General features: G+C 37.7%; 6 protein-coding genes across 10 annotated transcripts; 3 read left to right on the forward strand and 3 right to left on the reverse strand.

The window, feature by feature from the left end:
* Positions 1-9360: 9360 nt before the first annotated feature.
* Positions 9361-13127, reverse strand: LOC18991741 (protein DETOXIFICATION 21). The gene is made up of 8 exons (XM_006415062.1): positions 12849-13127; positions 11323-11864; positions 10964-11053; positions 10816-10872; positions 10447-10685; positions 9814-9932; positions 9556-9642; positions 9361-9441 (listed from the first exon to the last, which is right to left on the reverse strand). Exons 1-8 carry the CDS (start codon positions 13125-13127, stop codon positions 9361-9363), a joined length of 1494 nt encoding a protein of 497 aa, XP_006415125.1.
* A 1962-nt stretch (positions 13128-15089) lies between these two features.
* Positions 15090-19517, reverse strand: LOC18991742 (protein DETOXIFICATION 23). Of its 2 annotated transcripts, none has more exons than XM_024153260.1 (8): positions 19194-19517; positions 17846-18383; positions 17455-17541; positions 17188-17244; positions 16562-16800; positions 15831-15949; positions 15379-15465; positions 15090-15281 (listed from the first exon to the last, which is right to left on the reverse strand). In XM_024153260.1, the coding sequence occupies exons 2-8, from the start codon at positions 18379-18381 to the stop codon at positions 15201-15203; spliced, it is 1206 nt and encodes a 401-aa protein (XP_024009028.1). In that variant the 5' UTR covers positions 18382-18383; positions 19194-19517; the 3' UTR covers positions 15090-15200. The 2 variants fall into 2 exon arrangements, with proteins under 2 accessions (XP_024009028.1, XP_006415126.1); XM_006415063.2 differs by having other exon boundaries at positions 17846-18387; positions 19194-19511.
* Positions 19518-20857: 1340 nt separating this feature from the next.
* On the forward strand, positions 20858-22294 carry LOC112083911 (protein FAR1-RELATED SEQUENCE 3-like). The gene has a single exon (XM_024152132.1). The coding sequence runs from the start codon at positions 20858-20860 to the stop codon at positions 22292-22294; it is 1437 nt and encodes a 478-aa protein (XP_024007900.1).
* A 1532-nt stretch (positions 22295-23826) lies between these two features.
* LOC112083912 (uncharacterized protein At3g43530-like) lies at positions 23827-26483 on the reverse strand. Its single transcript, XM_024152134.1, has 8 exons — positions 26376-26483; positions 25851-26133; positions 25424-25767; positions 25071-25232; positions 24519-24990; positions 24132-24442; positions 23921-23929; positions 23827-23868 (listed from the first exon to the last, which is right to left on the reverse strand). Exons 1-8 carry the CDS (start codon positions 26481-26483, stop codon positions 23827-23829), a joined length of 1731 nt encoding a protein of 576 aa, XP_024007902.1.
* Positions 26484-27664: 1181 nt separating this feature from the next.
* LOC18991743 (NAC domain-containing protein 14) lies at positions 27665-30605 on the forward strand. Of its 2 annotated transcripts, none has more exons than XM_006415064.2 (7): positions 27665-27918; positions 28073-28350; positions 28620-28937; positions 29069-29446; positions 29530-29931; positions 30007-30207; positions 30290-30605. In XM_006415064.2, the coding sequence occupies exons 1-7, from the start codon at positions 27735-27737 to the stop codon at positions 30491-30493; spliced, it is 1965 nt and encodes a 654-aa protein (XP_006415127.1). In that variant the 5' UTR covers positions 27665-27734; the 3' UTR covers positions 30494-30605. The 2 variants fall into 2 exon arrangements, with proteins under 2 accessions (XP_006415127.1, XP_024008494.1); XM_024152726.1 differs by having other exon boundaries at positions 30302-30605.
* Positions 30606-34031: 3426 nt separating this feature from the next.
* Positions 34032-36476, forward strand: LOC18991744. 3 transcript variants are annotated; one of them, XR_002898031.1, is made up of 2 exons: positions 34032-34400; positions 35956-36476. XR_002898031.1 is itself a non-coding variant. In XM_024152727.1 (1 exon), the coding sequence occupies exon 1, from the start codon at positions 34117-34119 to the stop codon at positions 34315-34317; it is 201 nt and encodes a 66-aa protein (XP_024008495.1). In that variant the 5' UTR covers positions 34032-34116; the 3' UTR covers positions 34318-34433. The 3 variants fall into 3 exon arrangements, 1 of the variants encoding a protein (XP_024008495.1); XR_002898032.1 differs by having other exon boundaries at positions 35967-36476; XM_024152727.1 differs by lacking the exon at positions 35956-36476 and having other exon boundaries at positions 34032-34433.
* Positions 36477-71468: the final 34992 nt, after the last annotated feature.

The raw sequence follows: 71468 nt of genomic DNA on the forward strand, positions 1-71468 counted from the left end.
ACTACAAATTTTCTGTTTAATTTACAAAATAAAAAGCAAACTAATAAGTATAAATCTAACTCTCTTAATTTTGCCTGGTGACATATATTAAACGCACTCACGATCTTATATAACTTCACTTAAGTAATTTCAATTTTTTATATAACTTTCAAGTCTGTATGTGGTAGAAATCAAAGCTGAAGATCGTGCACGAGCTCCTTTGCGGTAAATGGTTGCGGTCTCTGCTCCTTGTTTTGAGGCTTACCGAATGTATTAAATTTCTTGGTCAGCTAATTATTACCTTTGAGGTTCATGTTGGGTTGTTAAACCCCCGTCAGATGCCATGTTATTCCAAAGATGTTCTTCGGATATTTCGGTCTTCTTTGCCTTAATGACGGAACCTCTTTCTCTATTCTCAGCGCTTCATTTATAAAAAGTGTCGGGTATCAATCACTTGACATGTTTCTCAGATTGCTTAAAATTTATCATTCTTTTCAAATGCAGTGGCCAAGTTTTGGAGATTTACGATCTTCTTTTTGACATTAAAGCGGCTTGTAGTGGCTTTGTCTATATCTTCTTTCATCATATTCTTTGTTAAGATAATAGTTATACAGATAGTTTAGCCAAGTTGGTTCTTTTACGTTGTAATGACTCATTTAGTGAAAGCTAATTCTATTATTTTGTTTTTTTTTTAATTAAAATGGTTGCGCACACACATAAAAAATAACTCAAAATTTATTATAGTTTTGTGATAAAAATTTGAATGCTAATATCGTAGTCTCTAAATATGTGTGCATACATATGTAAATAAATTTTACTATTTTATGGTTCTTAGTTATTTATATAATTAAAATATCTAATTTAAATTTAAAATTTTCGTACTTCAATATTATTTATTTTAGTTTTTATGATTAACATAAATTTTATACATAATTTCCTTTTCTTTAATATTTTTTTAATAATAATAGAATTTGGAAAAATTTAAATTTTTAATGTCAAGATGGGCTAGTAAAAATTTTATACAGAATTTCCTTATTCAGCAATAATATTGAATTTGTAAACCTTCTTAAATCCCATATGGATACCATGAAAATCATTTAGCTTCATTTTTTAGTAATAGACTAGGTTTTGCATCCATGCTATGCGTGAGTATTTTGTTGATAAAAATTATGTGCAATCAATTTTATTTATTAAGATATAAATTTTATATATTAGTGTTTTAGTAAAATATCAAAAATATTGTGGTGTTAATCAAATAATTTTTATTTAAATTTTGGAGTTTTAACGGGGTTTTTTTTATACTTTATATACAGTATGTTATTTTTCAAAAACGTATTATTTGATCAAACACTTATAAGTTAATATTTCTAAACCAACTTAAAAATTTAAAAATTAATCAAATGCTACTTTTTAAACATAGTATTGACAGATGAGAAAATATTATACATTCACTTCTTTAAATCAAGAAGATAATTTTTTTTCAACATTTTCACTTTTATTCTCATTATATATGTATTGTTTTAAAACAAAAAAACAAAACAAAAATTAATCTTTTTTCTTCTCTTGATTAACCAATAAATTTTTTTTAATTTGATATATTAATTTAAAAAACAAACTAATAAATAAAATGTTTGCTTTGAGATTAATAAAAACGTTAAATTTGAAATCAAAACAATAGTTAAATATAAAATGAATAAATTCACACAAAAATTTTAAATTAAATATATTATTGTATTGGTTGTGTAAAATTTTAAATAATTTTTAAATGATTATACGTTATCTCTTCTAAGAAGAATAATTTTTTTTGTCATGTTCATTTTTATTCTTGTTATATTTTTTCTATGAATATATTATATTTATTTATTTTAAAGATTTGGGTATGATTATATTCACTATTATCTTATCCTTTTCACTTATTCTAATTATAATTTAAGTAGGAAAATCGGTACAATTTAATACATAAAAATTTAGAAAAATAAAATAAAAAATTAAACAACTCAAAACTAAGAACATCTACATTAATCTATTGCAATTCTGAGTTGAATGTACAAAATGTAAAATTTTCGATCATTTTTGCATAATATATTACATGAGGTTATGTGGAAATTTGTTTTGCGTATGTGAAAAAAATTTAGATGAATATAAATCATAATTATTAGTTATTTAAAATTTTACGTGAAAAGCTTTAAATTCAAGTAACTTAAAATTGTATAAATAGCATATATTTTTTATAGATAATAAATTAAATTTATAACTTAAACAGTGATAATGGAGATTTTAATATCATGTTGGTTTTTTTTGTTGTTGTTAATTGATATATCTTTATTTTTAATTTATTTTCTTAACCATAATATTAGAATTTACAAGTTTGATACATATGAATAAAATTGAATTTTTAAATGCTGATGTGGATGCCTAGAAAAGAATATAGCTTTAACTGTTAATTTTTTTTTTGACTACTAGGAGATTATGGGTCGAAGCTCGTAATCTCCCCAAGCCTGAAACCACAACATGTAATATTAGTTTCATCCCAAAAGTCACTCGAACCAGCGACCTCTAGGTTTTGCTGAGATCTTTACCAATTGAGTTATTGGCTCTTGGTAGCTTTAACTGTTATTAATAATAGAATAATTTTAATTAATAATTTTTCCTATATTGTTTTGTATTAACAATGTAATTTTATGATGTATAAATTTTTTAAATTTTATTTATGGACTAATAAAATTGATCTTTTAATTTTTATGTGGATGTCCTTAGAGCCACATAGCTTCAATTTTTATTTTTATATAAATAATTTTTTTTGTTAACAATATAATTTTAAATTTGGAAAATTTATTAATTTTAAATATTGATGTAGACCAATAGAATTGAAATTTTAAATCATATGTGGACATTCTTAGAGGCATATAGCTTTAACTTTTATTAGTAATAGATTTAGAAATCAAAGCTGGAAGATCCCACACGAGACCCATTGCGGCAAGTGATTTTGGTCTCTCTTCCTTGTTTTGAAGCTTACCGAATATATTTGGATGGTGCTTGGTCAGCTAATTGTTACTTTTGTGGTTCAGATTGGATTGTTTAAACCTCATCAAATGCCATGTTATTTGAAGAATCTTTTTTGGATACCTCAGTTTCCTTCGTCTTAATGACGGAACCTCTTTCTCTGTTTTCAATGCTTCGTTTTTCAAAAATGTCGAGTTTCAATCACTTGACGTATTTCTCGGATTGTTTGGAATTTATCATTCTTCTCAAATTCGGTGGCCAAGCTTTGGAGATTTTATGGTCTCTTTTTCAATATTAAAGTGGCTTGTAATGGCTTTGTTTATATCTTCTTTCATTATATTCTTTGTAAGTTACCTAATAGTTAAACATATAGTTTAGTCAAGTTGGTTCTTTTACGTTGTAATGATTCATTCTTTAGTGAAATTTAACTCTATTTTTTTGTTATTTTTTATTTGAAATGGTTGCACTCATAGAGGAAAAATACTTTAAATTTATAATAGTTATGTGATAAAAATTTGGATGTCAATGTAAGTGTCTCTAAATATGTGTATATACATCTAATTTAAATTTAAAATTTCCTATTTTAATATTATATATTTTAGTTTTTTTATTATTACTATAAATTTTATATATAGTTTTTTATTTTTAGTAATTTTTAAAAACAATAATAGAATTTGGAAACTTTTTAATTTTCAATGTTGAGGTGAATCAATAAAAATTATACATATTTTTTTATTCAGTAATAATATTAGAATTTGTAAACTTTCTTAATTTTCTTATTCAGCAATAATATTAGAACTTTTAAACTTTCTTGATTTTGAATGTTGAGATGAACCAATAAAATTGTATTTTTAAAATCCTATGTGGACAACCTGAGAAGTATTTAGCTTCAACTTTTATTAATAGAAGATTAATAACAGTATCACAAATTTACGGTATTCTAATTTGTGCTAATTTATGATAACTTGTTCTATTAACAACAGTTCATAGAATCACATTTTTTAAAATTGCTTTTTTATATTCTATGTGGACACTCTAAAAATTATTTAATTTTAACTTTTTTTAGTAATAAATTAATAACATTATTCTATCTTGGCACAAATTTACGGCATTCTAATTTGTGCTAATTTATGAGAACTTGTTCTATTAACACCAGTCCTTAAAATCACATTTTAAAATATTTTTTGTTAGTTTATAGTATATGTTAAAAAATGGTGGAATTCAGGCTTTATATCAATCTGCATCCTTGACATCTCTAATGTATCAAAAGCACAAAACCAAAGTTTGAATAAAAATCCTTCTTTATTAATGTTTAGAAAATCTTCTCAAAACTAAACACAAGCTTTCTCTTTGCTCTTATGATCATACATCCTTCTTATAATCTCTATTTATATAGTTATGTATTTCCTATTTTAATTTCCTTTATAGATTAGGATTACAACTTTTCCTTTTCCTTATTAGATTCCTATTTCCTTTAAGGATATCTTCTAGAATCCTCTTGAAGCTTACCCAACATTCACCCTCTTAGGCTTCAAGTTGATCTTCATGAGGTCTTGAACTCTGATCATGTCTCTCATCCTTTAAAACTTGATTCTTGCCAAGGCTTTGGTAAGAATATCTGCACGCTGTTCTTCTCCAGGTACATGTTCCACTTCGATCAAACCATTCTCTACACATTCACGAATGAAATAAAAACATTTGTGAATGTGTTTACTTTTTTTGTGAAAAACCGGGTTCTTGGTGAGTTCGATAGCTGATTTGTTGTCAATGCAGATCATCGTCTTCTCATACTTCTTCCCTGTGATTTCACTTAGTAAGTCTTGTATCCATATAGCTTGTTTAGCTGCTTCCGGAGCCGCCATGAACTCTGCTTCACATGAGGACAAAGCTACTGTTTCTTGTTTTTGCGAGCACCAAGTTATGGGGGCTTCTCCGAGATAAAACACATGTCTCGTGGTGCTTCTCCCGTCGTCAGGATCCATGTTGTGGTTGCTATCACTATAGCCTACAATGACTGGTGCTCCTTTCTTGTATGTGATTTCATAGCCTACCGTTCCTTGTAGGTATCTTAGAATCTGTTTCAAGGCATTCCCATGCGATTCTCTTGGATCATGCATGTACTTACTCAGAATCCCTACTGAGAAAGCAAGGTCAGGTCGTGAATGTAAGAGATATCTCAAACATCCAATCCTTCTTCGATACATGGTCGCTTCGATCTCTGGTTCATCCAATCCTTTTGACAATTGTAAACCGAACTCCATTGGTATGTGTGTCGGGTTACAAGCATCTAAACCAGCTTCCTTAAGAATTCGACGAGCATAGGCTTCTTGCTTGATTTCAATTCCATTGATTCCTTGACTTACTTCAATACCGAGATAATAAGTAAGTTTCCCAAGGTCGGTCATCTCGAACTTTGAAGACATTCCAGCTTTAAACTCATTGATGAGCTTCAATGTACTTCCTGTAACATAAAGATCATCGACGTATACGGCCACAATCAAAATTTTAACTCCTTCCTTGCGGTATACAGAACTTTCCTTTCGACACTTCTTAAACTTCAACGTCTTTAGAATTTGGTCATGTTTTGTATTCCAGGCGCGAGGAGCTTGACGTAGACCATAAAGAGCCTTCTTGAGTTTGAAAACCTTATGTTCTTCTCCCTTCTTTTCAAATCCATCAGGTTGTGAAACGTAAACGTCCTCTGTTAGTTCACCATGTAGAAAAGCGGTTTTTACGTCGAGATAATGAATTTCCCATCCGTGTGAAGCTGCTAAACCAATCAACAGTATGATTGATTCTAACCTTGCAACAGGTGCGGAAACCTCGTCAAAATCAATCCCTTCTCTTTGTGCATATCTTTTTGCAACAAGTCTAGCCTTGAATTTGTTAATTGTTCCATCAGCAATCCTTTTGATCTTAAAAACCCACTTAACACCAATTACTTTTACACCATGTGGTTTCTCACTTAGATCCCACGTTTTGTTTTTGTTAATCGAGTCGATCTCTTCTTGACATGCCTTTGTCCATTCGACTGATTCTTTTGCTTCTTGGAAATTTTGTGGTTCATCGTTGAGTGACAAGATAAGCAATTCACATTCTAGATCAGCAAGAAGTACATAGGCGACAAGATAACCAGGAGGATTGCGTGATCGTGTCGATCTTCTCGGTAAAGCTATCTCTGTTTCATCGTTGTCGAGATTCTGCACTTCTTCTACCTCTGTTTCTTCTTGATCATCTACTGGCTGAGAACTATTATCCGTGTATGGTCCTTGTCCATTATCTATAACTTATCCCCATGTCATTCGAAACATTCCTGGTTGACCTTCTTCTTTGTCTACTCCCTTCCAATTCCAAGATTCCTTTTCATTGAAAACCACATCGCGACTTACAACTACTCTTCTCGTTGTTGGGTTGTAAAGTCGATATGCCTTGGTTCCTGGTTCTATTCCGAGGTGGACAAGCGTTTGTGATCGATCATCAAGCTCCTTCAGGTGCTCTGCTTCTACCTTTGCATGAGCAATGCATCCAAAAATCCTAAGATGTTCGATACTTGGTTTTCTTTCTCTTAGACATTCATACGGTGTTTGATTCTTTAGAGCACGAGTGGGAACTCTGTTGATCAAATATGTTGAATGTCTTACAGCTTCCCCCCATAAGTAATTCGGAACATTCATTGCCTTAAGAATGCTTTGCGTCATCTCAATTAATGTATGATTTCTTCTCTCAACTACTCCGTTTTGTTGAGGAGAATAGGGTGCTGTGAGATGTCTTCTGATTCCGTTTGTGTTACAGAATTCTTGAAAATCACTTGATGTAAACTCTCCACCTCTGTCTGTGCGTAAAGTTACAATTTTCTTGTCACACTCCTTCTCGACAAGGGCTTTAAACGCTTGAAACTTCTCAAAGGCTTGACTCTTCTCCTTGAGCAAAATTGTCCACATATATCTAGTGTAATCATCCACTATTACAAAGATATATTGGTTTCTAGCAAGTGTGGCTGGTGATATAGGTCCACAAAGATCTGCATGTAACAACTCTAATGCTCGTTTAGACCTATATTGTGTCGAATTTGGAAACACATGTCTCGTCTGCTTTCCTACCAAACATGATTCACACAACACTTTCTTACACAAGATTTTAGGCATCCCTCGTACCATATCCTGTGTCACCATTGAATTCAACGTTTTGAAACTGATATGACCGATCTCGCATGCCATCTCCATGGTTCTTCTTCTATTCTTGTGTGTAAACATGTTGGTTTGCCAATTTTTAGACCGATCTTGTACAGTCTATTTGGAGAGCGAGTTACTTTGACCAACAAACATCCATTGGGATCGCGCAAAGTGAGGTAATCATCCTTCATTCTCACATCACAGCCGTATTCTGTAGCTTGACCTAAACTTAGAATATTGCTCTTCAACATTGGAATATAGTAGATATCTGTTAGTAGTCTCTGTTCTCCGTTTCTTCCTTCGAAAAGAATAGATCCTTTTCCACCAATACTGACACAAGATCCGTCACCAAACTTCACCATTCCTTTGATGCTTTCGTTTAACTCAGAAAAATACCCTTTTTTCCTGTCATATGATTGCTAGCACCATTATCCAAATACCAGATTCCATCTTCTCTTTTGTTTGACTCGTACTTCTCTGGAATCACCTTCTCCTCATTTAAGTATACGATTTCGTGCATATACAAGGCTGTATCTGCTTCTTCTGTCTCGTTTTTGTTGAGTTCTTGATCTTTTGCGATCTTCACCGGACAATCTGATGCAAAGTGACCAGGTTTTTTGCATCGGAAGCAAACAATGTGAGATCTGTCCTTTGGTTCTTTGTCTTGAGTGTTCCCTCTTCCACGTCCTCTGCCTCTGTTCCCTCTTCCACGTCCTCTGCCTCTACCACGTCCTCTTCCTTTACCACTGTCTCCTTCCGTTTTTGAGAACAGGAGGTTTTGTTGAGTTTCTTGTGCAGCAGTTTCTCCGTTTATACGAGATTCAAAAGCTTTAAATCTCCCAACAATGTCCTCGAAACTAGTTTTATTTAGGTCCAAGACTTGTTCAAGAGAAGCAATGAGATGTATAAACTTATTGGAGGGTAGACTGTTTAGAAACTTCTTCACCAATTTTGGTGCATCAAGAGTTTGACCAAGAGAAGCTGCAGTCGATGCTATCTCTGATAACTTTCCTGAGTAACTATCGATAGTGTCCGAATCTTTCATCTTCAAACGCTCAAATTCAGACATTAGGGTTTGGAGGCGAGCTTCCTTGACACGTTCTACACCTTGATTCAGTGATTTTATTGCTTCTCAGATGTCTTTTGGTGAATCTTGTTCGCCGATTTGCAGAGTAAGGTTCTCCGGTATGGACTGGTACAGCAAAGCAGTTGCAATATCATTCTTCTCTTCATCATCCGTTCCTGGATCAATTGCGACCCAGGTTTTGTAAACTTTCAATGTCGCCTTCATCCTCAACGTCCAGACTGTGTAATTTGTTGTGTTTAACATCGGACATTGAACGGCGGATGTTGACGCCATCTTCTTGACCTCCGGTTTTGCATCTGCCATGATTCGTAAGAGTTCATTTTCTCTTCAGGATTTCGCTCGGATACCAAATAATGAATCAAAAACACAAAACCAAAATTTGAATAAAAATCCTTCATTATTAATGTTTAGAAAATCTTCTCAAAACTAAACACAAGTATTCTCTTTGCTCTTATGATCATACATCCTTCTTATGATCTCTATTTATATAGTTATGTATTTCCTATTCTAATTTCCTTTATAAATTAGGATTACAACTTTTCCTTTTCCTTATTAGATTCCTATTTCTTTTAAGGATATCTTCTAGAATTCTCTTGAACCTTACCAACAATCTCAACTCCTTTGTCAAGTCGATCGCCAAACCAACACAAAAATTTGGAAATTTCTATAGGATTTAATAAATCTTGTAAAATTTACTAGTTTAAAGAATCTAACATTTGAATTTTAAACTAGTATTTAAAAAACGTTTGAAAATAATAAGATTTATCCTCAGGTTTAAGGCTTGTATTTTTTTCTAACTTTATTTTTTTCATGATTCATTCAATATCTTTAACATTCTAAATGTTTAGCCATCACTGATTCTCTATTCTATTCATAACATGAACTATTTATATTTAACTCATAGAAAACAACTTTCAAAATACTATATATTCATATGTAATACAAAAATACTCCGACACAAAAACCCAACGAACAAAACAACAATCATTGCGAACGATAATTGTGAATTACTTTTTAAACCAACAAACAACAACGATGATTTTGAATTAGTTTTCAATCAATACTTTTAGATTATAAGAAATTCAGACATTATAAATTATACAATTATAATACTATCTTTTATTGTTTCTGTGAAATCTGGTTACAGTCTTTAGACTCCGGTTCAACCCAACGATTCAAACGTTTCAGCGACAAATATACCTGTAAAAATTACCAAATTCCGGGTTGCCCAACAAAAAAAAAAAGTTAATACTTTTGTTATAAGAAAATATTTAGAATTTCAGATGAAAAAAATATTGTAATCAATTTGTAAACCTGTTTATCCCAATCAGTTTGTAGAGTCATTATAGTAAGGACACAAGTTTGAACGAAAATTCCAAAAAGCATTCCTAACCAGACACCCTGAAAGTTTGAGAAAGAAAAAATAGAGATACTTCATCAACTATACTTAAAACCCTTATAAATTTATAGTAAATAGAGAAATCTGCGAAGAAGGTAAAGAAAAACAGAATCAATGTAAGTTTTAGCAAATAATGATAATTACATATATAAAACCAAGAAAACCAGATTCACCTTAACTTGCAAACCGATAACATAGCCAAGAAAAACGCCGGAAGGAATCCCAACAAGATAATAGCAAGCAAGGTTAACGTATGTAACATATTCTTGCCACCCCGCTCCAACAGCAACTCCTGCTCCAGTTATATTACCAGTTCAAACACATATGTTCTCGTTTAATTAAAGATCGATGGTTACATATGTTCCGCACATTACATGACCCTAGACACTTGAAAACCCAAAATATAACTCCTAACTCAAATGTTTTACTCTAAATATTACTTGTCCTAAATTCAGAACATACTTCTAATACACTCTTGACACACGCCATGCGCCGGGCCTAAGTAAATTAGCAATATGAAATTCGAAATGGTGACCTCGCTGATAAATCTGCCAATACGACCAAACTCACCCATGTATTAGATATTGATTTTCTTGATACCCCAAATATTAAACTAGACCGGACTGTATAGGTAAGAGATCTTTGATATAAATATTTAGAGAAGAGATCTTGGAAATTTGATTCATGTCTATTGAATTTTATGAGTTTCGTATCAACACTAGATTAGCAATGGATGAGATTGCTATAACAATTGAAAATGCTAAACATAGAAAAGTAAAATTCAAGAGATGAAGAAGGAAAAATACCAGAGAGAACGGGTTGAACACTATTCAAGAGGATGGAGAAGGCCAAGAGTGGAGAAAGATCAGCTACTTGTGCGGCAACAGCTTCACTTGTTGTGAAGATGTACGAAACTCTTCCTCTTAGAAACAAAAAGACGAAGAAGAACATAATTCCTATGGAAAGTGACGTTAGAATTGCTGTCATTGTTGCAAACTTGGCTTCTTTTGAATTTCCACTTCCTATCTCGTTTGACACTCTGACACTATTTGTATACAAAAAAAAATCCAAAACAAGGAAAAGAAGAGAAGATAACTATAACAAAAAAAAGCATCAATAATCATAATATACTCAGGAGTTCTCGATCTATTGAATATGTGTAATTATGTATGCACCTTGCTGCTGCCATGAAGCCGATGGCCACCATCATCTCCAGTCCATTTATATTGACACTGTGAAAATGATCAACAAATAAAAATGAATGTCAAAATTTTAATTTAAGTGATTTCATTTAAAAGAGAAGAAAGCGTAAACGTTGTTTACCAGATTGAAAGTGCATCCAGAGCAACCTCTGCATTGTCTAAGCCTCCACCAGTAAGCAGAACCAGTATCGTGTTGTACCATAGCTCCAAGCTGTTCAAAATAATATCACAAAGGAATTATTAGGCATGCATCCTTCAATACTATAGCAATCAAAGCAAATGTATATATCAAAACTTGCTTTTAATTCACCCAACAAGATAAAACCAATAAATATTACTACCACATGATTCCAATCAAACATCTATATGTATGACTGAGAAAAAAGGTGATATATGCAATGCAAGTATGTATGTGGTTACCAATTTATTTCTAAATATTTTACGAGTCGAAACTAATGAGCAAAAGTATAGATATCATACCAAATCATACCACCAGAAGACAAGGATAGTTTCAAGACAGGCCAAAGATCCTTAAAAGCCAGCCAAGAAAACCCCATCCACGTGTCCTCACACCCACCGCACGTGACGAACAAGAGCTGCGCAATGTTAGGAAACCAAAACGCTACGAGCATTGAGGTCATAGCACCATTGATCCCAAAGTCAAAATAAAACATGAGAAGCCACGATAAGAAGAAGTGGACTCCTAAGGAGACAGCAGCCACGTAGGCAATAATCTTGTTCTTGCTCTGCGCTTGGAGAAACATTTGGCAAGTGAAGGATGGTATGTACGAAAAGTTGATTCCTATGACCCACAGAGCTATTATCCGAGCCACACGAACAATGCGCTCCTCTTGACCTAAAGCTAAGAGGATAGGACCCGAGAAGATGTAGACCGGCGTGATGCAAATGGCACAGCCTGTGAGGACGATCCATGATCTTTGGAGGTAAATTCCGAGCATATGGTATTGTTTGGCTCCATAGGCTTGACCACATAGTGTTTCTAGTGCACTGGCCATACCTAACTGCATGCATATACATATAGCTATTGTCATTTACAGTTTGTTGTTACAAGATAAATATTTCATGATCGATGAAAGGTTTTGTGGCTGTAAATTTTAAGATCTGTAGAAGAAGAAATCAAAATTTGCCACGGCAAGCAGGACAAGAAGTCTATGTATGCATTCACGTCACTTGTATTACTATTAGTTAAAGTTATGTCATCAATTACAAGGCTGTCCCGATGAAAAGGAAACTAATGCCAACTATCTAACAGAAATATTTTAATTATTATCACGAACTTGAAACCATAACTTATGGAAAGTTAAAAAAAAAACATTTATATCAAGATAAAAGATGATAAGTCCAACTGTCCAACTTCGTTTCTTTTTCTAAAATCCAACTTTGGTGACGACATAGTATAAATCCAAAACAAAACGGCATCAACCATAACACATTATCACGAACATATATGAACACATTTTACTTTAGGGAAAGTTGCAAAAAAAATATTTTTTATGTAATTTCAACCAAGCTTAAGTTTTTGAATACAATATAGTCTCTCTTTTTTTCTTAATCCAATTTTGGTTACACAATTAAAAAAATACAAAACCAAACAGTGTTAGTAATGTTTTTTCATGAAAATTCATGACATATATTTTCACAATAAAAACAGAATGACACCAGATGAAAATAACAAATAATGTTTAAATTTATCTAGCACGTTTTAATTTAATAACTAATTAGACAAATTTTTATTTATCTACGATATAGTAGATAATTTTTTTTTGCCGTGTTACCAAAATTTGAGTTTAAAAATCGAAAAATAAGAAGTTGGTGTAAAACTTGATTTTGGTATAACTTTTTTTTTTCTAAAATATTTTTGTGTAAATTAAGGTTTATTTTTGCAATTTTCTCTTTAATTTATTGTTTCATATGAAATTATACTCTCATATACCAATTAATTAGATTAGAAAAAATGGATAAAATTACAGAGTAGTGTATCTCACCAAGATACCATTACTGAAACGGAGGAGCACGGTGAAGCTGATGGAGAAAGCCGCCAACTCGGTGGGGCCAAGGTGGCCGATAAAAGCTTGAGTTATCAAAGATACACCGAACGTAGAGAACCTCGTAAAGATCGCCGGCGCCGCCACAATCCATAGCTTCTTAGATTCCCTCCAAACTTTCTCTCTCGTGTCCAACGACTTAAACCCATTCTCTTCTTCGCCGTTCTCCACCGTCTTATTCAACAGAGTCTCCGTCACTTCTTCTTCTATTCGGGCCATCGCATAGAGTGAATAGGTTTGGAGAGAGGAGAAAGTTATGTTTGGTTTTTTTGTTCTGTTTATGATTATCACTTTGTATCGAAGGTTGTTTTTCTACTCCCAAGAAATTAAAAAGTTGCCTGCGTAACAATGTAACATGAGTGTTAAAAACTTATAACTCGTGGGGTTGAAAACTAATGTTATACCATAATTAAATAACAATAAGTGCCAAATGTTTTCTTTCATCTTTTTGTTCAATTTATTTTGAAAATTAATTTCATTAACTAAGATAACTAATTTAGGTATTCCATAATTTGATTAAAAACTAGAGTTAAATTGCAATCACTGATAGCAAAATTTAAAACAAGATGAACACTCTTTTTACATTGTGCCACAATATCAAAATAAAAATAAAAACGATAGAAAAATTATCTGAGAAAATAATTTCATATCAGAAAATAAATTTCGACTAAACTACAACCCCCCCCCCCCCAAAAAAAAGTACTTTTAGTACATCATAATTGTAACCTGTAAGTTTGACTTGTTTATTCCAGATGCCCCTGACATTGCATTGAAAGAAACTAGTTTTCCATGAATTTTTATAAAGTAAAATTTATTGCAATATATGTAGTTGACTAAACAAGTTTTGTGCTTAATATATTTAGTTGAAAAGGACATTTAATAAATTTAAACTTTGACTAAACTACAAACAGAAATAATTTGAATAAATCATGGGCTTAAAAAGCAATGAATTTAAATTCTGTTAAAATCATTACTGTAAGGTTGACTTATTAGTACCAAAATATCGGTAATATTGTGTTTAATAAGTTTTACATGAAATTTGACTGAAATATACATATGAGTAAATGTACCAAAGTCGTCATCATACTTTAAATAATTATCTTCCATAATTTTGTTTTGACTACCTCAAAAGAGATTGGCGGTCTTATTCTATTTTAGACATCACACATATATATATATACATATATATATATATATATATAATTGTGTATACAATGGAAGCAATATTAAAACAAAGATTCATCCTAATTTAAGTTCATGACTTAAGACTATCTTAATTAAACAATATACATTTGCGACAAAAAAAAAAAAACAATATACATTTCATTCATGCACATTGTCATTTTTTCTAGTAACCTAGAGATTTCGAACTTTAGGCTCGTGCATCTTTTTAGATTGGGAAACCATAGAAATTAATATTTTTCAAATGTCTCTGTTAAGTTTTAAGTGATGCATTATATAATTTTTTTTTTGAGCACATACAGCTGAGTTTTATAACTAAAACCAACTGTTAAACAATATCCGAAGATCCAAGGTACACAGCTCAATGAATGTTTCGTATATATTGTATATTTATGTAATGTCTTGACTTAATTGCTTCCCCGACAGTCTTATGGTTGACTCTGAGTCTAATAACGTCCGATGATCGGTTTGCAGTATCGAACAATTGCAAACGGTCTTGCAAATCACCATGATTAGTTTACTATGTATTTAATGTCACATTTTAAATATAGTTTTAATATGTCGCTATATTAAAACTATTTGTCAACATATTTAGTTTCAATATTTTTTTTTCTTTTATAAAATGCTCTGGAGAAAAAACTAGATGTAAACTGGTCTTATCAGTTTTCAGAATGAAGTATTTTAAAAAAAATATTCACATCTATTATAGTTTAAAATCTGGATTTTACATTCATTCTTTCTCATAAAACGCGACGTCTTCCTCACAAACCAAGACAATTAACCATAATAGTGTGAACTCATGCGTTCGGTTTAAACTTTGGTACTAATGTTCTTACCTCTCTTTAGCTATTAGTGGTCATGTCTCGTGGCCTAAGTCATACTCTTGGTCCATATATGCAATACTCTCATTGGTTTGCCACTTTCGAAATCTCGTAATTTTTGTTGTTGATCATGTTTTTTCATTTTTAACAGACCGCTAGTAATTCCTAGAGGACAAGGTGAAAATAGAATCACTTTTTAGGCGGTCTAAACACACAAGTGTATACATTCGAGAGTGAAGAGAGGATTAAAATCGATTACAAAGCTCATGTTTTAGCTAAATCTTTATAATTATTCTCTTTGTGAAGTTTGGTTTCGACCTCTGGATTCTGGTTCAACCCAACGGTTCAATCTTTTCAGCGACGAAGACACCTGAAATGTTTTTAACAACAAACAATATCACCAAATCAATTTTGTTTGTTATAGTAAAAAGAATTTCTATTAAAAAAAAAATTCTCGATATGTAAACCTGTTGATCCCAGTCTGTTCGCATTGTCATTATGGTAAGCACACAAGTCTGAACGAAGATTCCAAAAATCATTCCTAACCAAACACCCTAAAAAAAAAAAAATGTATGATCTTGTATGTTTTTAAAAATTTTATTTGCTTTTATTGCTAATTATTTTTAAGTTGAAAGTCAAAGAACTTAATATGAACCCATGTTCAAATAGAGTTGCCTAAATAAGACATCATGGTCCAAGTAGAACATATATTGCCGATTCTAATATAGGATCAAGTTCGAGATGGGCCTGAAAAGCCATCATAACGAATGAGTGTGTTTGGATCTAATAGCGGAAGTTAGAAAAGATCTCAAATAGTATATAAAGACATGAACACTTCATTCATTAATGTCAATTAGTTTTGAGTTGAATATCTATAATACTTAACTTGACTGCAAACAACTAATGAAAGTATACTTACTTTGACTTGCAAACCGACGACATAGCCAAGGAAAATACCGGAAGGAATTCCAACAAGGTAATAACAAGCAAGGTTAACGTATGTAACATATTTTTGCCATCCCGCTCCAACAGCAACTCCTGCTCAAGTTATAACCGGTTCAACATATGCGATGACTTAAAGATAGGATCAATATCAACTATATATACATATAACATTTAATAGGGTTAGAAACAAATACAAGCACTCGTCCTTTTTTTTTTTTTTGAACAGCACATGCACTCGTCCTCTATATTAAATTAGGTTTTAGGTTTTTGGGTCGAGCAGTGGCTAATGAAAATTCATCACATATGAAACTTATTGAATATATAGTTAAAAACAAGAGTATGACTGAATATTGGATAAAATATGTCCAACAATTGGGATAGCTAGTTACTTTACTTGTCCTGCAACACTCAACTCCAAACATTCGTAAGGGATCACCCCCAAACTACCTAAGATACAAGACCTTACCTACTCGATAACCTAAAACACCAGTCTTAAATACTCAAAGATGATCTGAAAATATACATAATCTACCTACAAGTGTTAATTAGATCATTCTAGGTACCCATGGTATTGCATCACCGAGTATTGATATTAAAATCCCTTAGCAGTTTAGACCGTACGGGGTAAGCTAAAGTTCTATGATATCTGGTTCATGCATGAGGATGAGGACATAGTGATTATTGAAAAAGGGAGAAGATGCAAACCAGAGAGAACGGGTTGAACACTGTTCATAAGAATGGAGAAGGCCAATAGTTGAGAAAGATCGGTTACTTTTGCGGCAACAGCTTCACTTGTGGTGAAAATGTACGAAACTCTTCCTCTTAGAAACAGGAAGACTGAGAATAAAATTATCCCTATTGAAAGTGACGTCAAAACCACTATCATTGTCGCAAATTTTGCTCCTTTAGAGTTTCCACTCCCGATCTCGTTTGAAACTCTTACACTATATATTTACGTACATTATTATAAAAGAAAAATAAGAAAAAGAAAGCAAGATTCTTAAATAAAGCATGCATAATCAAAAATATATAGGTTTTCTCAATGTAATTTAAGTATATATATAGTAGAAACGAAATATCATGAGAGAGGATATGAAAACAATTGATTTAGTCTCATTTTTTTTAAGATATATTTTTCCATTAGTTATTAAGTTATCAGGAATAGGAGAATTTATTATATTAACAACTTTGAAATATTTTTAAATATGCAAATTTATTAATTCCAAGATTATCCTTTTTTAAAATTATAATTGTCTTATATATAACTAGACTATAGTATTTTTATCAAAGCTAAATTCTGTATAACTAATAATATGTATGATTGTATTAACCTTGCTGCTGCCATGAAGCCGAAGGCTACCATCATCTCCATTGCATTTATATTGACGCTGCAGAATTTGATGAACATAAAACACTACATCCAATTAACAATCGTGTGTTCAAAACTAGAGAGCCCAAATACGAGTTACCTAAACCTATCATTTTCCTTTGGCATGTCATTAGCTTTCTGACTAATAATCTAAAGATAAATGTACAAATGTTTGAATATAATAACTTCAAAGACAAGAGGCGCCATAGAGCTTATACATATAGCTTACCAGATTGCAAGTGCGTTTAGAGCAACCTCAGCGTTTTTTAAGTTTCCCGTCAGCAAGATCAATATCGAGTTATACCATATCTCCAAGCTGCCCAAAATAATATCACAAAGGAATTACTATCATAGTAAAAAATATATATTCTAAACATGATTAAATTATACACTATAAATATTCAACCTTTCTCAATCTTTGACAAGGTGAATGAATGTACATAGGCAGTGATTAACCAAGAAAGAACCACAGTATTTATAAGCACACGACTCTACGAAAGTATATTTTGCATGACTAATAATATATATATATATATATATATGCTTGGTTAACGAGACATTTCCTAATATTCTACGAGTGGGTGAGCACTATAAGACTTGAAAAATTTAATAAATCATACCAAGTCATGCCACCGGAAGCCATAGATAACTTGAAGACGGGCCAAAGATCTTTGAAAGCCAACCAAGAGAATCCTCTCCACGTGTCTTTACACCCACCGCACGTGACGAACAAGAGCTGAGCAATGTTAGGCAACCAATGCGCTACGAGCGACGAGGTCATAGCACCGGCGATTCCAAAATCAAAATGAACCATTAGGAGCCACGACAAGAAGACATGGACCCCTAAGGAGAGAGCAGCAACGTAAGCAATGATCTTGTTCTTGCTCTGAGCTTGGAGGAACATTTGGCAAGTGAAGGATGGAACGAAAGAGAAGTTGATGCCTATGACCCATAGGGCTATGGTTCGAGCTACACGGACGAGGCGTTCCTCTTGACCTAAAGCTAAGAGGATAGGTCCAGCGAAGATGTAGATGGGCGTGAGGCAAATGGTACAACCTATGAGAACGATCCATGACCTTTGGAGATAAATCCCAAGCATATGATATTGTTTTGCTCCATAGGCTTGACCACATAGTGTTTCGAGTGCACTAGCCATGCCTAACTTCAAATATTTTTATTGACGTTCGTTATTACACGATAGATTTTATTTTATAGAATTAGAAATCTGATAACAATATGTAAACAGTAATTTTTTGTTGGTAAACAGCAATAATTTTTTGATAAGGTCATAAGTTAAAAAAAATTATATATTACTACAGTTCTATATATGTTTGGTGAGCGTTTATATATAGTCGTGTGGTATATATGTGTAAAACCTTGACGCCATTTTTTTTTGTCGCACCTTGACGCCATAATTCGTTCTAATAGTGTATGTAAGATAATGTAAAAAGAAATTATAGAAAATTATAGAAGCATAACAACTATCTTATTTTAACATTAATTATACGCAGCTTTTCTTTTGTTCTACGAATCTCACAGTGGATGCTAACCATTTGGACACTGGTAGCCAAATGATTCTTGTCAGTTGTCACACTTGTTGACAATGTGTCTTTGTTACACTACAGAAAAAGAGGAATATTTCGTCTTATTTTAAAATTACTCTTCTGGGCCATTCATTTAATTTGTGTAATTTCTTACCACATCTTTGTCGAGTCTTTTGGTAGAATCAAATATATTCTCCAACTTTTTTGTAAAAGAAGTATTTTATACACTCCAATTTTTCTAATTTTTGTTGTTTTACCAATTCAATTCTAGCTCACAATGAAAAGTTTTTGCCGCATTTCGAAAGAACAATTCATTGTTTACAAGGTAAAGAACAACTACTAGTGGAGTTCAACGAACTTGTTTATGATTTTATGTGCAAGAACAAAGGCCATAACATTAACAAGAAACGAATAGTTTACTCACCAAGATACCATTACTGAAACGGAGGAGAACGGTGAGTGTGACGGAGTAAGCGGCCAACTCGGTGGGGCCAAGGTGGCCGACAAAAGCTTGAGTTATCAAAGATGCACCGGAAGTAGAGAATCTTGTGAAGATCGCCGGCGCCGCCACAACCCATAGCTTCTTTGATTCATTCCAAATTTTATCCTTCATTTCCAACTCTTCCTCTTCTCCGGCACCGTTCTCCGACGTCTTTTTCAGAAGAGTTTCCGTCACTTCTTCTACTCCTCCGGCCATGGCTTGAGGAGGGAATGAATAGAGAGAGCAGAGTCGTCGTGGAGAGAGGAGAGAGTTTGTTTGGTGGGTTGTTTCAAGGGTCCCATGTTTATCTAAGGAGGAAATGAAAGGAGCAATTTAGTATTTTAGTTCATTGTCTCTGACATTCTTCGGCCCATTAGCTTAATTTGTCTGTTAAACTAAAACCTAAAGGGGCCGAAAATACTACATTAAAGCCCATTAATAAAAGGACCAATAATTGGAGATGGGAGTTACGGACGGACACGTAACTTTTACAGAGCAGGGGAGGCTTTATTGTACTTTTTTTTTACGTCAAACTTTAATAATACTTTATGGAGCCGAACAAAATAACGAATTGTTATCACTTATCACTTAATACAATGTTAATTTTTGTTTAGTATTTACGTGGCTCTATGTAATTCTTCCTAATTATATCTCATATTAGAACTAGTACCATGGAAGAAAGAATATGATCTAGTCTAGGTACTTCTCTCCTCTTTTTTATGTATTATATATTTCAAACCCATGCATAAAATAGATTCTGTTTGGGATCTTAACCTCACATACTTTTAATGAGTTTAAAAAATTCTATATACTCCCTTTTTATTCTACATACTCCTCTCTATTTTTTACCTTTTAACTTTACCTTTATTTAAAAATGGACCTCACTCTCCCTTTAAACCAAACCAATCTCTCACCTCTTACCCATCCCACACCAATTAATTTTGGTTTTACTTTGAACCTACCCAGTCCAACCACCTAACAACAACTAATGTTAATGGGACCCACTTTCTTCTTCTTCTTTTTTTCTTCTCCGTACGTAGAAACCAGGAAAAAAAAATTTTTACAGCCCCTTTGAAGCTTCAGCGATCTTCCTTCAAAACTCTGGAAGCTTCAGCGATCTTCAACCCTTGACAAATACATATCCTGCAGCATTTTTTCAGCTGATCTCGACGACCCAGAACGAGATTTGAAGGTAAATTCTTCTCTTTTCAACAAAAAAACGAGTTTATGCATTTAGGGTTTAGAAATTATGTTTGTGGTTTTTTTTTCTGTTAGTAAACTTATGTATACGTTTGTTCGGGCTTTACATTGGTTATTTAAGTATATTAGAGTACTAGAATACGTATGAATCTTTCGGAAGCGTCGATATGTAACAAGAAGCTTTTAGTACAACTGGTTTTACGTAGACAACTGGTGCAACTAGTACTACTGGTGTACAACTATAAATATATTCTAATGGTTTTTATTTTTCTTTTAAGAGAACGATGAGTAACACTCGATGCACAATTATATGTTTTGATTCGGGGGGATGTTATTCAAAGGACGGTGAATACATGAGGTGGAACTCAGAATAGGTTGAACTTCATACTTTAGTGATAAAGACATCTATGGAAGAGATCACTTACAATGGGCTGGTTGATAAAATTTGCAAAAAGCTTATGGTAGATGGAGCTATGACGCAGCTTAGACTTAGCTACTTTCCACTGATATTGGATCCCAAGAAGCCATCATATGTTCGGAATGATGAAGATGTATTTGGTTATCTAATGCAAGTGAATAATAATCAGTGTAGAAGGGTTTTGCATGTGGAGCTCATCACAGATGTTGAGCAAAATGAGAGATTTGTGCAACCGTCAGAGCCACAACATGGTGATGATGTTAATGATGGTATGGATACTTTTTACAAAGGTGAACCATCAGAACCGCAGAAAGAAGATGTTAGTGAAGATGCTGAAGATGGTGAAGATGGTGAAGATGTTGGAAATAATGTGCATGAAGACTTTGGTATGTATGATGATATTGAGGTGGCACCTGTTGTAGAAGGAGATGTGTACGTGAATCATACATGGGAAGATGGTATTGATTTAGTTGTAGGACAAGAATTTGGCAAAAAGGAGTCATTGCAAGAATTAGTGTTTGTAGCCTCCCGTAAAAATGGTTTTGAGTTTGATATCATCCAGTCAGATACACGTCGATATGTGTTAAAATGTCGTGGAGCAAAAGATGGCTGTAAGTGGTATTTACGAGCTGCAAAGACGAAGAATTCAGATCTTTTCTCAGTTAGAACTTACATCAAGATTCATACATGTTCTCGAGCTACTACAGTTACAAGCAAAAATCGAAGGAAAGGCACACCACAGTTGGTCAGGTCTATTTGTCATTCTGATTATCCAGACAAACTTAAAACTCCAGCACCACAAAAACTGATTGGTTTGGTTCAAAACGCATTTGGTGTTAAAGTATCATATTCCACTGCATGGAGAGGTAAAAGAGCAGCTGCTAATGATGTGCGGGGAAGTCCAGAGGAGAGTTATCAGTTGTTGCACTCTTATTTGTATATGCTAGAGTACATGAACCCTGGTACACGCACTTATGTGGAATTGGATGAGGGAAACAGGTTTAAGTATCTATTCTTTGCCTTGGGAGCTTGTCTTGAGGGTTTCCAAGTCATGAGAAAAGTGATTGCTGTGGATGTTACCCACCTTAAGAATACATATGGTGGTGTTTTAATTGTTGCTACAGCTCAAGATCCTGACCATCACCATTATCCAATTGCTTTTGGTGTAGTTGATGGTGAGAAAGAGGCAAGTTGGATGTGGTTTATGAGCAAGTTGAGATCAGTTGTACCAGATGTTCCTGAACTGGTTTTTCTTTCTGATAGAAACGTAAGTCTCCTCAAGTCAATACGTGAGGTCTTTCCATTGTCTCAGAATGGAGTTTGTATATATCATTTGTCTCAAAACGTGAAAGTGGAGTCAATAGAGCGACTTGTGCGAAGAAGTTCAGAGTTTGTGCTCATGCTTATACAGAGAATGAATTCTTGACACTCTATAGTGCTTTTAAGAAAATGTATCGAGATGCAGCCGACTATCTGGACAGAACTGTTGGTGAGGAGAAATGGGCAAGATGCTATTTTCCCGGAGACAGGTATAACATAGACACCACCAATTGTGCAGAATCTATCAATGGCGTTTTTGTAGAAGCAAGGAAATACTCGCTGTTACCAATGATTGATGTGATTATTGCGAAATTAGCTGAATGGTTTAACAAGTATAGGAAGGCGTCTAATGAAGTTTCTACGGCACATAAGCTTGTGCCATATGTGGAGAACGAAATGCATGTGAGATGTGTGGAAGCAAATACATTGACGGTGCATGAGTTAAACAGCTACCACCTTGAGTACAATGTGATTGGGCGTGATGGAAAGGTTTATCTGGTTGATATGAGAAATAAAAGTTGCAGTTGCAAGAGGTTTGATATCGACAAGTATCCGTGTGTGCATGCAATAGCAGCTGCTATCTTTATGAGCGGGGATAGAGAGCTCCATCTACGTGAATTTTGCTCCCACTATTATTGGATGGAACATTGGTCGTTGGCTTACTGCAGGACAATCTATCCAGTCCCCCATAAAGATGACTGGGTTGTTCCTGACCATATCCGAGCAAAATGTATATTTCCTCCAGAAATAATTAAGAAAAAAAGACGCATCAACACAATTAGGCATCCATCAGTTGGAGAACATCGAGGGAGAGGAAGAGGAAGAAGAGGAGGAAGAGGAGGAGGAAGAGGAAGAGGACTAGGAGCATGGTTGTTTAATGATCCTAATGTATCAGAACAAGAGGAAGCAGAATAGTAATCGCTGGTGATGTTTAGGTACAACTAATATAACTATCGGGTACAACTAGTATACCTATCGGGTACAACTAAACTATTCAGGTACAACTAGTATAACTATCGGGTACAACTAGTATAACTATCGGGTACAACTAGTATAACTATCGGGTACAACTAGTACAACTATCAGGTACTAGATCTTCTTTTTTTTTCATTTTTTCGTTTTATTTAAAATACCGCATTTCGGAAAGCAGTATGTGTTTAAGGATTTAGTTTCATATCTATTTTGATGAAGTAAATCCAACTTGATGCATTTTTGAATATTGAGAACACAAAAGTCATATTTTCATAACGTCTACCTTATACTTCTATGGCAACTATTACAACTAATGCTATATAGTTATAAGAAATTAACAAAATACATAATTTTATACATTTAATTATCTATATGTGTCTTAAATGTCTTATTATTATCTATTTTCAAAAGTACAATTATAAAAATGTAATTTCTAGTACGATATAACTAATAAAATCGTTTTATCTATGAAAGTACAACTCTGTGTAATAAAAAAAATAGAGTACAACTTACCTACTTGGGTACAACTTTGTATATTATTTTGCCGGCGCTCGTGTAATTTGACGGCGCTCGTGTAATTTGACGGCGCACATGTGGCTTTTATTTTTTTTATTTTTTCAAATTTTTTGGGCGTGAAAAATTCTTTTTATTCTAGTTTCAACAACACTAGTTGTACGCGATAATATCAGTTGTACTAACCAAAAAAATCTGAAAACATAATTAAATTAAAACAATAAACCTTCTACTAGTTTCAACATACCAGTTGTACCTGTTTCACCAAACATAGAACAATAAACCTCCTACTAGTTTCAACCTAAACCATCTACTAGTTTCACCAAAAACCAATAACTAGTTTCAACAAAAACCAAAACAAACTTGTTTCTTCTACTTCTTTTTTGCAGCCTCTCGTTTCTTCCTTTGTGCTGGTGCATCATATTCGAAAGGAGTGGATATATGCCTCGATGGTTTACCCTTTCTCCTACTCCTAATGATCGCAGCCGTCCTTTAGACTCAGCACTCTTCCGCATACATATTTTGTAGCGTGGTTTCTTTGGTGGTGGTTCAGGAGTCTCCACTACAGGTGTAGGTGCGTTTGTGGTCTCCAGTGCAGGTGCAGGTGCGTCTGTGGTCTCCTCCGCAGGTACAGGTGCAGGTGCGTCCCTGGTCTCCTCTGCAGGTGCGTCCCTGGTCTCCTCTGCAGGTGCGTCCCTGGTCTCCTCTGCAGGTGCATCTGTGGTCTCCTCTACAGGTGTGTTCGTTGTCTCCTCCATACCCTTATCACCTACATTGAAAAATTTATGTAGAATTTTTTTTGAACATACATTTGATAAAGGAAAGAAATAAATATCTTTTTTTACCTCTTGCATTTGATCCTCCACCTGTTTCATACACTCTCCCCACATCTTCATACTGAAAATCCATAAAATCAGAATCTCTTCTTTGATCAGCTATTTTCATTTCTACAGACTTCAGTCTTGTGTCCATCTCATGAACCTTCTCATTAATCTTCCTAAACCCTTCTTCCATTTTCTCATTAATCTTTATAAACCCTTCTTCCATCTTCTTCAACACATCCTCACTTCCTACCGCTTCAGTATCTGTCGGTTTGGGCAATGGCTGGTCTTCTCGGGATTTAACATCTAATTGGTACAGATCCTTCAAGTGTATCTTCTTCTTTTGTTGGACTAAAATCGTGTGCCAACTATCAACAACAGGGTCAGAAACAGCATCATCTTCTCCTACTTCGAAGTCATCCCATACATGCTCGTCTAGGATGTCAAGCAAGAGTTTAGCTTCTCCATCTTCAGGTACCAAGATACTAATAATATCCTGTTTAACGAAAAATAAAAATTAAACTAAACTAAATCTCTAATAATGTAAAAATATAAAATTAAAGGAGACTCCTAAACCTTTGTATCTCCAAGCACTTCATATATATCAGCTAAAGAAAATCCTGTTTTGCATGTTCTCTTAAACTTCCACTTGCACATTCTTGGACAATCACCATCTGCATTCCAAACTTTTTCTTGAAATGCTTCTTTCAGAACCGGGATAGATTCAAACGCCAAAATCTGCACATATAATCGTACTAGTTATGCCAGTTCTACCAATAATACCAGTTCAACTAGTTGTACTCTAAACACGAGTTGTACCAATACTACTACCTATACACTATATCAAGTTGAACCAAGAATACTAGTTGTACTAATACTACGATTTTTAGTTGTACAAGTTATACTGAATTTAAAACATATAACATTACCTCTAAAGGCAATATGAACCCCGGAAAAGTCCAATTCCCTCGAACAGATCCTCCAAAATGATCCACCAGATGTGCAACCTCAGCTAAGACGTCATCAAAAATGAAACGACCCCAGAGAAACGTTTCACACAGATCCAGATCATCCACCACTCGGAGAATGAATGGGTCTATGGATCCACCATATTTCTTGGACTTTCCTTTGATGACAGTTGCTAAGAAGAAAAGTACAACCATCTTCAACCTATCAGTACCACCTTCTATGAAATCCATTGATTCCAGCTTCTCACGCACCTCTTTCACCTCAATATTAGTCTTTCCAAACTGCTCCTCCACAAAATCCCTAACTGCTCATAGTCGGCTGGATAATGGTGGCAGAATAATCCTGAAAGAAGGCCGTGTTCTCTGATTGAATACCGAACAGGCACACCATTCACAACAAACCAACACTGCCGCTTCTTGTCTGTCACTGCTGTTCGGAGAAGCAACATCCACATTCCCATTAACATTCTATTCTTCTGGATAAACATGTGGACAATATGCTTGAATTGTGGGTGGTTCTCAAACCAGTTTCTCTCTGAGATATCAAGCCTCTTGAAGACTTCCATGAAATTAAAGGTTTCACACCTTGATTGAAGCTTCGGGTATAACAGATACTCGCTTTGCTTGAAGAATAAACCTCGAGGTTCCATTGGTATTGAGACATCCTCTTGCTGCAATCAAAACGCATATGATAAGTGAATATAAGTGTATTGGTACAAATAGTATTCTTGGTACAACCACAACCAAAAATAAGTTGTACGCGATAATTCCAGTTGTACTAAATTACATTTCGTTCAACCACAAGCAAAAATCAGTTGTACGCGATAATTCCAGTTGTACTAAACTACATACCGTTCGACCACAAGCAAAACTCATTTGTACACGATAATTCTAGTTGTACTAAATTACATACCGGTTGTAATGGATCAACATTTGAGTTTGAACCCAATCCTTCTTCTGATGCCGTAGCATACTCAGCCTCAGATCTCTCTGGTTGAGAAGGTGAACCCCTAGTCGACATCCTCCAAAAATTCTGAAACAAAAATCAGAAATCAGTTGTCCGGGTTCAGGGTTGAGGGAAGAAAATCATAAACTAAGGTTTTAATTACTCTTAAGCCTAGAAGATACCTGTTCGGTGATGACGGAAGTGTGAAACAGCGGTGGTGGCGAGCCTAAAACGGCGACGGCGACGAGCCTAAAACAGAAGAGTGAAGAGTGGAGAGTGAGTGGCGGTGAGCGAAGAGTGTGGGGATTTAATTGAAGAGGAAGAAGATGATGGAAGAAGACGAAAATGATGGAAGAAGATGATGGAATCGAAGAATCTGAAAATGATGGAGGATGGAAGAAGAGGATCCGGAAGAAGATAACGGAATCGAAGAGGAAGACAATGGATCGGGAATATATTTAGGGTTTGCTTTCTGGTTTAATTAAATTGGATGGTTTAAAACAGTTAAATTGGTTTAGTTTAATAATTTCGGTTAAATTGGTTATTTAAATTGGATCTTGGTTTGAGTCCGGTATTCTGAATTGGATATGTAATTTGGTTATTCATTAATGGTTTTTTGGTCTTTTTATGCTCTTTTGTATTAAAAAGAAAATCAAAAAGAAAATATGGATATGAAACGAGTATATGAGAATTTCATATAAGGGAGAGGAGTATGTGAGATTAAACTCCATGTGTTTGATGTCTAATATGTATTCATTGATTACGACATAATAAACAAACAACAATCTGATCGTGCACGTAATTGAACATATTTTTGCATTGATCAAAGAAGAGTCTATTTTCTATCGCGATTTATTTTTAGTTTTTTCTCCGGACTACATATTATTCCAGAAATGGAAAAAAAACATCTATGTATAGACGACAAAAAAAACAATCTAAAATATATATATATATATATATATATATATATATATATATATATTGAGAAACTTTTAACTCCTTTTTTTTAACTTTCTCGACCACGTGAAGGAATCTAATGAGTAGACCATGGCCCATGGCCCGTACATAGCCTTAGCGACTGTTTGAGTCAAAAAGCGAGCAACGGCGCATAAAAGGTGATTGAGCCATGGCAACTTTCCGTAATAACATAGATTAAGTCAAGGGTAAAATAGGAAAATCAAAAGACTCTCTTGACGTCACGTGCTAGCCGAAACATGGCGCACAATTGGCACACCACAGCAGACCAAGTGGTCAGCTTCAGGTTTTTATGAGCCAAAGAAAAAAAAAAAGCTTTCTTCAACAACAACAAATTCGCCGGGAAAAAGGATGACGACGACGGAGACGCAAGCGGCGTTGTCTATGGAGTCGTTACCTCTAGGTTTCAGATTTAGACCAACGGATGAAGAACTCATCAATCATTACCTGAGGTTGAAAATCAACGGCCGTGATTTGGAAGTACGAGTCATCCCGGAAATCGATGTTTGCAAGTGGGAGCCATGGGACTTACCTGGTTAGCTCTCTTCCCTCTTCTTCTTCTTCTTCTTCGCGAATCGAGGAACATAGTTGAGAAATGAATGTTGGAGCTCTGGAATTTGGATTTTGTTTGTTTGTTTGTTCGAGAGTGATATAGGTTTCTAGGGTTTGTTTAATCTGATTGCTTGTAGGGCTTTCGGTGATAAAGACGGATGATCAGGAGTGGTTTTTCTTCTGTCCTCGTGACCGGAAGTATCCGAGTGGCCACCGCTCAAATAGAGCCACTGACATTGGATACTGGAAAGCTACTGGGAAAGATCGAACTATCAAGTCGAAGAAGATGATTATTGGTATGAAGAAGACACTTGTCTTCTATCGTGGTCGAGCTCCTAGAGGTGAGCGTACAAACTGGATTATGCACGAGTATCGTGCCACTGATAAGGACCTTGACGGCACTGGACCTGGCCAGGTCTGTTTTCTCAATCTGCTTAGTGTCAATTGTAATCCCTTGCCTGCTTTAAGCTATAATCCATGTTTGTGAGGTTAGATGTCGTCTCTTCTGGTGATTCAAGAACAAGAATCTGTTTGTAGAAGTGGCGTTTATGTTGCTTGGTTTAATTGCTACTAGTTCTTGTATGAATGGTTTTTTCTCTGATGGTGACCTTTTTGCTTGTTGGCCTGTGTTTTGTTTAACATTCTTCTGCTTATATGTTCTTCTTGTGTTTGTTTTTGGAACAGAATCCGTATGTTTTGTGTCGCTTGTTCCACAAGCCTAATGATAGCTGTGATGTTGCAAACTGTGATGAAGTAGAGAATGTCAATTCCACTCCCACCGCCACTAGATGCTCTCCTGATGACACATCTTCTGATATGGTCCAAGAAACAGCTACATCTCATGTACATGCTCAAAATAAATCAGATGACACTGCGAATTGTCCAAGCGACAAGGGTAGCGATGTGAAACCTGAGGATCCAGTGATTAAAACAGAGAAATCTGTCGATCACGGTGAAACTTCTCGTGCCAAAGACCGTAATTTGGGCAAAAGCCTAGCAGCGGTAATACATATTTTCTCTGGTTCTTGTTAATTCTGCGAAATTTGGTTTCTCTGTTTGCACTAAGTATAGCATTCTGTACCACAACTTATTCATCGGGTTCTATAACCAGCTTGTGCTTTCTTGTGCTATAGGAAAATGCAAATGTAAGGGACTTTGCGACCCTTTGTGGACCCAGCTCTACTCAAAACTGTGACCAAGCATATTATCCAGATCAATCAAGCATTGGTTTTGCTGCATCACACATGGATTCGATGTATTCTAGCGATTTTGGAAACCATGATTTTGGAAACTGTGATTATGGGCTACATTTTCAAGATGGTGCCGCCTTAAAAGACGATGAATCCTTGCAAGATGTCTTGGATGAGGTATTCCATATCAATAATCAATCCTCTAGTGAAAGGAAAGACTTTACGCTTCCAAATATGATGCATTGGCCTGGAAATCCAAAACTGCTCTCTACAGAGTATCCGTTTCCCAAAGACACCGACGCTTTTGGTAACGGCCCACAGGTAATCATGATAGCTTTAGCGATTTGTAAGCTAATGATGATCACTTTCTCTGGGACTGACCATAATGTTTCTTCCATGTACAGCACTTTGTTCCTGACACTATAGCTTCCAGATGGGTCAGTAATCACCACGTTGATAGCAAGGAGGGAGTAGACATGCAATCTTCATCCGGGTCTTCTCGAACCTTGACGCCACTTCACAGCAACGTTTTAGGGCAGTATGCTTCAGCATCTTACGCAGCTATGGATCCATTTAACTCCAATGTCAATCAGCGTGATCAGTCATCTTTTGAGCAAAACCCTGTTGACCGTAACATTAGTCCCAGCGACATTTCTGGGTTCAATGCTAGGTCTCAGGAGAATCAGACGGATCTGGACTCTGTTGTGAACCAAGGAACTGCTCCTAGAAGAATTCGGTTGCAAATCGAACAGCCGAGAAATGCAGACACTTATGAAGAAGATGAAGTACAATCAGCCATGTCCAAGGTAAGCTTAACTCCTCTGGCTAATAATAGTGAGATCTACTTTTCCTTATCAAATGACCGTTGATGAAATGTACAGGTCATAGAGGAGCACGAGAAATGCTTCCTTGACAGAGATAAGACAAGAGCACAAGGACATGAAAGCCTGTCGGAATCAGCTAATATAAGGACTCAGGGAACTGCTCATCGGAGAATCCGCCTGCAGACGAGACTGCAGAAGCTTCCCATAAACCCTAGGGACTCAAAATGCAATGAAGAAGAAGAAGCAAACCATAGCAAGGTATACTATATTGCTTTGCAAGTTTTATCAACATAATCTCTAAAAAACAGAGCATCAACATTAACAAACATGATTGAAACAGTGCGAGATGCAGGAAAAGGAAGATGTATCATCATCATCATGGCAGAAACAGAAGAAGCTAATGAGGAGCTTGGTGCAGTGTAGTACTATGGTGATAGTAATGGCGGTGATAGTTGTTTTAGTAGGAATATGGAAAGAGTCAACAGATGCCAAATGTAGCTTCTTGTTTCATCAATTGGATTCCTTCAAAGGCATGTTTACTTGATGATATATAGCGTCATTCTCAATGTTTTTTTTCTTTTTGTATAATCCTTCATGTTTAGTCTGTTTTTCTTGTATGTTTTGTTTGTTTGTAGTGTTTGAGTGATAAAGCCAAATTCTCTTAGGGGTGTTACGATTCAGATTTTGGTTCAGTTTCGGTTCATAAGTAGTATCATAAATCCATATCTATTTTGGTTTGGTTAAATTATTTAGTTTGATTTTAAAATGAAGTAGCTCAATTATAACTAGCTAGCTAATTCGCAAGTGTCCCAACACTAACAACATAAAATTGAGCAAAAAAGAAGAACTATGCATGTGGTTGATTTCCACAAGATTTGATGGTGAATAGACAAGACGAAGAACCTGCATCTTTGCTGACTCAAGTTTTCAAAGCCAAATATTTTAGCAAGAGACATTAATGGAAGCTACTTTGGGACACAGGCCAAGTCATGCATGGAGAAGCATTTATCAAGGTCTCATGGAGTCAAATTCTCATGCATGGAATGAGGAAAAGTTGAGAAATCAAATAGTCTGATGACGTGGAACTCATAAGTCATAAGAAAAATAAGACCCATACTGATAGTAGCTCCGGATATTCCAACTTAGATTTACACAAAAACGGTCAGTATTCAGTGAAATCTGGTTATCACCAACTTACAAAGCCTATTTTATCGAATAATGAAGATACAATCAGGAAAAATGACATTAGTAAACTCATTTGGAGTCTCAATGCTTCTCCAAAAATAAAACACTTCTGGTGGAAATTAAGCTTTAAATGGTGCTCTTCCTATTGCAGCAGAACTCGCTACAAGGCATTTCAAGACATTCTCAGAGTGTCTTCTATGTAGAGAAGGAGCAGAAACGATATCTCATCTGCTTTTCCAATATTGGGTTGCCAAGAAGATATGGGAACTCTCTCCAGTTGATTTACCATTAGGTCAGTTCAATTCTGATCATTCTCTTATATGGAGTATCTTCAAACTTTGCTTGCTATTAAATCCACATCGATAAAAAAAAAACATTTATTTCCTTTCATTGGATGGCGTATTTGAAAAGCTCGAAATGATGTAAAATATTTAATAACAAAAGATGGGGTATTCCTGATATTATACACCAAGCCATTGTGGATTTTCGTTTGTGGAATGATGCTTATTCTGACTTAAGAAGCGGACTGATGTAGCAGGAAAAACCCAAAAAAGAAACCACCATCAACATTCCAGGATATTTTAACACAAGCATCCTCTCCATTTTGCTGTGTAGATGCCTCATGGATCAGCAATAATGACAAGGCTGGTATTGGATGGTTCTTAATTATTTTATTCAGGAGGAAAGCAGATCATTAAAGGCGCATCATTAATTGAGCCTACAGATATATCTTTACAAGGTGAAGCTATCACACTTCAACGGTTCAACGGACACCATGAGCTTCGAGCGAACTCGAGTCAACAGGTCATGAGATCCATGAGATCCAAATGGGCCACCACACTACCTATCCCGAGTTTGAAATGTTTTCCGACTAATACCAGGAGTAGCCAGATCGCCTGTTACTGGACTACCATGTAAACTGCTTGGGCCTTTGGCCCAAACCCAGACTTCCCACATAATTGTGTTTTTGTTTCCAGGGAAGATCGAACTTGGGTGAAGTGGTGTAACACCCCACACAATCCTTTCCTACCACTGGACCACAACGATGCGGGCAAGAAGCTATCACACTTAAGGAAGCTATTCTCCATCACACTTGGTGTAATGCTTATGTGGAGACTCGAAGATAATCTACAAATTTATTTAAAATCTCAAGTACCTAACCCACCAGTATCCATACAAGGTCATTTAGAAGATATCCAAAACTTAGCCAAAGACTCATATCGGTTTAAAGTTATCAACCGAACAGCAAATGTAATAGCATATAAGATAGCGAAGGAAGCAAGGATAAAATTGGTTCCATATGTTGTATCTTGGCTTTTCTGAAAATGTTGTTCTATAAACCTGTTTACTTTCTTTGTCTAATAAGTTAAAATTATCGACAAAAAAAAAAAAGACAAGACAAAGAATGAGATAGTGGCTTCAATGATAGTACTAAATTTTTTTTCCTGAACTTGAGGTTAGCTGATTTTTGTCTAATGACTCCTATGCTATGATCTGTTGAAATCGATAAAGAGAATTAATTTACTGATGCTCTTGAAATTACAATCCTATGTTGATAGTTTCAAGGAGTCAATGAGATTGCAGTTGACATAAAACCATTCCACAGATTCTGACACCGTTTTGCGTTTCGAACTCAAAGAATCTGCGGTTAAAGGAAAATGTAATGGGCCCCGTTAAAAATGAAACGCTCCATTAATATTAATTATAAAACCATCAAATAAGAGACAAAACCATGCATGGTTTTAATCTACTAGTGTCTTTATCTTCATAAAATCAAATCCAAACAACCCATTTTCGGATCTGTTTTTTTAATTAATAATTTATTTATTGTCGTTACATTTAAGGGATGTAGTTTTTAAATGACATTATGGAAACAAGATAAAAGTCGAGCGGATAAACATCATCCGTTTTCGAGGTGGGTCCCGTATAATAAAGATGTGGCGAGGTGCATAATCCCTATACAATGTGCGTTTTCTTTCTCTTTTCCTCCTCAACACTTGTATGTTTTCTATTAGGTTTATTCAAACTAGACGACGAATTTGTTGCAAATTTACATAAGAAAAACAAAAAAACAAAAAAAGTTCTCAATTTATTGGTTCTTAGTAAATAATATCTTAAAATGTTTTCTACCTTTTCTGCTTTAAAATAATCGATAGTTTAAAGAGTTCTTTATAGTTTAAATCATATGATTTTCAACTTATAAGATAAATTTATTTATACTTTAAACCATATGATTTATTTAATTATTTTTATTCAACAGTTTGTTTTATTATTGGTTAAATTATGTTTAAAATAATAATAAATGGTGATTTATTTGATTATTTTAATTCAACAATTTGTTTTATTATTGGTTAAATTATGTTTAAAATAATAATAAATGGGTTTTTGGAAAAGTGTCTAATCTAAGATATATAATATATTAATGAAAATATAAAATAATTACATTCAAAGAAGCACAGGTTTAAAATATAAGAATTTTGCATTCTTACTAGAAAAAAGTAATTTGAGTTAATTTGTAATCCTAGTTGATAATTTTAAAATTGATTTTACGTTTTACAGCTGAGAATTCCAAAATAGCTAAGTATTCGACATGTCGACAAAAAAAAAGCTAAGTATTCGACATAGAGAGGATCATTATTTATCTAATAGCAACGTAAAAGAAACTGCAAAAAGTATGTATTATCTATTCTATGCATACTAAAATTTTCAAAAAACAATAATAATGAAGTCGGTAAAGAGACGTGTGGTTTAGTTAAGTAATAAAAGATCTGAAGTTTTTGTTTAATAATAGGGATCCCTTAATAATAATATAATTTAATGAGAAATTGAGAAAGTAGAAAACCAAGAGCGGAAACTGTAGAAAACACCCCTAGATTTTACTTCCCTTCTCCAACTATATAACTAAAATACAATCTTCTTAAAAAATAAGAGAAACACACACAGAGAAAGAAAAAGAAGAAGAAGATTAAGAACAATACAAGAATGTTAATGGTGTCGGTATTGGCAGATATGTTGAAGGAGTACACGGTTGTGCTCGCCGGAGTTTTGGAGCATCTCTTCTCTCAGGCGCCTTTCCCGAGGAGAATCCGACTTCATATTTTATACTCTCTTCCTTTCCATAGTTCCGATTCCTCTCTCCCTCTTCTCCTTCCTTCTCCTCCTCCTTACTCTCGACCTTCTTGATGTTTTTTTTGTGTGCTTCACTTACGTTTGTACATTTTCTTTGAGTTGAGATGTGAAAATCCAGAGCTTTTGATGTAATTAAGGTATATTTCAATTAATCAATCCTTTTTTTCGTATCTCCTTTTGTGATTTTTTTTTTTTGTTGAGTTTAGGTCAGCTAAAGAAAATTCTATCATTAAGAAAAAATCACTCGAGTTTGAGACCAGTGGTGGATCTACTCGGCTAAATTTGGAAAATTAAAATTGTTTTGCTGAAATCAAGACATTTAACCAAAAATACAAAACAAGCTGCTTACGAAGATTAGACAAGCTAAACCCCAATTTCTGTGGTTTTTTTTTTTCCTTTTTCTTTGCAATTGTTTGGCCAGTCAAATCAAACAAAAATTAAGGCAACATTTTTCTTCGAGAATGTTCCAATATTAAGTAATCCTCTCTTTTAAAAGTAAAACTTGTGTGTTAGGTGGACAACAAAAAAAAAACTTGTGTGTTAGGCATCAAACCGCATTGTTATAGCAGAAATATCAATATGAGTAAGTTAGCATTAAAATAGAGAAACAAATATGGGTTTTGCAGGTTAAGCTTGCCGTGGATCTCTCAAGGGGATCAAATGCATCGTGACCCAAAAAAAATCAAACACAAAGAAGTTGTAATTAATATTTTATATAAATTAAATAAAACATAATGTTTTTCTATTAAAACTAAAAAAAAAAATAATATAGAATATACTTATAGATAGGTTTGGAATTATTATCCCGTATCTGGTCTCCGATCTGATATCCGGTCCTATCTGATCCGTAAAAACTGAATATTCGTGTAGTTTGAATCCAGATCTGGATAATGACATTAAGTATTCAGTTATTTCGGATACGGATCCGGATAATAAATTTTTTAGAAACCGGATATCCGTTATCCGTTTGTTAAATATTTATTTATTTTTGATATATTTATTCATTTTTAAATATTAACGTTAAAATTGTTTTTGGTTTAACTTCTTTATATATGATTGAAATTCATATTTCATGATAATTTTATATTTCAGAATGTGAGAGAAGAACATGAAAATGGATATCACATGGATATAAAGATAAATTAACTTCTCTATTACTATTTTCTTTTTTGCTATGTAAACTTTTAATCTTTGTGCTATTTGAATGTTACTTGAATGTTTTTTAATTTTTGTTATTTGTAACTTTTGCTATAATGATATATTCCAATTATCTATGTTATCTCATTATAAATTAAAAAAAAATTAAAGATTTTTTTTAAATCAATAAAACCGGATATTCGGTCGGATATCCGTAAATATTCAGTTCAAAATGGATATCCAATCTTCGGATCCAGATAGTAAAATTGATTATCCAGTGGATCCGGATATCTTAAAAAGTACTCCGTTCCAGGCCTACTCATAGATATGCATTTATGTTAGTCACAAGGGAGGAAGTTTTGTTCCTCTCTTCTCTTCACTCATTTCTATCTTTCAGAGAGAGAGAGAGAGCACTTTTTCTCCTTTATGTGAATATTCCGATCAATATTGGAGTTTCTTTTCCGTTTTAAACGGATAATAATTTTTGGTTTTAGTCCGGTAATAAGATTCTGACGAGTTCAAATTTTGTTTTGCCCTAACTCTTCTGTGTTTTAGTCCTCTTGTAGGTGAGGCGGCGTTTCAGTTCCGGCAATATGTGTTGCCAATCTATTTCTTCAATCTTTGGTTTTCATCCTCTCTCGACTGGAAGATGTTTTTCCCAGAGTCCCTATCATTTGCCTTAATGGCAAAATGGATGGGTCTTGATTCAAAGGTGAACGGCGGTGGTGATTTATGAAGAAGCAAGTTTTTCAATCACAATTATTCATCGGATCTACAAAGAGGAATTAAAATTGGCGGAGGAACAACGATTTTGGTGGTGGATAGGATTCCGATTGGAGTTTATCATGGTTTAAGCTCTTCGGATTTCAGTTTTCCGACGAAGCTCTGAACATCAACGTTATCAACGGCATCTCCTTACCGTCAACTGATATTTTCTCCTAAGACTTCTACGTGTGTTAAAATTATCAATCTTTATTTCTTATGATTTGGATTATAATTGGGCTTATGATTTGTAAGTTTTGGGCTCCCAAAATGCTGTAACTTGCTCATTTATGGGTTTTCGTTATAAACGAATAGTTGACAAAAAAAGATATGCATTTATGTTTTGCCTTTTTTGTCGATAATTTATGTTTTGCCTATTCTAATATTCTAACGTTGATTATTGTTTTCCTTTTTTTTCTTCGACTAATTGTTTTTTTCTTTTCATATATAAATACTTTGTACCTTTGAAATCCATTATGAATCCTTGAGCCCATATTTTTTATTAGTTTTTGATTAGCTGATATAGTAATAGGGGTTGAAAATCTGTATTCTTGGATTCAATCATGTATTGGTTTTGTAAACTAGTTTAAGCGAGTCTAACTAAATCTTGTCGGTTGATATTATTATATAATTGTGAGTTTTTTTTCTTTCTAATCTATAATAAAAAAGGTGAAGATACATGAAATCATGCAAGAGAGCAAACAAAGAAACATTATGACAATATGCATATATCAGATTTACTTTGCAAATCAAATTTTACTTTCCCTGCTCTGAAATCACCATTATTTTTCCACTATCATCATAGTCTGAGCAATCTAGTGGATTATTCAAATCTTTGATTTATCACTAACATGAATATGATCATAAAACTTTGCATCTGCTGGAAATAACCGCTTCCACACTGAATGTTGGACACCATTCTTATAACAACATCATATTTTCTTTGTTATAATGTTCAAACATAGTGCACACACCATGGTAACCTATAAAAAAATATAAATCTCAAGACAATTATATGTACCTTAATATTTTAAATTTCAGAGAATGATTTTTCACTTTTCTCCTTGCCAAATTTGTACAAACAATCTTCATTCTTATACTCAACATTTTACATGAACTCTATCAACATTCCTGTGGATGTTCATCTGGAGAGATAATCAGTCGATTCAAGTTTTATGCATTAGTCTATTAACAATGCCAATTTGGATTGCATATGCCTCAATTCACAACATCGATATCTACCTTTTGGTAAGCTTTTTTCCTCCCTAACAAATTTGTTGACTTTTGTTTGTTTATTGTTTTGCTTTCGACAGATCATCTATTGTCTTGGCATGCTGTGCCACGTTTGTCTAATCATATCTTGGGTGATCAACAAGATTAATTTTCATGCCGTATAAGCTCTTTTTATTCCTTAAAATTATTTAATTTTATTGATCATCTTTGTTATAAAATTGTTTTGACTTGTTTGTTTTTTTACTTGCAGTATCAACTGGATAAAAGTAACTTGTGAAGTACTCAAAACCAGTTGGTTATGAGTAGATAACCAAGTCACTAATATATTACCTAAGATCTTCCAGTTACATACTCTCTAGAGATTAAGGTTTCATGACCTAATAATCTCTACCTAATTCCAATACTTCCTGTTTCCAAAAACATCTGCTTTCATGTATCTGTTTCTAATTCCATGTGGGTTAGCTTGTTATCAAAATATGAAGTAAATCATCACGTGTTTGTACTCTGTCTTCTGCCACCAATAAAATCATGTGAAAGATGAGAATCATGAGATGATCAGAGAAAGAGTAACTCCATTGCGACAATTTTTTCCTTCCATAGATGCTAGCCGAGAATCCTCCGACCCGACCCACTTGTAATTCCAAACTCGATTATCAATAAAAAAACATTTCGTCCTGAAATACCAAATTGACCCTTGGTTGATATCTACAATCAACATAGCAAACCTAATAATTGGATTTGGAAGGAATGTGTTGGTAAATTTAGTTACGTATTAGTTTTTTGTTGTTGTTGTGCTTTTAAGTATATAAGATATATAATTAAGTTTAAAGTAATATGAGCTTTAGTAGTTGTATTAGTTGGAGATTTTCCACTAGGTTACAACTCTCATGGTATTATTATCCCGACTTGCTGTCTACCGAATAAATGGTATATCGTATGCCAGATTCACTACAAAAAAAGTCATCACTGATAGCACAATGTAATAACACGGTTTGCTAAACTTCTATGAATATGTGATTGTAATTATTATTTCTATTTTATAGCATTTGATAAATGCTAAGACATTATTTCAATAAGCGGGAAGCTAAAATCACTTATTCCGCCAAACACTTAGCCAAAAATTTTCCTTTCCTCGTGCAAACTTCATTTCCCCTCTCTATCGAAAAACCCTAAGATCTCCGAACTAATTCTCTCAGACCAACTCCCTTCACAGGCCACCAATTAAACTCGCCCCCACAGCCGTTGAAGCTAGCCGCGACCAGAAAACCCTTTTGCCGGCCCTAATTTTTTCCCATCACTCTCCATATCCAGATCAAATGGAAGGCATGTCTTCTTTTTTTTTCTCAGCTGATTTCGTTCATCTTTTTTTTTTTTGTTTAAATCGATTCTTTCATGCATGTCGTTAATCTAAATGAAATTTCTGGTTATTTGTGTTTTATGATAGAATTGATTTTAGGGTTTGACTGATTCGATGCTTCAAATTTTTAAATATTTGTGTGATTTGATTTAGGCGTTTAGAACAATTTCGGGTTTAGAAGTGCAGATTTTTGTGATTACAACTTCATATGCTCTATGTAACTTGCGATGCATCTTTTGATAACTTAGAGTTTTAAAGGCTCTAAATGAGGGGTTATCAATCCCTTTTGTCACTTTGCAGTACAAAGGGTATCAATCCATCATGTGTAGACACTAAGATGCAGTATCAGTTCTTAATTCAAACCAAATGAGTGAAGGTTTTATGATTAATGACAACTAAGAACTCAAAACAAGAATTAAAGCTAATGATCAACTTGAACAAGCAAACAAGTAAGCTAAATGAGATGAGAATGTATCTATGATGATGAGAAAGGTCTTAGACATGATAGTGGATCAGGGTGCCTTCAGTGTTAAACTAGTGAGCTAATGAATCATGTGATCAAGCAAGCCATTCAACTTAAACATCATTAATTAAGTTAATCCTCTCATGAAGGTATCAACTTCTATGCTAAAACAGTTTCTAACCTAATCATCATTAGTGAAACATGAATCAACAAGCATTAAGAACCAGTTTAATCTGTCATTTAAGCATATGAACAACCATTCCCATGATGAATAACACTTAAACCTCTAACAATCTTGGTTCAGGCATTTCATCAAACACTTTTGGTGCATGAAATGCCCAGAATCTAGACCACATATGATGTGTATGGATCTAGCATTAAGAACAGGTTGTAGAGAATGGAATATGAATGATCTAACCCATAAGCTCACTAATCTACCACTTAAGCACCCTAATCTACATATCTAAGACCTTAATATGGGGATTACTCACTAATCATGACCAACACACTAGATCCTTTGCAAGATGTGTTGTTAATCATGATTAGAAGTGTGTAAATGAAGATGGAGATGATAGATTAAGAAGAAGACAGCTTTTAAACACAAGATCTCTCAACTCTCTTGATTAAAACGCCCAAATCAGATATTTCTCTTCAAAATGAGTTTTCTTACACAAAAGAGGCAAAGAGATTATGGAATAAAGCTTAAGTCTTTTGGATAAAACCCTAAAAACTATATATAGGTCTTTAAAAACGAACCGGGTCAGCCCGGAACAAACCGGATCCTGACCTGGCTTTAGTGGATAAAATGACGAGTGTGCGAGTTGGTCAGGAGCCTCCCAAGTCGCATGCCCAAGTCGCACAGGTGAAGAAGTAGTCTTGTGAGCCTTAAGTCGCTTAGTCTCAGCCGCATGCCCATCTAGGTGTGTTTTGCGAGTCTTTGTGCGATTCAGTCCTCTTCCTCTTCAACTTGCATGACCAAGACGAAATTTGGGGAGGATATGTGTGCGACTTGGTCCTCCTTTAGTCCTAAGTCGCATGCCTAACTCGCACAACCAAAGAAAGAAGCTTGAACGAGATGAAATCCATGTAAGCTCAGCCGCATTACTCTCACGGTGTAATTTGTGAACCTTCGTGCGGCTAAGTCTTCTTTGCTCCTTAACTCGCATGACCATGTAGCAGGAGCCTTCAGAGGTATGTGCGGGGTGGTCTCCATCACTCCCAAGTCGCATGCTCAAGTCGGTGTAGATTGCGAGTCTTCATGCGGTTCAGTTCCAAGCTTGGCCAATTCGCATGCTCAAGTCGCACGGTTGTGGACTTAGCATTTTTCTTCTCGGGAACCTTAGACCTTACCCAGTGACACCTTACTCGCACATCTCAACACGCAGCTCAACCCCCAGACATAAATCTCCAAGCATTTCGAGTTAACCAGGTCGCAAGACTATCTCGCAGAATTCAGGTCTCCTCGGACCACTTCACATTCAGGCGAGAGTAACTTCCAGGATACTGGTCCAAATGGTGCGATTCCAACTTCAGTGGACAGAAGAATCAGACATATTCAACTTTGGTGAAGGGCTCGAGCTCAGGTGACGTCGGAAAAGGCTCCGTTCCGCCAGTTCTTTGACGCGCGTTGCTTTGGTCTTTTATCAGCTCCGAGACATGCACTGCTTCCGATCGCCGTAACTTTCAGCTCACAACTCCAAATAGGATCTGAAAATTAGACTCGACTCCCTTGATTCTGATGAAGACTTCGGAAAGCTGAATCACAGTGCAAGTCCTCCGTCTCACGCGATCAAAGTAAAGGTATCGTTTGCTCCAAAGAATTTGTCCGGGTTGTTGCACACAGGTGAGAGTCTCTCCATGATCCCAGCTCTAAGTTGATCCCAAAAGTCTCCTAATGACCTTTAAACACTCCAAAAATGCAGGATTTTCTAGGACCTAATGCAAATTCCTAAGCTAAGGTAGAACCAAAGACAAACTCTAATAAAACTAGATAAATGTATGCACGGGACTTAATATTTGGACAAAAATGCAATCCTAAACATGACATATTATGAATATATCATCTTTCCAGTTTTATTTTATTTTTTGTTGTTGTCAAATATATGCAATTTTATACAGTAGAGCTTATGTTATTCTCCTAAACTTTTGATGCATCTGTTCTATTCAGTTAGATTGTTTAGGAAACACTGCAAACTAGATATTGAAATTGCTGTGCATCATGTTTATGCATAACTGCATACTCATTTTGTAATTTTTTTTTGCAAGTGTTGAAGAGAACAATAATAATGAAGTCGGTAATGAGTCGTGTGGTTTAATTAAGTGATTACAACTTCATCTGCTCTATGTAACTTGCGATGCATCTTTCCAGTTTTTTTTTTTTTTTTTTGTTATTGTAAAATATATGCAATTTTATACAGTAGTGCTTATGTTATTCTCCTAAAATTTTGATGCATCTGTTCTATTCAGTTAGATTGTTTAGGAAACACTGCAAACTAGATTTTGAAATTGCTGTGCATCATGTTTATGCATAACTGCATACTCATTTTGTAATTTTTTTTTGCAAGTATTGAAGAGAACAATAATAATGAAGTTGGTAATGAGTCGTGTGGTTTAACACTGTTCAAGCGATCTGGACCACTCTCCAAAAATAGAGACTTGAAATTGTCAGCTCGTAGAGAATCCTCTGAACTGATCCACTTGTAATTCCGAACTTGATTATCAATAAAAAAATATTCCGTCCTAAAATACGGAATTAACCCTTAATTGAAATCCACAATCAACATATAGCAAGCCTAATTAATTGAATTGGAAGAAATATGTTGGTAAATTTAGTTACTTATTAGTTTTTTTGTTGTGCTTTTAAGTATATAAAATATATAATTTAAAATAATATGAGTTTTAGTAGTTGTATTAGTTGGAGATTTTCCACTACATTACAACTCTCATGGTATCACGGTGTCTACTGAATAAGTGATATATCATATGCCGGATTATATTACGGAGATAGTTTTACTCCTTATTATGGGTCCTTTTTTTAAATCTTTTATGAGATGTTGTTAGCTTACATATATTCTACTTCACCTTTGTGCATTTCCCTGTAAGATAATTGTATCCTATTATGAAATTTTTTTAGGTGTATCTATTAGGACATCATATAGCTCATCAAGCCAATTGATTTATCTACTTGCCTTTGTAGCATTATTCTGTATTGATTATAATTATCTGTACATTATTAAGGTAGATTATCTTACTTAGAGTATATAGTTATGTACGTATGTGTTAATGCAATTCAGAAAAACTTCTCTGAAATTGTTGCTCTGTATTTTTTCATGGTATCAGAGTCTGAACAATTCTAAAAAAAAAAATAGATCTCTTTGATATTTTTCTTTTCAAACATGAACTGATTCTCAATCATGAGTGACAATACGAACACGATGAACCTGATGAACTTGACCCCGACGAGTCGACAACAGTGAATCCAAACCCAGCGATAATAGAAGTGAGAAGAATGATTTCTTCTTGTGATCAAACGACAACAGATAATCAATGACCATTTGGTGATCGACCAAGAACCCAGATGATGGAAGAAAAAGGAAATGAAGTCTATACGAATGGTGTTCATGTGCCAAGTATCGCCAGTCATGAACAGGCTAATTATGTAATCACTGAAAAAGACAGAGACGGCGTGAGTGGTTTAAGCGACGAAGAGTGGGGTACAATCCTCAATCTGTTGAACGCTGGGAAGAGTGACGTGAAACACTTTCTGGTAAGCACTTATCCATTGTGGATTATGGATACATGTGCCACACATCATCTCACAGGGAGATATGATATTCTAGATGATGTGAGAGATATGGCTCTTGTATTAATCATCTTGGCTGATGGACGAGAACAAATCTCAGTTAAAGAGGGCACGGTTAGATTGGGATCAAACCTGATATTGAAGTCTGTTTTTTTTTATGTTGAAGAAATGAAGTCTGATCTGATACCCTTAAGACAGTTGATGGATGAAAATCGATGTGTGGTACAATTGGCTGATCACTTCCTTATTGTTCAAGACGGAACATTCAGGAGGGTAATTGGAGCAGGTAAACGAGAGGCGGGTGGAACGTTTAATTTTCATAGCATGGAGTTGGTGAATTCAGTTACAACACGAGATGAGACAACTTATGGATTGTGGCATAATAGAATGGGTCATCCGTCTCCTAGAATAGTTGGGTTGCTTCCAGATGTTTCTGTTCTTGTTTCGTCTGAAGTTTTCCGTAAGGCGTGTGATGTTTGCCTCCGGGCTAAGCAAACACGATTATCTTTTCCGATTAGTAGTCTTCGAGTATCTTCGAGTTAATTCATTGTGATATTTGGGGTCCAACGGAATCATACTCAGGTGCGAGATATTTTCTAACAGTTGTTGACGATTAATCTCGAAGTGTTTGGCTGTATTCACTGAACAGTAAATCAGAAACATCGACTCATTTGAAGAATTTCATATCTATTATGGCAGATCCGCAATTTCAAGCGAAGATTATAACAGTCCGAAGCGACAACGGCACATAATTTTTGTGTTTAAGTGACTATTTTCTTTATCACGGAATTGTTCATGAGACTTCGTGTGTAAAGACGCCGCAGCAAAATGGAAGGGCAGAACGGAAACACCGTCACATTCTCAATGTGGCAAGAACATTGATGTTTCAAGCGAGTCTTCCTATCAAATTCTAGGGAGAATGCATATTGACAGCCGGGTATTTGATTAATCGAACTCCTAGCCAAGTTTTGGATGGGAAAACACCATATGAAAAACTGTACAACAAGTTGCCTCAGTATGATCAGATAAGGGTTTTTGTGAGTCTCTGTTATGCACAAAATTTGGATACAAATGGGGATGAATTTGCATCGCGAAGCCTTCGTTGCATATTTGTTGGGTACCCTTATGCAAAGAAGGGTTGGCGATTGTTTGATCTCGAGACACAACGGTTTTTTGTTTCACGGGATGTATCAAACAATCACTTTCTATTTATTCAGACATGTGTCATAAATTTACAATTTGTTAGTGCGAAAATCAGAGGAAAATAAGAATATAGGGAGTCATATAAAAATATGATAAAAATAAAAGGTGTAAAATGTCAAACCCTGAAAGCTTCGTCCTCATCCGAAACGAGTAAACAGAGAAGTGGCCTGGATGATGACGAATTGATGATGACCTCTATCTAACCTGTCTCGCGTTGTTGAGGCGACCAAAGGTGAATTTTTTTGTTTTTTTTTTGTTTTTTGTTTCTCTGCTTGATATTTGGGGTCCTGTTTGTAAAATTATGCTATGTGTTTGGATAAGCGGATAATTGGGAACAGAGATTTTAGTGTAAAGAGCTAACTCGTGTGTGTGTTTTTCTTTTACTCTTGTGGTACAGAATACATACTTTGATATATTTACAAATAGAAATAAATTAATGATATTACTAACTAGGAATTAACCCGCATATTATGCGGATAATATTTTTAATTATATTTAAATTTAATTTATTATTTTTATTAAATTAAATTGGTGACAAAAGTTCTTTACCCAAAAATATAAATAAATAAAATTGGTGACAATTAGATAACAATATCTATATAAATATCACACAACTGATATTTACTTGTATATATATTATTATGCGGTTTAATTATTAGTAGCTTTTTTAAATATGAAAGTGATATGATATTAATATATATATATACTTATATACATACCAACATGGATTAAAATCTAATATATATATATATATATTCATAAAATAAAAAATTTAATTGTGAATATTTTATTAGAGATCAAACTATCATTTTTAATTAATAACTTATATAATATGTGTTAACAATAATTATATATAGGATTGTCAAAATAGAAAAACCCGTCTACTTAATATATTTCACAATTTACTAAACTATTTTTTGGCCAACTCGTTAAAAAAAATAATTTAAATTTTGAAAACATAATTTTATTTTTATATAAATAATCAAACTGATTTTCGAAAATAATACTAAATAATAATGAAAATACAAATGAAAAAATATTGCAAAAGTTTAAATTGATTTTTTCATATATATGGATTGATTATTATTTAAAATAATAGAATATATTTTAATATTTTAATAAGTAAAGAAATTAAATATACTTTTGATTTATATCCATATATTTAATTGAGCTTTCTATATTTGTAAAGTTTGTTTAAGTAATATCTTCTAAATAAAGGTTTATTTATGTAATATCTTATAAATAAATGTTTATTTATGTAAAATATTCTGTAATATCTTACAAATAAAAGTTCATTTATAAAATGTCTACTCAAATAATAATATAGAGATTGAAATAAATAAGAAATTAATTGTTATGAATTTAAGTTTAGTTTTTAATATACCTAAAATGTATTTATAGCAAAAGCGAAACTCAAGACAAACCGAACCAAATCTTAAAAATGAAAAATAAAGGTTGCAGATACTGATCATTCGGTTATATCAGCCAATCGATCAATTCCAAAAGATTAGCTTGCAATGGTCTCATCGATTGGCTGTATCGGCTTGTTGATTGATGTCAAGTTTCTCCAAATAATTTGTGTTGGTGGTACGCTCCGCTACCCGGTTCGAACCGGTTAAAAACCGAGACCGGCCCAATTGATTCCGATTTACGATGGTTTTAGTCGAAATGGGTCTGGTTTGACAGCACGGCCCATAAAAACGCAGGCCCAGTGACAAAAGGCGATGAGAGTTGACCGAGAAGCTCTAAAACTTCTCCTCGCTTATGTACTATAAATAGTGGGATTGTTACTGTAGAAGAAGCCTTTTTTCGGACCTGGAGAATAGAGACCTCAATATTATTATACACAGTTCGTCGAGAGACCTCCGAACTGAACAAACTGTAACTAAAAACTTAATAAAATAAAATCAAATTAATCTTCCGAACTCGAATTACCGAACCGACCCTAATAGTTGAGAACCACAATCAACAATTGGCGCCCATCGTGGAGCCAATTCGGTAATCGACCTCGAAGACATGACAGCTGACGAAAGACAACCGACCTCAGTCCAGGTCGGGAGTCAAATGACCAGTGCAGACAACCCCACCCAGGTCGAAGGACATACAGGGGAAGGCGAACACAGCCCCATGCGACCTCAACCTGAGATGCAACAGACTAGAGCAGAGCCGAGCTCAAGCACTGCGGCTCACCAGGCGTCGACAGCTGCCTTCGATCCAACCGCTCTCATGAACGCTTTCGCTGCCCAAATGCAGGAACTGGTCCGAAGCAACGATGCCAAATTTGTGACTCTCACCGTGCAGATTTCTAGCCTGCAACAAGAGAATCCGTTTAGACGACGAAACCTCATCAGCGACTTTCAGGGAGAGCGAGACCCACAATACACGGCGGCACGGTCGGCCTTGAGGACGCGCTTCACAAATCAAACATCTTCATTGCGGAAGAAGAAGAAGAAGCCGCCAAAGATCGGCAGTATTCAGCGTCAAAGCCCGACCAGACCTTGACCACCAAAGATAACTCGGAAACGAAAGTCCAGTCCGGAAAACCACACGGAGTAGTGAACCAGGCAGGACCGTCAAACCAAAAGTCAGGACGGCCACCAAAATCTTGGAACACGTGGAATAGAGAAGATGACACGCCGCTAAGTGAACGTTTTTGGGAGTATCACGAGCGATATGGACATAGCACGGAGGAATGCCAACATTTGAGGAACTTTTTACTTCAACAGTTCCGCAAGGGCGAGATCGACACCGCAGATTTGCCTAAACACGTACCCCGGCGGCCGAACCCGCGACCAAACAAACCCATCAATCAAGAGGCTGCTAAGGCAGCCGATTCTGATGAAGAGTAGGTCGCTCTCCCTAAACGAGACCGCGAAGCACCTAATAAAGAAACGAATGTACCCAAAACCAGGAAGAAGGTCAATATGATTATGGGAGCCCTCGAATCATGCAACTACTCCGTCCAAGCCCTGAAAGAATATAGCCGGCAGGCATCGAGTTCGCAACCCCAGACACGGTCACAACCGTACCACTGTTATTCACCGACGCCGACCTGCGGGGAGTGCATATACCTCATAATGATTGCCTCGTTGTTGAGCTTCAGCTCGGAGACGTCGAAGTAAGCAGGATATTAATCGACACGGGAAGTTCGGTAAACGTCATATTCAAAGAAACACTCAAGAATATGGACTTTCCGGATTCCGAGATCAAGCCTTACATGGAATCATTGACCGGGTTCACCGGAGAGAAAACAAGAACAGTAGGAACGGTAAAGATACCCATCTATATCGGCGGGTCAGCCCGAATGATCAAGTTCTTAGTCCTCAACAAGCCGGCAATATACAATGCGATTTTGGGAACGCCATGGCTGTTCGACATGAAGGCCGTCGCTTCAACGTTCCATCAGTGCGTCAAGTTCCCGACCCCGTCAGGGATTTTCACCCTCAAAGGAAGCCAGACTGCGTCCCGGTTATGCCATCTAACCGAGTGCAAGCTCAGTCTCGCACGAACATGCGTCATCAGCCCCTTTCAGGAAGACCGTGCGGCCGCAGTAAGCCAGTTCGGACCACCTAAGCAGAGCCGAGTTGAGCAAGTCGGCATCGAGCCGATAGATCCAGAAAAATGTGTCGCCATAGGGGCCAAACTCGACAACAATATTCAGGAAGCACTCATCAGTTTCCTCCAGAAGAACGTCTCCACATTCGCATGGACTATCAGCGACATGCCCGGAATCAATCCAGATATCACTTGCCACGAGCTAAATATCAATCCTACATACAAACCTATCAAACAGAAGAGACGCAAGCTCGGACCCGAGAAAGCACGAGCGGTTAACGATGAGGTCGAAAAATTGCTCAAAGCCGGTTCGATCACGGAGGTTCGATACCCGGACTGGCTAGCGAACCCGGTAGTCGTGAAGAAGAAGAATGGAAAATGGAGAATTTGCGTCGACTTCACCGACCTGAACAAAGCTTGTCCCAAAGATAGTTTTCCACTACCACACATTGATCGATTGGTAGAGGCGACTGCCGGCAACGAACTGTTATCTTTCATGGATGCTTTCTCAGGGTACAACCAAATACTAATGCATCCGGATGATCGGGAAAAGACCTCGTTCATCATAGATCGAGGAATCTACTGCTATAAGGTCATGCCCTTCGGCCTCAAGAACGCGGGGGCCACATATCAAAGCCTTGTGAACCGCATGTTCGCCAGTCAGCTCGGAAAAACGATGGAAGTATACATTGACGACATGCTCGTTAAATCCCTGTACGCCAAGGACCACATATCGCACCTATCAACATGTTTCGACATTCTGAACGAATACGGGATGAAACTCAATCCCGCCAAGTGCACCTTCGGCGTAACAGCAGGCGAGTTCCTCGGTTACATCGTCACCGAGCGCGGCATCGAGGCTAACCCAAAGCAGATATCCGTAGTATTGGACCTACCTTCCCCGACATCAAAAAGGGAAGTGCAAAAACTCACAGGCCGGATCGCCGCCTTGACTGATAAGTGCCTGCCTTTCTATCAGTTGTTACAAGGTAACAAGCATCATACTTGGAGCGCCGAGTGCGAAGACGCCTTCTAGCAGCTGAAAACGTATCTCTCGACTCCCCTCATCCTAGCTAAGCCTGAGAACGGCGAGATGCTATTCTTATACATCGCAATTTCCACATCAGCGGTTAGCAGTGTTCTAGTCCGCGAAGACAGGGGGGAACAGCGTCCAATAGTCTATGTCAGCAAATCGCTAAGTGACGCGGAGGTCAGATATCCCACCTTAGACAAATTGGTGCTTGCAGTGGTGGTTTCCGCTCGGAAACTTCGTCCATACTTCCAATCTCATTCGATCACAGTCTTGACCGACCAGCCGCTCCGAACCATTTTACACAGTCCAAACCAATCAGGTCGCCTCGCGAAATGGGCCGTCGAACTAAGCGAGTACGACATAGAATACAAGAATCGAACCAGTGCGAAATCCCAAGTACTCGCCGATTTTCTGATCGAGCTCCCTAAAGAGTTCGTTGTCAAACAGCCGCCCCACGAGCTATAGACATTGCATGTGGATGGATCATCATCACACCGAGGATCGGGTGTCGGAATTCGCTTAAAGTCCCCGAACGGCGAAATCCTCGAACAATCATTCCGCCTTGAGTTTCCAGCATCCAACAACGAGTCTGAATACGAAGCTTTACTCACCGGACTTGGATTATCCCAGGAGCTCGGCGTGCGACATCATCACGCCTTTTGTGATTCGCAGCTCGTCGCAAGTCAGTTAAGTGGCGAGTACACGACCAAAAACGAACGAATGGATGCATACCTGAAAACAACTAAGGCACTCATCTCGAAGTTTGAGACGTTCGAGCTTACAATAATCCCTCGCGGCAAGAACTCGTCCGCTGACGCGCTAGCCGCCCTAGCCTCCAGTTCTGACCCGCATATGAAGAGGAAAATCCCGGTCGAGAGCATCTCAGAACCAAGCATCAAAACTGCACAGGAATGCAACGTTGCCACCCGGCGACAGAAGTACGATAAAAATCCGAACCCGATCTCGCCGAACGCGCAACGCAAGAATCCTGTTGCCGACCACGACTTCGAATACATAATTGAGGGAATTCACAGCCCATCGACCAGTGAGAACCAAAGAACCGAGCCCTCCGAAGATTGGACAGCCGAACTACGAGAGTACCTTCTCAACGGCAAAGTCCCCAAAGATAAATGGGCTGCTCGCCGTCTTAAAGTCCGGGCCGCTCATTACAAAATGCATAAAGATAAACTATACCGTTAGAGCGCGTCCGGAGTACTCTTGGTCTGCGTCGCCGGAAACGATATAGTCAAAATCATATGCGAAATCCACGAAGGATCCGGTGGTAATCACTCGGGAGGTCGATATAGCCGACGATGAACGCAGATTGCGAGAAGTTTGTCACGAAGTGCGACAAGTGCCAGCGGCACGGCCCAATGATCAACGTGCCGACCGAGCTGCTGCAAACCAGCACGGCGCCTTACCCCTTTATGCGGTGGGCCATGGACATCATTGGCCCTTTATGCCGATCAACAAGTCAAAAGCAGTACATCTTGGTTATGACAGACTACTTCACGAAATGGGTTGAGGCCGAAGCGTACTCCGAGATCACCGCACTAGACGTGCAAAAATTCGTTTAGAAGTATCTCATCTGCCGACACGGGGTCCTGCATGAGATCATCACGGACAACGGACCACAATTTATCGCTGGAACGTTCAATGATTGGTGCGTAAAGTTCAAAATTCATCTTAGTTTCTCGACCCCACGCTATCCGCAAGGCAACGGTCAGGCCGAGGCAACCAACAAGACCATCCTGGATGGCATAAAGAAGCGTCTCGAGGCTAAGAAAGGCACCTGGCCGGACGAGCTCGACGGAGTCTTATGGTCGCATCGAACTACTCCACGACGATCGACCGGACAGTCTCCCTTCTCCTTGCCTGACGGACTCGAAGCCCTCTGTCCGGTCGAAGTTAGCATCCCAACCTTAAGATACTCCGTGCTCCCTGAGAACCCCGATCTCAATGACCAAATGATGATCACAACCTTGACAACTTGGAGGAACAACGATGCTTAGCTCTCCTCCGAATCCCGAACTATCAAAACCTCGCTGCTCGGTACTAGAACAAGAAAGTGCGAGGTCGGCACTTCAACGAAGGCGACCTCGTCCTCCCCAAGGTCTTTCACAACACCAAAGAGCTAAATGCGGGCAAGCTGGAAACGAACTGGGAAGGCTCATATCAGATAATGAGGATCGTCAAGCCCGGGGTATACGAACTCATGCAACTCGACGGAACGCCGATCCCGCGATCATGGAACTCAGCCAACCTCTAACGGTATTACTATTAAGTCCCAGCCACCGCAAGCTCGGACTAATCACTCTACCGCCACCAGCGCGTTCAAAAAAAAAAAAAAAAAAAACAGTCCGTCTCCGGCCGAACTCACCCTTGTAAACTGAACTACGAGTGGCTTGATCCCTTGCAAAAGGGTACATAGGCAGCTCGATTTTCGAGTCCAGCTAAAAATCCAATAAAATCCATCTTTTTCACTGACTCCACATATCGACTCCCCAGCCAGGAGATCGAACTAAGTATTCCCCACGAATGCAATTTAAAAAGCCGAGATCAATCTCGCCCGCATCCCCATGATGCCCCATCGTTCGAAGCCGGAACCCAATCCGCACTCGCTCTTCCGAATAGCAATCCGTCAACCACGATTCAAGTTCGGAAAAGCCTCCCGAGTTCGGCCGCGTCGTCACAATAACATCACGAACTCCCCAAAATTCAATGAAAACGAGCCGAACTCCCAACAGTTCGTAAATAAAATACGAGGAAAGAATTCTAAGTAAAAAACCGCGGCAAAGAAAACCGCGCTCATTTCATTAATACCCGAAAAAATTGCCGAACTAGACGGCAACAATACAATTCCAAAAACCGGCGACCAAAAACAATTCATTGAGACCCGAACTGTGCGGGTAAGGTAGCTTTACAACCTAAAACAACATAATAAAAAGAAAACTAAGGGATTTATTGGCGAGCAATAGACGCCAGACTCTTCAGACTCGCTGCCCGATCAGCCGAGATAGACTTGGAGTTTGAACCGAACTGGTCCAAGCCTTCCGGTACTTGCGTTCCCGGCGGAAGCACGATCCTTGGGATGAGGTCGCATCGACCGGAAGAATGAAGTCTTCATTCTCGAGCCGCGGGAGAGGGATAGCATCGACATCCTTTGTACAGTTCCTGATTCGGCGTTCATATGTCTCCACAATGTGAGGCAGAACGACCATGTTATGCTCCCGCCTGAGGAAATCGCAAAAGCCGACCAGAGCTGTCGCTTGGTTAAGCTTGACGAACGGCGCCTTTCTGAGCTCGGACTTGTCCATAAAGTCCTTCATCTTGGCCAGCTTTCCCTCGCATTTGTCCCTAAGTGCGGCCATCATCTTCCTGCCCTTTGACTCGGCATCCCGGTACTTCCGCATATCGAGCTCGCTCGTTTTGAACGACTTGGACAGGGCGTCCATATCACCCTCCAGCTCGGCAGTCCGCTTCTCTAGAGCCCCGACCTTCTCCTTCAAGGCAACGTTCTCCTACTCATTCTTGGTGAAGGCCAGCACGGAGGCCTCGTACCTCTCCTTCTCGTTCCGATACGATACTTCCAACGACGCCCTCTCAGCAGCGACATCTGCGTTGATTTTCCTCAGCCTCTCGACTTCGGAGTCATACTCACTTACGAGCTTGTTGGTATCGCAGACGAGCTGAAAATGGAGATAAAAGTCAGAAATACTTCAAAATTAAAACGCCTAAGTATCAAAATAAAATGAAAAAGAACTTACAGCAGAGGCAGATCTCGGGACCCGAGCATAAGACTTGGGGCAGAAGAGATCTTTAGTCTCGGGCATTGGAGACGAGGCCGGGACGATCTGCCTAAAGAGCTCGGCGCAGGCAGAAGCATCGTCGAAGAAGGACCGCTCTTTGTTGTAGTTGAGGCGGACTGAGAAGGATGACGAGTCAGAAGTTCGGCGCCTCTTAGACGACTTCGGGTTCCCGGTCTCAGCTGCCGGATCCGCGGGAGGAACCTGAGAAGCGGTGGGCGACCTGATGGTGTGACTTGATGTGGTGGTGTCGAGGGTTGTCAAGTTTTACCCTAATTGAAATCAATAGCCGCAAGTGCACAGCTGATCGATTGTAGTACTTAGGGATCGAATCCACAGGGAAGGAGGATCTTTTCCTGCAAAAAGCCTTTGAAATAAGTATAAAGTAAAGAAGTCTAGAACAAAAACGGTTTTGTGGGGGGGGGTTTGGTAGTATGTTTAAAATCTAAAAACGAAATATTAAAAGAGAATACGAGAATTAAATGACGTAATAACTAAACTTAATGAAAATGACTAAAAATGATAAAAACGGATATTCTAATGCTTAAATGAAAATGAACTAAAAAGGAAAGACAATATTGAACTAAAGCTTTAAAGAAAAACGGTGTAAATCAATAAGGAAGAAGGCGTTGGGCTTCAGGAAAGTTTTCTCAGGGGTACGAACGATTCAAAACATTGCTAGAGAGTAAAATTGATAAGATCTTAGCTTAAACTTTTCGAACTGGAGTCACGGACGTATGAATATGCCACTGTCGTGATCATAGACAACTATCTCTCTCAACCCTGACCAGTAGGTTTCCACTCTGGCCCTGGAAGAGAAGAGATGCATTATGTTTAAGACTCGTCCTAATTCACAAATCGCCCATAGGTAGGTTTCCACTCCTATGTTTGTTTTGCTCTCCCAAACTAGATCTGATACCTGATGAACACTTTCGTGTCACCAAGCATCTGGATCAGACTGTAGTTCATGACGCTACCTTCATGCAGTAAAAACGAATTCAGAAGAAAAAGTTCTAAGATTCGGCTCAAAAGCTCATAGAATTCTCATTGAACATATAAATCCCCATCGAATATCCCTTAATCCCAACAATAAAACTACTCAGACATAATGAATGAAATCAAAGACATAATATTAAGAAGTAGAATAGAAACCGAAATAGAAAAAGAAAGAACAAGGGTTCAAGAGAACAAATCTCTCTCTCTCCCTAAAAGCTAAAGCAAAAACAATAAGAATATGAAGTAAATATTTCGGTGGTGATAGGTTCTCTCCGTTTAGGGTTCCTAAGACATGTATTTATAGTGCTCAAGACCTCTCTGGACGTCACTTAAGGTTTCTCCAAATGTGGGCTTCAGAAATGGGCTTTTTGGGCTCGGAGGTTGATGGCCCCGGTCGGGAGGGCTCTGACCGCGGGGAATGAGTGGTTTGCCGCGGTCGGGATGCTCCTGACCGCGGGAAATTGCTTGTTGGCCGCGGGTGGAAGTGCTTGCCGGCTGGTTTACGGGACATCTTGCTCTTCGCGTATCTTTTGATTGAACCGTTGGATTTCCAAGCTGTAAAGTGCACTGGAAAGCTGATACTTCCATCTTTAAGGTCTCCAAATTTGAGCTGGATCAGACGGTGAAAAGGCCTTCAATCAAGGGTGAACTTCTGACGGTTTGACTCTGAGCTAAAATCTGGTTTTCTATCCATTTTGTTAAGCTTTTCCCTAAGTTACTTGAAAAGAGTCTTGGAACTACAAATACTAGAAAAACGTAATAAAAATACTTAAAAGCAATTAAAAACATAGAAAAAGTATTTCAAAACGATCCATAAAAGTGGTCAAAATACGGTGTTATCACGACCCACCAATGTCCCCTCCATGAAGGACCAGCGTCCCCTCTGATGAGGGCATAGAACCACAAGCTCCACCTATACCAGCCGTGAGACAAAGACCAAGAACAAGATCTGGGCCATTCCGAGTCTTGGAGAAGATCAATGACAATGCATACAAGCTGGAGCTGCCAGGTGAGTTTAACATATCTCCTACTTTCAATGTTACTGACGTGTCTCCTTATGTTGCAGATGAACCTGTTCTGAGGTCAGAACCTTCTCAAGAGGGAGGGGATGATGAGGGCATAGAACCACAAGCACCACCTATACCAGCCGTGAGATAAGGACCAAGAAAAAGATCCAGAACTAGAGTCTTGAGAGAAGAGTTTAATCAAGCTATTGAAGCCTTACTTAGCATCCACGAGCAAGAAGACTCTTTGTACCCAAGCTTTAAGGCCACGGTCCAAGAAAGAAGCCTGGAAGAGCCTAATAAAGGAGAAGCCTATCTCATACAAGACGGCCCAACAGCTGAATTACCACTTCTCCGACCCAACAAAGAAGTGTCCTTATTCAGCATCAGCATCACGCCAACTTAAGACCATCCTAGCCGTCCAACCCACCAAGGTAAGGGAATGAATACGTTTATTTACTTGCCTAATATGGTTTTTCTGTCTTTGGTTTGTTTTACAGGTTCCATTCATAGTTTTAAGTCTTAGAATATTTCTTTAGTTATTGCACGAGTCTGTTCCTTTAGAGTCCCAGAAAGTTGTGTTCTTTTATGTAATTTGCTTCAAGTCCCCAAGAAGGGAAAGCTGCATTGGACTCTCTTATAAAGTCCCTTATAAGCAGCCGTGTATCTTTTACCCTACTATCAATAAAATAACGCAGTTCTTCAAGCTTTTGTCTTACCTTTGAATTCTCTGAATTTGTTTGAGAGTTGGTGTTTGATCCTTCTCTTGAGAGTTGGTGTTTGATCCATCTCTTGCCGGTCTTATCAGAGTTCAGTCCATAGAGCTTTGTGGCGACCCTCGTTCCACCGTGTGCATCATCATTCGCTTCATTCCTTGACTCAATCAGAGAGAGTTACACAATCAACTGATCGAGTTCCATCCTCTTTTCATATCAAACCCATTCCTGTTCTTGTTGAGAGAGTTACACAACCAACAACAAGGATCCATCCCCATCTATAGGCCCGTGCCTTATTATCTGGTATCAGAGCCGAAAGGTTCCAAACCAGGTTTTATCTTCTCATACCTTTCGGTTAAAAATTTCTTTTGCATCTTTGTTTTTCTTGTCGCACACTTATTCCAAAAAAAAAAAGGAGTTCTATTCTGTTGCATACATAGCATATCATCTTGAGCGTTCACCTATAGCTCTAGGATCATTATCCTTAATAACATTCATAGTCATTCTCCTTAGCATCATTCCCATCGACTAGTTGCGGCTCATTGTTAGAACCAGAATCTGTCAAAAGCCCTAGTTAGTCAGAAAAGGAAAGTTTTCATAATCACGTATAAAAAAAAAAGGAAAGAACAAAAACAACACTTAGTCGTATTTCAATTTCTCTTTTGCACTTGATCTCTGTTTGCTCTTGAACGTAGACACCAATCATGGGAGACAATGCCGCACCTCTACCAGAAGTCATGCAGCAATTACTTGACGGTATGAGGACTCTGAGCGACCGTCTTAACTTGATGGAACAACGGTTGCCACCACCAGCCCAACCCAACAACAATGGGAACCAACCAAGGCAACAACATGACCACGATGGAGAAGAGACTGATGATGACCTGCCTAATCTCGAAGATGAACTCCCACCTGACCCAAATCACCGGCGTGGCAGACGGGATAACCATGGCCAAGGCCAGCATCAGCGCCGTGAAAGAGGGAGGAGCCGAGAGAGAGATAGAGAAGACGAGAGACATGGAGGCAAAGATCTTAAACTTACACCACCTACCTTTGCTGGAAAGGTCAACCCCGAGGCTTACCTGGATTGGGAAAGAAGAATGGATCATATCTTTGATTACTACCAATATTCCGAAGCCAAGAAGGTGTCTCTAGCCGTCGCACAGCTGACCGACAATGCTCTCACTTTGTGGGACCGAGAAGTCTCTGAAAGACGGAGGCTAAGACGTGGCCAGATCACCACTTGGGAGGACATGACATTTCACCTAAGGAAGAGGTATGTACCCGCTTATTACTTTAGAGACTTACAGAAATGTTTTCGGAAGTTGTCTTAGGGAAACAGGTCCGTAGAAGATTACTACGAGGAGTTTGAGACCATCAGAAATCGATTGGAGCTTCAAGACTCGGAGGATACATTGATGGCCCAATTCGTTGATGGCCTCCAAGATAGAATTGTGAGGAAAGCAGAGTGGCAGAGCTATGAACACATGGAGGATCTACTGCACTTTGCCATACAAGCTGAGCAGCATTTCAAGAAGAAAGCAGCCACTAACCGAGGAAAGCCTAATTGGACTCAGCCCTTCTCTAAACCGATGGACAAAGGCAAATCTATAGAAGTGGAAAGTCGGTTCAAGAAACCAGCTTCCGGGCCATCAAAACCGGCTCCACATGAGCAAGGTAAGGCCCCTAATCAAAGGTCTCGAGATATAGCGTGCTTTAAGTTTCAGGGAAAATGCCACTTTGCAAAAGAATGCCCGAATCAAAGAGTAATGGTATTGAGAGACAATGGAGAGTATGAGTCACAAGATGAGGCCGAGCTAGAAGCCACTGACTCAGAAGAAGAGGTAACCGATTTCTCTGAGGTTGGAGAGATGTTGGTAATCAGGAGATCTCTTGGTGCGCTAAGTGACCCCGAGACACTCCAAAGAGAAAACATCTTTCATACAAGATGTAGCATTGGAAACAAGGTATGTAGTCTCATTATAGATGGTGGCTCTTGTACTAACGTGGCTAGCAAGTATCTTGTAGACAAGTTAGGTCTTGAAAAGACAAAGCACCCAAGCCCATACCGATTAAGATGGCTCAATGATACCACGGAGGTGAGGATTGCGGAGCAATTTGTTGTGCCATTCAGCATTGGAAAATATAGTGATCAAGTCACGTGTGATGTTGTACCCATGCAAGCCGGTCACCTGCTCCTTGGGAGGCCATGGCAATTTGACAAAGAAACCATGCACAGCGGTCGCACCAACTACTATTCTTTCACTCACCACAACAAGAAGCACAACTTGGCCCCTCTCACGCCATCAGAAGTTCATGATGCAGCAGGCCATGAGCAAAGGAAGACAGCTAAGTAGAACTAATCTATTTGTCTCACCAAGTACAATTCTTAAAACTCTCGATCATAAACAACCGGTATTACTAATGATCTTTAGAGAAAGTTTGCTTTCAGGAACTGAGGAAGGTCCCGAGCTCCCACACGAGGTGGCTCAGCTATTAGAAAAGTTCCAAGATGTCTTTCCAGAAGAGATACCAGCCGGTCTTCCACCTATAAGAGGCATTGAGCACCAGATCGATCTAGTACCCGGAGCACCCTTGCCTAACCGAGCCGCATATAGAGTTAACCCAACAGAGGCCAAAGAGCTAGAGGCTCAAGTCCAAGATTTAATGTCTAAAGGATACATAAGAGAGAGCCTCAGCCCGTGTGCAGTACCCGTCTTGTTAGTGCCCAAGAAGGAAGGCTCTTGGAGGATGTGTGTGGACTGTAAGGCCATTAACAACATCACCATCAAATACAGGCACCCAATTCCGAGAATAGACGACATGTTGGACGAGTTAAGTGGAGCTACTATCTTTTCAAAGGTGGATCTAAAGAGTGGCTATCATCAGGTGAGAATGAAGGAAGGAGATGAGTGGAAAACTGCCTTCAAGACCAAGCAAGGTCTATACGAGTGGCTTGTGATGCCTTTTGGCCTCACAAACGCCCCAAGTACCTTCATGAGACTCATGAACCACGTCTTGAGAGCATACATCTGTAAGTTTGTAGTGGTTTACTTTGATGATATTCTGATTTACAGCCAATGCTTAGAAGATCATATTAAGCATCTTGAACAGGTTCTAGAGACACTTAGATTAGAGGGTTTATATGCAAATCTTAAGAAATGTATCTTCTGCAATGATCAATTGGTATTTTTAGGATTTTTTGTAAGTTCTCAGGGTCTTAAAGTGGATGAGGAGAAGATTAAAGCCATCCAAGAATGGCCCACACCATCCACGGTCGGACATGTTAGAAGCTTTCATGGTTTGGCAAGCTTTTACAGGCGCTTTGTCAAGGATTTCAGTACTATAGCAGCCCCATTGACATCGGTGATCAAGAAGAACACTACTTTCACTTGGGGGCCGACTCAAGAAGCCGCATTCAACAAGCTGAAGGAGAGCCTCACACAGGCACCGGTTTTAGTCCTTCCTAACTTTGATAAAATGTTTGAGGTTGAGTGTGATGCATCAGGTACTGGCATAGGAGCTGTTCTAACTCAGGGAGGGAGGCCAGTAGCTTACTTCAGTGAGAAGCTAAGTGGAGCAACACTCAACTACCCAACTTATGATAAAGAACTCTATGCTTTGGTGAGATCACTAGAAATGTGGCAACACTATCTGGTTCCAGAGTTTATCATTCACACAGACCCTCAAGCACTTAAGAGGCCAGACGACACTTAAGAAAAGGCATGCCCGATGGTTAGAGTTCGTAGAAACCTTCCCATATGTGATTAAGTACAAGAAGTGGCAAGAGAACGTTGTAGCTGATGCACTTTCAAGGCGTTACACTCTCATCTCTACAATGGAAGCCAAGATCATGGGTTTTGAGCACATCAAGGGTGGATATGAATCTGATCCCGACTTCTCAGAGGTCTACAAAGAAACTACAAGGGCCGCATTTGGAGTATTTTACCAACAAGATGGATTCCTATTTAAGGAAAAGCGGCTATGCATCCCACAAGGGTCCATGAGGGAGCTGATCACTAGAGAGGCTCATGGAGGCGGGTTAATGGGACACTTTGGCCGAGACAAGACACTGAGCGTGCTGATGGAGCACTTTTACTGGCCACACATGCGAAGAGACGTGGAGAAGCTATGCACCAAATGCATCATTTGCCTCCGAGCTAAGTCCAGGTTACACCCTAATGGTCTACATATGCCTTTATCTATTCCTAATGCACCCTGGGTGGACATTTCTATGGACTTTGTTCTAGGCTTGCCTAAGATACACAACAAAGACTCCATTTTTGTAGTAGTAGACAGGTTCTCAAAGATGGCGCACTTTATACCATGTAACAAGACCAATGATGCAACCCAAACAGCTGATCTCTTCTTTAAAGAGGTCGTGCGTCTTCATGGAGTGCCCAGGACCATTGTTTCAGACCGAGACACAAAATTCCTCAGCCATTTTTGGAAGATCTTATGGAAAAAGCTTGGCACCAAACTATTATTCTCCACCACTTGTCATCCCCAAACGGATGGACAAACAGAGGTAGTAAACCGTACACTCTCAACCTTATTGAGAGCCACGGTTGGTAAGAATCTCAGGAATTGGTTATCTTGTCTACCTTTCATTGAATTTGCTTATAACCGTTCAAAACACTCTGCTACTAACCAATCTCCTTTTGAAGTTGTCTATGGGTTCAACCATCACACGCCTTTAGACCTTATTACTTTACCACCAGCCATCTATTCAAGCGCAGAAGGAGAAGCTAAGGCCGATTTTGTGAAGAAGCTGCCCCAAAAAGTTAAAGAGAAACTGGAGAAAAAGAACAAAAAGGACAAAGCAAGAATTGATAAAGGGCGCAAGGAGGTTACCTTTGAACCAGGAGAGTGGGTGTGGTTGCACATGAGGCAAGAAAGGTTCCCACAACAAATAAAATCCAAGCTTGCACCAAGGGAAGATGGGCCATTCCGAGTCTTGGAGAAGATCAATGACAATGCATACAAGCTGGAGCTGCCAGGTGAGTTTAACATATCTCCTACTTTCAATGTTACTGACGTGTCTCCTTATGTTGCAGATGAACCTGTTCTGAGGTCAGAACCTTCTCAAGAGGGAGGGGATGATGAGGGCATAGAACCACAAGCACCACCTATACCAGCCGTGAGATAAGGACCAAGAAAAAGATCCAGAACTAGAGTCTTGAGAGAAGAGTTTAATCAAGCTATTGAAGCCTTACTTAGCATCCACGAGCAAGAAGACTCTTTGTACCCAAGCTTTAAGGCCACGGTCCAAGAAAGAAGCCTGGAAGAGCCTAATAAAGGAGAAGCCTATCTCATACAAGACGGCCCAACAGCTGAATTACCACTTCTCCGACCCAACAAAGAAGTGTCCTTATTCAGCATCAGCATCACGCCAACTTAAGACCATCCTAGCCGTCCAACCCACCAAGGTAAGGGAATGAATACGTTTATTTACTTGCCTAATATGGTTTTTCTATCTTTGGTTTGTTTTACAGGTTCCATTCATAGTTTTAAGTCTTAGAATATTTCTTTAGTTATTGCACGAGTCTGTTCCTTTAGAGTCCCAGAAAGTTGTGTCCTTTTATGTAATTTGCTTCAAGTCCCCAAGAAGGGCAAAGCTGCATTGGACTCTCTTATAAAGTCCCTTATAAGCAGCCGTGTATCTTTTACCCTACTATCAATAAAATAACGCAGTTATTCAAGCTTTTGTCTTGCCTTTGAATTCTCTGAATTCGTTTGAGAGTTGGTGTTTGATCCTTCTCTTGAGAGTTGGTGTTTGATCCATCTCTCGCCGGTCTTATCAGAGTTCAGTCCATAGAGCTCTGTGGCGACCCTAGTTCCACTGTGTGCATCATCATTCGCTTCATTCCTTGACTCAATCAGAGAGAGTTACACAACCAACTGATCGAGTTCCATCCTCTTTTCATATCAAACCCATTCCTGTTCTTGTTGAGAGAGTTACACAACCAACAACAAGGATCCATCCCCATCCATAGGCCTGTGCCTATATCACCCTCGCTCACGACCGTCTTGGGGTTACCGCCCCTCTTCGGAGGGGATTTCTTCGAGGACTTCCCCTTCTTCCTCCGGGCGCGGTCAGCAATGGTGAGCTCGTCCTCATCCTGCACACCAATCTCTCATTCCTCCATTTGAGGCTGAGGAGTCACCTCAGGAACGCCAGTTCCCACCACATCGCCCTCCGGATCCGTAACCGGTATCATGGGATCAGCTGGGCTGACCGGGACGTTGTCGACCTCGTTCCCGTCACCGGCTTCATTACCATCGCCGACCTCGTTTCCCTCGAAGCCGACGATGTCGATCAGGGCATTGTCTTCCTCCTCGCCAGCCCCGAAGTTCATCATCGGAATGTCTGATTTGTCAAATGCCATCTTCCTCCGACTCGTCTTGCTCCTTTTCCTCGGGTTCTTTTTTTTCGGTACCAGTCTTGACGAACTGGGTTCGGCCTTAGTTTTAGCTACAAGAAAAGCAAAATATATCAGCCATGATCTACACAACTGAATTAAAGAGAACGACTCGGGAATTTATACCTCTGTCCTGAGCTCTCTATATCCGTCGATCTATTTTTTCCTGGTAAGCTCGGGGCCAACGACTCTGACCGGCAAGACTCAGTTGCTGCGCTAGGTTGGTTGTAAGCGAACGCTATATGAATCCAGGAACGTGGCGATCTGCACAAAGCAAAAAACGGTTAGAATCAGTCAAGGAACAGAAAGATGAATCGTGAGATATGTACCAAAGTCGACACTCCAGCCAGTCCAGAACGTGCTCTCCGGATTCTCGACAGAACACGAGTCAACGTAAACAAAAAACTAACTCTTGTCCCAGTCCGTAAACTTGCTGGCTTTGTTCCCAGTGACCAAGTCAAACTTCGGATTGCAATTCACCGACAAAAACCAACTCTTGGCTGATGAGACCTTCATGATGAAAAGCTCCTCGAACTGGGCAACGTTGATGTGAGCACGAATGTCATGCCCGAGCTGGAGAATCCCGACAAAGTTAACTATTGACGCCGCCTGGAGTTGTGATATCGCGCAACCGCGACGATTGCAGTAAGCGAACAACAAGTGCGGTAGAGGAAAGGTCAATCCGGCCTCGCGGAAATAAGCCTCGTAGACACAAATGAAGTCCTCAGGAGCATCCCAAGGGCGCTCTTCCGGTTCGGGAACCTGGATTATGATCCCAGGAGGGGCCCCGCCGATCAACATAGCAGCTCGAACCGTCTCTGGGGATGATAAGGAGGACTTCACCGGAGCGCATATGCATGGCCGATCTATGATCGGCATCATGTCGTCGTCGTTCGGGTCCTGCGCTCCTCCATCCCCGACCTCATGCAGTAGAGCGTCCTCATCTGTCTTCACGTCAAGCCCCCGTTCCGGAACCAAGTCAATGGGAACTTGGCCCTCGGGCTCACGGAGAGTCCGATCCATCCGCTCTGGAGCCCGAATCAGAACACGACTGCTAGAGCCGACCTCGACGACCCGGGAATTCTTCCGAACCAAAGAAGCGTTCGAAGAATGTTCAGTAGATCCCGAGCTCAAGAGATCAGTTGAAGTTTCCTCCCTACAGTGTTCGGGGAGAATAGCGGCCTCAGAATTGGAGGAGGAACCGGAAGACATTGTCGGAGCAGCTCGGAGAAACAACCATCAACGGGAAAGCACGGCGGACGATGACCGGAAATCCTAGAGAGAGAAAGAAGAAAATTTAGAAAGAAGGGAGAGCTAATACCTTGGCAGTAGGAGCGAAAGTAGGAAATGGGGAGAGCTGAGCCCTATTTATAAAAGAAGAGCGAATCATTGCGACTTCTCGAATTCCGCGCTTCGTAACGTCTCGATTTCCCGCCTAAACCGATACGACTCTTCAGTTTCCCGCAAGAGAAAAGACCTTAATACCCTCGCCGAAACATCAGAGGAAAGAATACAGGAGTAAGTCAGGAATTCGGTTTTCGCCGATCTCGGTCATTAACGACTCCAACTTCAATTCGGCAAAAGTCAGTCAGGTCCATTTACCGAACTGGGGGGAGGGACATACTGTTGGTGGTACGCTCCCCTACCCGGTTCGGACCGGTTAAAGACCGAGACCGACCCAATTAATCCCGGTTTACGATGGTTTTAGCCGAAATGGGCCTGGCCTGACAGCACGGCCCATAAGAAGCAGGCCCAGTGACAAGAGGCGGTGAGAGTTGACCGAGAAGCCCTAAAACTTCTCCTCGCTTATGTACTATATATAGTGGGATTGTTACTGTAGAACGGGCCTTTTTTCGAACCCGGAGAATAGAGACCTCAATATTATTGTACACAGTTCGTCGAGAGATCTCCGAACTGAACGAACTGTAACTAAAAACTTAATAAAATAAAATCAAATTAATCTTCCGAACTCGAATTACCGAACCGACCCTAATAGTTGAGAACCACAATCAACAATTTGATTCTCCTCTCTATTGCTAATTTGGTCCTATCGATCTCTTGAATCAGTTTTAGACAAATTCAAATCTCCTTTAACTAGCACTTCATTTTTTTTTTGTGGTTTTTTGCTCCTACTTCTTTTATATATATACCAAATCTCCACTTTCCTCTAGCTCTAAAATATTTGAAAATACACAAATATCATTAACTCGAATGGAAAAATATTTTATGCAAAATTTAGAGATCACAAAATCGAGTGATGCTTCGAACAAAACTTATATTACATATTCTGATTTTGGTTTTGAGAAAGTTAGAAGCATGTTTGGTCTAGAACCTTTTGATAATAAAAAGAAAATACTTAAAAACAATTCACAATATTTTTTTTCTTTGTAAAATCAACTCTCAATACTTGCATAAATTATTTTTACTCAACCATATATATATATATATATATATATGTATATATTATTTTAAAGTGTTAGGGTATAAATAGGAAAATTTAAAGTACATAGGTATTTCTTTCTTTTTTTGTCGACAATTGATTTTATATCGAAGGCCCAAAAGGCCATAAAAATGATACATATATCGGCCCAATTACAAATTGAACACTAAGAAACATTAAAAACAGACACATTAAAGAATACATGTTCAATAAAAGGAAACACAAAGACCACATGGTATTAGATAGAGAGCTTCGGAGAGTCTGCCAGAATCCATGGATGTATCACCGAAAAACTGCACCGCCAACAGAGAAGCTACCCTGCTAATCCTCTGCAGCGAAGCTTCAAATCTTCAGCTTCTTGTCGATGCAACATAAATGTATCACTTCTAACATGTTTTTCTACAAATTTTGCCGGCAGGAAAGGTTGAATCGCTCTTTAAATCACCGAATTAACCATACAAATTGACTTGACAGCAAGATGCCTTAACCAAATTAACCAGTTAGTCGACACTCAATTCTTAATTCCGAAAGAGAACACTCTACCTTAACCTTTGAAATAGAGATTTACGTCTCCCCAAAGAAAAAGATCGAGGAGGATGATTAAAGATATCTACTTATCTTATGAAGATTGTCGGAGAAAGAAAAAAAGATGAACTTACACTAAATCCGAAAACGGAAATCTTTGTGAAATCTTTGTGCTTTAACACCAATAAAACCAATAGAAAGTTCTTCAATAAGAAGAGAACCTATGTTCCACTAAAGACTAACTAGGAATACTCTCTTGAGAAAAAAAATAAATAAATAAAAAGCAAACAAGGGAAAATCTGTAAAAAAAATTATTAATCCAATAAGTAGAAATATTGATCTAATTAGAAGTATGAAACAAAAAAAAAGCGAGAAAAATACCAAAAATACCTCATTTATTTAATTTCTGGAAGAATTACACACGAACTTTTAGCGTTGCCAGAAATCCACCCAAACTATTTTTTCGATGCATAAAAATACATAAGTTTTTTTAAATTGCATTTTCCCCCTCAGATTTCACAGCCGTTAACAGACATAACGGAATCAATAAACAGCGTTAATGTTTTCTAGGAAAAAATGTTTAAAAAATACATCAATTATTTAATTTTGCCAGAAACCCACACAAACGTTTTGCATTGCCAGAAATCCACACAGACTATTTTTTTTAATCTATAAAAATACACAAACTTTTTAAAATTCTATTTTCCCTCCTCAAGTTTCACGGTCGTTATAGACATAACAGAATCGAAAAAACTGCGTTAATTTTCCATAACACGTGTTAATTACTGTCAAATTTATACCATTATTACCTTTAAAAAGAAAAACCTAAACTCTAATTTTTTTCTCTCACTATTTCAGAAATTGAGTGAAATCGATTGAAAATGTGGTTAATAGAGCAATAAATCATGTTTAGAACATATACATCATCTCCTCGAATTGCTCTTATTAGTCTTACATATCACAACACACACTGTTTCTGAATTGAATTATACTACCAACCATATTTTTCAACCGATTTCACTCAATTTCTAAAAGAGAGAGATAAATTAGGGTGTAGATTTTTCTTCCCCAAATCGATTTGAAGATGTTCTAAGGGTAACAATGATATCAATCCTAGAGTAGTTAGCACGTGTTACGAAAAACTAACATAACGACCGTGAAACTTGAGGAGGGAAAATGGAATTTTAAAAAGTTTGTGTATTTTTATAGATTAAAAAAATAGTCTGTGTGGATTTCTGGCAATGCAAAAAGTTTGTGTGGGTTTCTGGCAAAATTAACTAGTTGATGTATTTTTTTAACATTTTTTTCTACAAAACATTAACGATGTTTATTGATTTCGTTATGTCTGTTAACGGCCGTGAAATCTGAGGGAGAAAAATGAAACTTTAAAAAACCTATGTATTTTTATGCATCGAAAAATAGTTTGTGTGGGTTTCTGGCAACGCTAAAAGTTCGTGTGTGATTCTTCCAAAAATTAAATAAATGAGGTATTTTTGGCAATTTTCCAAAAAGCTCTCTCTCAAAAATGGAGATGAGAGAAGAGAGAGAGAAAAACTTTTTTTTTTTTTGTCGAAAGGCCCAAAGGGCTAGAACATACAAAGTACAGCATTAGAGCCCAGTAACAAAACGAGCCCAAAGTACACGTGAAATCAATATGTGGACATACACGCGTTAAGTTATAAAGCTATTAAAAAAACACGTCTCTGCATTGGGCTTGTCTACAATACGATGCTGCTTCCGCCTCCACTCTTTACTGCCGGCTGCTTCAACGCCGTTAAACATTAAGCTTCACACTACAAGAAAGATCGGGTTTTACGTCGGCATATATCGACGTAAAAGAGAATTTACGTCGAATTAACGACGAAAAAAAATCGTCGTAAAACGATCGTCGTAAAACCGAAATCGTCGTAAAATCGTCGTAAAATTACCAACTCCGGAAAATCGTCGTAAAATCGTCGGAAACTATTTGTCGTAAATGCGACGTAAAATTTCCAACGGAAGTACAACGAAAGAACTCCATCATAACAACGAAGTTACATCGATTTAACAACGATTAGGAGACGAACAATTTCAATTAAGGAAAACTAATTTTTTAATTGTCGATGTTAAATCGTCGTAAATTTTCGACGTAAATCCGACGTAAACTTATTCGACGTAAATTCGTCGTTAAATATTCGACGTTAGATCGACGTAAATTTACGACGAATTTACGTCGATTTATAAATTAATTATTTAATTCGATTTTAATTTAATTAATGAATGTTGAAAATAATAAAAAATTAAAAATAGAAAAAAACAATTTAAATTGAAATTTAAATTCAAAAAAAATTTATAAATAAAAAAAAAATTTAATACAAATTGTTTTTTACAAAAAAACCTAATCTACAATGTGATTTCGTAATCGTCGAGGTTCAGATCGACGTCACGAGGAGGTTCTCCGTCTTGGCCGCCCGTCGCTGCTGGGCCGTCGTTTCCCGTCTGCACTACCGGAGCCGAAGACTAACCGCCCTGCGTCTGCTGGTCCGATGGTCCAGTACCGGAAGTACCACCGGTCTCAAAAACCCTTCGTGCTCGCTGTTGCCTCGCTCGGATTGCGGTGGCCAACTGCAGAACCGCTTCCGCAACGGTGTCGAAGAGATCATGTATCTCGGTGAGCTCTTGCTTCTGGGCCACTTGCTCATGCCTGAGAGTGGTGATCTCAGCATTGGCCGTAGCAATCTCCTGGCGAAGCTGACTCGGATCCTCCTGCGTGCGGAATCCGGAAGCCGAGGCGGCAAGACAGTCTCTAATAGAGCCCACCCCTAAGGTTCGGCTCTTCTTCTTCGGAGCAACCTACAAATGGAAAATAAAAACGTTAATTATTTATTAAGTAATAAATATAATAAATTTAAAAAAAATTGAAATAGATCATACCTCTTCGAAAATCTGGTCTTGATCAGCGACGGTCAACGGTACTTGGATAGTACCGTCAGGTGTGGCCTGGGTCTCCCGCTCGGCGATCCGCTGCATAGCGGCATTATAGATCTCCTCGGACCGAGCGTCGACAAAGCTCCCGTCCCTCTTCCGGTGAGTGGTCTCGAAGAGCTTCGTCATTGGAGGTAGTTCTCCTCCGTTCTCCTCGGCCTACGAATTAGTAAACATTAGTCAAAAATATTTAATAAATTATAGCAATAAATAAAATTAAATTAAAATAATAATTACTTACCATCATGAGACGTCTTTCCGCAAAAGATATTTGGCCAGAAGTGTGCGGGGTCACTAACTTCTCACCAGTCACCGGATCGACCCGGTTTCGGACGGCCAAACACTTAGCAGCGGTGGTTTGGGCATTCGGGTCCAGCCAGTACGCCTTCAACCCGTTCCAACAGGTAGTGGACATGGAGCTCGGCTTTGCGTCGTCGCCGTCGGTCTCCCATTTCCGCTTCCAATCGGAAACGGTGTTGACTAGGCGTTTCTGCGCCTTCAGCCGGAAAGCTTCGCGGACCGTCTCGTTGATCCTGATGTCCCAGTTCCACTGTTGCTGCAAAAGAAAACAAAAAATTAGATAAATAATATAAAGTAAGATTAATTGAATTTTACTACAATTTAAAATGATATAAATAATATTTAAAAAATATTATTTATACCAGGTGTACCAGGTGTCGAACGTCTCTTGCGACACCTTGCTCCAATTGTAGTGCGGCTCCACGAAATGACTCTTAATTGTGTCGGAAACGCTCCGACCGACACAATTATCCAAATCAAACCTATGAAACAAAAAAAAAACTTATTACATTAATATTTAAGTAAATTAAAGCATTAATTTTAAAAAATATAAAAAACTAAAAAGTTTACTTACCAATAAGAGCCTGGTTCCGCTTTTCCGGGAACCAGACGTCGTAAAGCCCCCCGTCCCGGTAGGGCTAGTAAATCTTCAACCGTAAACTGGGCATACGGATGAGGAGGGGCGGGTACCGGTTCTGCAGCCGGCGGTGGAGGTGGTGGTGGAGGCGGTGGTGGAGGCGGTGGTGGAGACGGCTCCGCGGTATTCGGAACATGGGAGGCTCCGGAAGATGAAGGGATATCGGTCCCGGTGTTTCCCGAGGCAGACGCCCGGGAAGAGTGTCCGTCCGCCATGAAATTTATGTAATGCGTCCTCCGTCGAGTCATTGTCTGCAAAACCGATAAAATTTTATTTTTCAAGTTAATTACAATTAATTTTTAATTACGATCCTAAATCTAATAAATTCCGATCCTAAATCTAACAAATTCCGAGCCTAAACTAATTCCCGACCTAAACCGTTTGAATTTCTAAACTATTTAATAATAAAATAATTTAAAGTAATTAAAAAAAAATAATTACCTTTTTTTTGCGTCAAAAAGAGGAGGAATGCAAGAGAGGAGGAAGCAGAGAGAGAGGAAGGAGAGATAAGCGACGAAATGAGGAAGGGGTGAGGTTCTATATATAGAATTTATATTCATCGTAAATTCGTCGCAAAGGTCCCACCGTATAACAAAGCGAATAAGACAAACACACGTGGCTGTATCTGGGCTTTGCGACGATTTTACGATGATCCGTGTTATTCGTCGTAAAATCGTCGTAATGTTACGACGATTTTACGACGAATCGTATAAATCATAAAAATTAAGACGGCTGTGTATCCACAAATCGTCGTAAATTCGTCGTAATATTACGACGAATTTACGACGAATTATACCAAAACTGATGAAATTCAAAAATTGAAACATCCATAAGCACATACAAGTATGTTTATTCATGATAAATGTGGTCTGTATAACTTTCTAGCATGTTTACATAACTTAATGAAAAATTTAGTAAGATGTAAGATAAATCCATACATCTTGTGCAAATGTATATAACACCTTAAGATTACTTGAAAAACACATATATGTCAAATTTTGAAATTTTTTTTTTTTTGTTTAGAAAGTTGTTTTACCTAATGAAATGGTAAGCCATTTCATTCTCTTCATCAAAATCCCCCCTGAACCCCATAAAAGATTGATTATAAGATTTAGGGGTTACATTTCGTCGTAATCTCGATGGTATATTACGACGAATTTACGACGATCACTCCCATTCGTCGTAAATTCGTCGTAATAAAAACCACATTTCTACAAGTTCCTGAACCTTATACTACAGACCCTTATATAATACATCAGTTTACTTAGGAAAATAAACCCAAAATCCATCCTGTAAGTTGGGAAAGCTAAACTCTATAGGGTTTAGGGTTTGCATTTTACGACGAATTTACGACGAATTCCAAATAATCGTCGTAAATTCGTCGTAAAAGTCAACATATGTCCAAGTCAACACTTTAACAAATTTTCATCAACATTTAATTAGTATTCATTAATTGGCTTTAATTTTTCAAAAATTTAAATTTGACAAATGTTACATTGAAACGTTCAAAGCATGCAATTAAATGTCAACATATTTAATTAGTCTTCATCAACATTTTCCTCGGTGTCCTCATCATCATTGTCATCATCATACTGCTTGTTTGAAATTCGTCAACACCTTCTTCAGTTTCGTCCCCATGTAGATCTTCAACTTGTCGATTACGTGGATCAATTAAAAGAACATTTTCTTCAACATCCGGTTCTGTAATGTCCACACAATCATCTTGTTGCATTGGCGGGAGATCTACACCATCAATTATACCCCTTGGAGCAACTTTGACAACCGCCAGCCATGAAATTCCCGTATTCCAAACTCGAGGATATGGAACAAAGGTGACTTGTTCTGCTTGAGATGCAAGTATAAAAGGCTCGAACTTATTGTATCGCCGAGATGCGTTTACATCTACCACTCCGAATTTGTTAATTCGCACTCCATGACCTACCGTAGGATCAAACCAATCACATTTGAATAGAACAGTTTTCATTCTGACTAATCCGGGGTATTCCACTTCAATTATCTCTTTGATGATCGCATAAAAGTCTACTTCACCTCGTACACAAACTCCATAGTTTGTGTATGCCCGTTGAGTGCCATGACTATAAGTATGAAAAACATAGCCACGTGTGAAATACATAGCTGCAGTAGTTATCTTCGAAATAGGACCTAGGAGCAACTCATGAAACCATACTGCATATGTCATGTCATCATGCTCAACTTGACCTTTTAACCACAATGCATAATGTTGGTCTTTCCGCTTGTTAATTTCATCTTCTGAAACACCGTCAATGCATTCTCGGACTTGACTGACGAAAGTGCTGAAATTTTAAAACATTGTTAAGGACATTTCGTCTGTTCAATCAAATTTTAATCATGCATGGTTATAATTATGTACCTCTCGTAAGGTGCAAATTCCTCGCAATTCAGAAGTATATATGTATGTGCGCTGTGGTAGTCTTGTTCGTTTGACCAACAAGTTTCTTTTAGTTTCCCACTTAGACGTCCAATTGGTGAGAATATATCAGACATACCTTCTACTGCGTAACTTTGTCCTACACCCCCATCGTCGTAACGTCTTGGAGCCCGTTTGCGTGTACGAACCTTCGGAGCAAAATAATAAGACGTGAAATGAGAAGTTTCTTCTGTCAAACTTCCCGCCACGATAGACCCTTCAACTTTTGCTAAGTTTTTGGCCTTACCCTTTAAATGCTTCATAAATCGTTCAAACGGATATATCCACCTAAACTGAACAGGTCCTCCCAACTCTGCTTCATGAGGGAGGTGTATAGGTAAATGTTCCATAACATCGAAGAAAGCAGGTGGGAATATTTTCTCTAAATTGCACAACAATAT

The sequence above is a fragment of the Eutrema salsugineum genome, unplaced genomic scaffold (assembly GCF_000478725.1).
Source record: "Eutrema salsugineum unplaced genomic scaffold, Eutsalg1_0 scaffold_5, whole genome shotgun sequence".
Lineage (NCBI taxonomy): Eukaryota > Viridiplantae > Streptophyta > Magnoliopsida > Brassicales > Brassicaceae > Eutrema > Eutrema salsugineum.

Bases quoted from the DNA above. Each gene is read 5' to 3' on its own strand.
- LOC18991743 (XM_006415064.2), top strand. From the start codon at position 27,735: ATGACGACGACGGAGACGCAAGCGGCGTTGTCTATGGAGTCGTTACCT. The intron at 27,919-28,072 runs GTTAGCTCTCTT...GATTGCTTGTAG, and splicing joins GGAGCCATGGGACTTACCTG to GGCTTTCGGTGATAAAGACG. The intron at 28,938-29,068 runs GTAATACATATT...CTTGTGCTATAG, and splicing joins TGGGCAAAAGCCTAGCAGCG to GAAAATGCAAATGTAAGGGA.
- LOC18991744 (XM_024152727.1), top strand. From the start codon at position 34,117: ATGTTAATGGTGTCGGTATTGGCAGATATGTTGAAGGAGTACACGGTT.
- LOC18991741 (XM_006415062.1), bottom strand. From the start codon at position 13,127: ATGGCCCGAATAGAAGAAGAAGTGACGGAGACTCTGTTGAATAAGACG. The intron at 10,873-10,963 runs GTAAACAACGTT...TCATTTTCACAG, and splicing joins CTGGATGCACTTTCAATCTG to TGTCAATATAAATGGACTGG. The intron at 10,686-10,815 runs GTGCATACATAA...GTATACAAATAG, and splicing joins GGCTTCATGGCAGCAGCAAG to TGTCAGAGTGTCAAACGAGA.
- LOC112083912 (XM_024152134.1), bottom strand. From the start codon at position 26,483: ATGTCGACTAGGGGTTCACCTTCTCAACCAGAGAGATCTGAGGCTGAG. The intron at 26,134-26,375 runs GTATGTAATTTA...TTTTGATTGCAG, and splicing joins ATGTTGATCCATTACAACCG to CAAGAGGATGTCTCAATACC. The intron at 25,233-25,423 runs GTAATGTTATAT...TTATATGTGCAG, and splicing joins GGTTCATATTGCCTTTAGAG to ATTTTGGCGTTTGAATCTAT.
- LOC112083911 (XM_024152132.1), top strand. From the start codon at position 20,858: ATGGAAGAGATCACTTACAATGGGCTGGTTGATAAAATTTGCAAAAAG.
- LOC18991742 (XM_006415063.2), bottom strand. From the start codon at position 19,466: ATGGCCGGAGGAGTAGAAGAAGTGACGGAAACTCTTCTGAAAAAGACG. The intron at 17,245-17,454 runs GTAAGCTATATG...CAAATTCTGCAG, and splicing joins CTAAACGCACTTGCAATCTG to CGTCAATATAAATGCAATGG. The intron at 15,282-15,378 runs GTTTACATATCG...AAAACATTTCAG, and splicing joins GAACAGACTGGGATCAACAG to GTGTCTTCGTCGCTGAAAAG.